The following is a 72,089-nucleotide window of genomic DNA, read 5'->3' on the forward strand; positions in this document are numbered from 1 at the left end:
TCTTTCACGACATTGTTAGCAACCTTGGCATGTTTGCCACAATCTTCTAACAAAGTATCATACACTTCCTAAAGGTTCTTCTCACCTTCATTGAGGTACACATCCTCATCTTCCAAATCTTCAACTTCCTCACCTTTGGAATGCACACCAAGTTGCTTAAATCATCCCTAGAGTCAACCGTGGTAATTGCCATGAAAGTTGAATAGTTTCCCTCACTATCACACTCTCCTTCTGCATCGGAATTTGAGCATTCAGAATCACTAAAGGTAGTGGCAAACACTTTACCCTTTCCTCTCAAATAGTTTGGACATTCTTTCTTGAGATGTCCATGACCGTTGCATTCATAGCACATTCTTTCTTGAGAATCCTTCCCATCTTTCTTCTTTTCACCTTTGGAGGATGAGAACTTTCCTTTGCCAAATGGCTTCCCTCTGTTTTTCATCTTGAGAAATTTTCAGAAGTTCTTTGCAAGAAAAGCCACTTCCTTTTCCACATCGTCTTCTACAAAGGAGTCATCCATTCTCTCATTGATAGTTTTGAGAGCAAGTGATTTGCTGTACTTGTGAGAAGTTAGTCTGAGCTTATAGGTTTGGAAAGGTCCAATGAGTTCTTGAATCTTTATATCATCCAAATCTTTACTCTCCTCAATTGCAGTGACCTTGGCACGGAAGCTCTCCAGTAATGATCGTAAAATCTTCCTCACAACCTTGGAATCCTCCGTCTTTTCACCCAAGTTGAATTTTCCAATCACCACTTCATTCAACTTCCCATAAAAGGAGTCAAACAACTCATTTTCGCTCATCTTTAGTTCTTCAAATCGAGTGGTGAGCATTTGTAACTTGGTGTCTTTCACCTTCTTGGTGCCCTCATATGTGGTCTCCAAAATTTTCTATGCCTCCTTGGCAATTGTAACATGTGAAATCCTGTGGAATTCATCGGATGAGATACCACAAAAAATAGCATTCAAAGCTTTACTATTAGCATTGGCCACTACAAGGGCTACCTTATCCTAAGTAGATTTGGCAGCCTCCGGCCTAGTCCATCCATTCTCAACTGCATCCCATATACTCTCATCAATAAAGCACAAGAATGCACTTATACACACTTTCCAAAAGGCGTAATTGCTCCCATCAAAGTAGGGATGTACATTTAGGGATTGAAACCTATCCATTGTAGGGTCAAGGATCACAATTAGGATGTAAAAATCCAACAAAGTGTACCCGCTCTAATACCAATTGAAAGCTCAAATTTGTATGAAAACACAAGAACTTGTTTAGACCCCCAATAAAAATTACAGCTCGATTGCTTTTACTCCTAACTTAAACTAAGTACGGAATAAGAGTAAGCAAACAACAGATAAAACTACTCTAAGCCATATTCATCCAATATCAACAATAAAAGAAAAGTTTAAAGAGTAGGGAAGAAGGATGCAAATACAAGATAACACCGAGACGTGTTATCAAAGAGGAAACCGAAGAACTCGGCAAAAAACCTCTCTGCCCTTCAAGTGGTAAATCGATCCACTAGAGAATAAGTTGGAGTACACGAATAACAAAAAATTCTCCAAGCCTAGTCTACCCCATGTACTTGAGCCCTCCAAGCTCCTGCTACCAACTGGCTTCTCTGAACCTTATCTTCTCTAGCTTTCCCGAATCCCGCAATCCAACCCAATTGCATCCGCCAACAATTGGCTTCTTTCAATGCTTCCTAGTAGCATCAAAACCTCACTTGACACTCAAATTGTGTGTGGTAAGTATTTGGGCTATCAATCTCTCAAGGATTTAGAGATGGAGAGGTAGGAGTAGAGGAAAACCACAAGGAAATGTGTAGATGATTGTAGGTATAACAATTTCTAACTCTCAAGTTATCATGTTTGTTTTACCAAGTTTTTACCCATACTATATATTCTAATATACCTTCCTTACAATATGAGGGTAGTGAAGGTATATTAGAATATATAGTATGGGTAAAAACTTGGTAAAACAAACATGACAACTTAGCTAAATAGAATGTTTCATGAATATTTTGCGAGAAGGCCTTACCCGCGAGACACTCGCGAAAACTCCAGGTTGTCATGACTTTTTGCATTCCAGTCATGTGATCTACACGTGGCTACTTTGTGGGTTAGCTTCTTGTGAGCTTCTCGCGAAATCCACTTATACTTTGTTTTAAGCTTGAGTCTTCACACTCTTCACACTTAACCCTTACACGTGGCTACTTCGCGGGTTAGCTTCTCGCGAGCTTCTCGCGAAATCCACTTGTACTTCATTTTAAGCTCAAGTTTTCACACTCTCTCACTCAACCCTTACAATTAAAAACCCCACATAAATATAGGGAAAAATGATTGAATAAAATTACAATCAAATTTGGCACGGAATTAAAGCTAATACAAAATAGTTGTAAATAACAACTTTACATCACTAATTCCTTATTTTTCCTCAGTTTACTATATTGTGATCATAATAACAATAAGGATTAATTTCTATTGATATTATCTTTTTATGAGTTTGTGTTTGAGTATTTCTTCACTATGAACCTAAGGCTGCATTTGAATCGACTTCAAAGTGATTCCGGAAATGATTTTCCGGAAAATAGGTGTGTTTGGTTGGTCCGGAAAATTCTATTTTCCGGAAATTGAAATCTGTTGACCGAAAAAAAAATCCTTTGACCACGGAAATCAATTACCACTTCTATTTTCACTTCAAAGGATTTCTGGAAAAAGAGAGAGAGAGAGAGAGAGCGCGCGCGCGAGAGGAGAAGACCAGTCCGAGCTCCAGTCCGCGCCGATCTCCAGTCCGAGCTCCAATTTGCGCGCGTGAGAGGATAAGACCAGTCCGACGACGGCGATCGACGCTTTGCGAGATCGCGCCGTCGATCGCGATCTCGCGAAGCGTCGATCGCGATCTCGCGAAGCGTCGATCGCGATCTCGCGAAGCGTCGATCGCGATCTCGCCTTCGCGAGATTGCGCCGGATCGAGATCGCGATCGATGGCGCGATCTCGTGAAGCGTCGTTCGCGAGATCGCGCCGTTGATCGCGATCACGCCTTCGCGAGATCGCGATCGACGACGCGATCTCGCGAAGCGTCGATCGCGATCATGTTTTCTGGATTTGTGTTTTCTGGGTTGTGGCTTGTGTCTGGATTTGTGTTTTCCTTTCTTCTTTTCCAAACACTAGAAAATATTTTCCGGAAAAATTTTTGAAATGCAACCAAACACACAGAAATATTTTCCTTTTCCAGAAATTAGCATTTCATATTTTCCGGAAAACGTTTTACGGCAACCAAACACAGCCTAAGATACTACGTTTAAGTTTTACCTATTGAAAAATTTTATATATATATATATATATATAAAAATTGAGCATTTCTTTCTCCATTCTTCTAATTAGTTATTAAAATTTGGGTTTATAGGAAAAATTTGTGGTTGAAACTGTTAAAAGGCCAAGAGAAGAAAGAGGGGAAAAAAAAGAAAAAAGAAAAAAAATAAAAAGATAATGGCTGCTTTAAGGTTTTAGCGTCGTACATGATATTAAGTAATTTTTACTATTTTGTGTAAAATATATGATCCACTAATTGAAAATTTGAAATGCTGGGAAAAAGGATAAAATTTGCGATAAATAAGATATGCTTTTAACTAAAAAAATAAATAATAAATAAAATTTAAGTGCAGTTAGGTGGTTCAAGAATTAAGACAAACAAAAAAGTTTTGAAAATTTGTTTGGATACCGCTTATTACTGAAAATTGAAAACATTGTAGCAAAATAATTTTTAAATGTGTAAATAGTGTCGTGAGACTAGGGATGGCAATGGGGTGGGGTGGGGTCGAAGGATGGGGTCTTCATCCCCGCCCCGCCCCGCATGACAGGGAAAACTTTCTCACCCCATCCCCGTCTCTTGGGGCCCCACGAAGCCCCACCCCACCCCATAAAACCTTACTTTTTTGTTAATTTTCCCTACAATTATTACAATTTTTTTTTAATGAAACCTATTTCATTAATAAAAATATACTTAAAATTACAAATAAATTTATCCCATCAAATCAAATCAATTTTTAGAAAAAAAAAATTGAATAAAATATCTAAGTGTTTAACAAGATAATCACCAAAAAAAAAAATCTCATAGTATAACATATAACAAAATAAAGGCAAAAATTCACATTAGGTAGAATAAAATCAGCCAATATTGACATGTTTGTTTAAATAGTAGGGTTTTAGGGTATGAAAAATTTACAATTATAACTCTTAACAATGCGGGGTGGGATGGGGATGGGAAGGGACAGGGCGGGGTGGGTCTAAAAAGTCTAAACCCATCCCTGCCCCACCACCTTTGTGGGGCGGGGAAAACCCACGTGGGGCGAAGCTAGGAGGGGCGGGGCAAAATTTCCATCCCCAAACGGCATGTCTCCATCAAAGTTTAAAATTACACCAATTCATGTGAATGTGGAAATTTAGAAATTTTCTTAGTTACCTCTAATAATGCATTGGTTGCTTTCAGAAAGGAAATGCATACAATAAATAAAGGCCTACTAAATCCATATCATGTCATTGTTGAAATAGAGTCCAAGCTTTAAATTCATGCGCTAAATGCTAATTCAAGTTTTGCATTTTCCTTCAAGTCTTTCATGCGCATTCTTTCTCCTATTTGCAAGTATTCTATTGTGATGTGCAAACTATGTTGGATCAAAATATGAATGTGGATCGGTGTTCTTCAACGATCACCTCAATGTGGAAATATAAGGCATGCAATGACCAACCCATATTATTTACAATGTTTTTTGCAAGTTGAAGGAAAAAAAAAAAAAAAAAAGATGTATATTTCTCCAAGTTTCAATTTGCAAACAGGGTCACTTTCACGTGTCATCTATTGAAGAGAGTCCTTTCATTAAGACAAAATTGTCAATCACTTCAAAATTGCCTATCACTGAATAAAACAATGTTTTTTTCTCCTTTTTTTTTTTAAATTATAAATGTTAATAGAGTGGGATGGGACATTGGGACTACATATGATGCATATGAAGGTTGGGGCCCCATGGCATAGCTAAATGAATTAAGGACGTGATTTGCTAAGATACAAATAAGGAAATAACTAAAAAAGAAATCAATCAATTATGGACGTGATTTGCTATTTCCCAGCTTCTACACCTGGACTTTTGTCGAAAATAGTCATTATCGTTGATTTGGGTCTTCTGTAGACTTCTAGATAATTGCCGGTAATAGAATATATATCTTCTGTAGGACTTATGCATGATTGGCAAATTAACCTTAAATAAGGAAGCTGTGGATTCACAAAGTTAGTTACCTATTCTCTGAATTCTCAAAATCATGATCAAGCTTTACCTAACATTATTTTAAACTAATAAATAAATAAGGGTATAAAAGTCATTTAAAAAAATTCTTTGTAAAATTAAGAATACAGAATTCACCTGATTTTCTTAAAATTTAGCATATCTATTTAAAATTTAAAATACTCAACTTCTACACAAATACAAAGTACAAACGTCCACCACCACATACACATTCTAATCCTTATATTTTCTTTTATTTTTTGAAAAAATAAAACTTTTAAAATTGTTTAGAAATCTCTCTTACTCAATTACTCCTTAACTAAACTTTAAAAGTCTTAAGTTTTAACTTATCTAAAATTTTAAAACTTAATACTTTTAACTGTTCACAAACACAACTGCAAATATTTCCTTAAAATATATATATATATATTGCTTACACCTATACGTCTACCCACATTTTAATCTCACTTAAAGTTACAAGTTAAAATTTATTTATTTTTTGATACACATGCTAGATTGGGTTAGTTCAATTTTAATGCTGAAACCAATGGCTGAAACAAACTTTTTAGAGGGGTTTCTAATTTTAAAACATTTTTGTTGAGATTCAATCATCCTTGTTCATGAATTATTACTTGAGACTTGAAAATGAAATTTGAGTACGCTAAACGGCATGTCTCCGTCAAAGTTTTAAAAAGTACATCAATTCATGTGAATGTGGAAATTTAGATATTTTAGTAGATACCTTCAATAATGCATTGGTTGCTTTCAGCAAGGCAATGCAAACGATATAGCTCCAATCAATCAATATCATGTCAATGTGGAAATAGGGTCCTAACATAAAATTCATGTGTCGAATGCTAAGTCTAGTCTTGCGTTTTCCTTTTAAGTCTTTCACGCGCATTCGTTCTCTAGTATGCAACTATCTTTACTTCATAGAATTAATGTTTCAGCATCTATTGCAAAAAAATAATGGTCTAATCAAAATATGAATGTGCATGAATCAGTGTTCTTCAACAATCACCTTAATGTAGAAAATTAAAGCATTGACTGACTCAGACTCAAATTATTTGGATAGTTGTTAGCAAGTTGAAGGAAATAACAAAGATGTAGGCCTACTCAGTCTTTGTCATTGCAGAAATTAGATTCACTAATTCGAAAGTATATTTCTTTACGATTCAATTTTCAAATAAGATCACTTTCAAGTTCTTGGATTATTGGCTGGTATCTTCTAATAATAGCTCCAAACTCTTATTGGCACTAGGGGAATGATTGAGAATTCATAGTGTGACTTTGTGGTATCATCTATCAATTCGTAGTTGTGGGTCCAAGCTTCTTTGTTTAGTCTTTTCTTACTTTTATATATAAAATTCTATCTTCTTTTTCAAAAGAAATAATAAAATAATAATGTTATTAATTAAATATTGTGAAAGACCAAAACAAATGCAATTTTAATGAGAGTTAACAGACAGTTTAATGGAATACTAACTAAGGTCTTAATTGAATACTTTTAAAACTTAGAGAACTAAATTGAACAAAAGCAGAGTTAGAGTACTGAAATGAATTATGGTGAAACATAGGGGGTGAGTTTTGTATTTTTGCCTAAATTATAATGACTCTTTCTCCTAATCAATGCAGTTATTATTATTATTATTATTATTTTTATAGACAAACATCTAAAATCAGTTAAGGACTGTAGGGATGGCAATGGGGCAGGGCGAGTCCAAGGATGGGGTCTTCGCCCCCGCCCCGCAAGATTTTGTCTTGCCCCATCCCCGCCCCGCCTTGCATGACGGAGAAAATTTTCTTGCCCCATCTCCACCCCTTGGGGCCCTACGAAGCCCCACCCCACCTCGTAAAATTCTATTTTTTGTTAATTTGCCCTACAATTAGTACAATTTTTTTAATGAAACCTATTTCATTAATCAAAATATATTTGAAATTACAACTAAATTTATCCCATCAAATCAAATCAATTTTTAGAAAAAATTGAATAATATATCTATGGGTCATAGAGCCCAATGATATACGTCCACCTTTTGTACTGGGCCAGAGGCCCATACCGAGGCCCATAATCGCATATGAAGAAGACAGTGGTGATCATGTCAACCCAGGAAACCGTGCCGAGGACAACTCTGTCCTCGACTAGCCAAAGCTGAGGTAGAAGAAAAGTGATTTACCGGCAAAGACCATCTTCCAAGGCATTCTAGGGAAAAAGATAAGTACAGCAAGTAAGCACACTAGAGCATGACGGTAGAGCAATCCCAAGAAAAGTTACTACCTCCACATTAAATGCTCCACAACTAACAATCTAGCCGTATTAATGTGGAAATGATACCTGAGCAGTGGCTTTTCAGACTCACAACTACTAGCTAAGAGCTTTGGGAGGAGGTTGATGTGACAAAGGCCAACAATAGCAGATCTAACCTTCACGTGTATGGTGGAGATGAAGGAGGAAAGTAGTATATAAGGAAGAAAGAGCTCTGAGAAAAAGGATAGGAGATTTTACCAGAGAAAACACTGTAGCAATCTGAACTAACATTGTAACCATTGCCACTGTCACTCAAGAGATAATAAGTTCAAGCTCCTCGGACTAGTGCCGAGGATTGAATTTCTTACTTAAGTCCGTGTTTGTTTTACTTATTCATTCTTGAAATCATCTTCAACTGTTGTTACATTCATTAAGGCCCAATTCTTCTACCTACTCTCTACAAATTTGTTGTATTGGGCTTGCTGGGTTTGAATTCACTTGTCCCTTAGAAACAGTGCTCAAACCTAGTCCCTACAGTTGGCGTCGTCTATGGGAATAACTTGTGTGTTAGTGAGTGCAACAGTTAGACATGGTAGGATCAGGTCCACACCAAGAAAACCTACGCCAAGCAGGTCCCCAAAGGACAGAACTTGTAGGATCCCAGGAACAGGGTAATTTCCCTGGCCCTAAACATGAAAAAAATTAGGAGAATGAAAGGAATCGAGAGGGGAGTGTGCATACCGCCCAGACGAGCAAAAGCCACTCCCAAGTGGGCAGTCGCATATCCCAGAGACAAAACAACAACCAAGCCTTACAGCAGGAGATAGATGACTTGAAAAAGAAACTGCGTCATGCATAGTGGAGGCGGTCTCCTTCCAATTCTGATGTGTCCTCTAATGATGAAGAGGACGGTAATTACAGGCAGAGATTAAGAACTCCTCCAAGCGAGACATTTTCTTATGAAGACGAGCACCATCATAGACGAAAACACAAGGGCCCATCTGGTAGGGGCCTGGGTAATGATGCCATGAGTAAAGATCTGGATTAAATCTCTAAGTCACCCTTTACGCACAAGATAGAAAGGGCTAGGCTACCTCGGTGGTTCTATTAGCCCACGTTCACCATTTATAATGGTCGAACGGACCCCATAGAGCATGTGAGCCAGTTTAATCAAAGAATGGCCGTCCACTCCAAGAATGAAGCCTTGATGTGCAAGGTTTTCCCATCTAGCCTAAGACCTGTAGTGATGAGGTAGTTTAACGGCTTGAAGACGAACTCCATAGATTCCTACAAGTAGCTTACTCAGGCCTTTGGCTCTTGCTTCATTACAAACAGTAGGGCTCCTCGGCCTCTAAGCTCGTTGTTGTCATTATCCATGCGCGAGGGAGAAACTCTAAAAGTATACTCGGATAGATATTAGGAGATGTATAATGAGATGGACGGCAATTTTGATGACATCACCATCAGCACTTTTAAAAATGGTTTCCCAACCGAGCACGGCTTGAGGAAATCTTTAACTGGCAAGCTTGTCACCAGTGTACGTCAACTTATGGATCGTATTGACAAATACAAAAGAGTGGAAGAGGACCAGCTGCAAAAGAAAGGAAAGGAGAAAGTTATCCCTCAAAAGATGAGGGATTTCAAGTCAGATCGATACAACAATAACCGTTTGAGGAGAGATTTTGCAGGGCAATCTGGATCAACTAACACGCAGATGGTTAACGTCGTATTCAGAGAACCAGTACATTAGGTTTTGGAGAAAATCAAGAATGAGTCACTCTTCAAGTGGCCGAACAAGATGGCTGGGGACTCCATAAAGTGCAATCAGAGTCTGTATTATTAGTACCACCAAGACCACGGACATACTACAGAAGACTGCAAGAACCTTTGGAACCACCTGGATCAGCTGGTCCGAGAAGGGAAACCGAGGCACCTTCTGCATCCTTCTAGTGGTCATCAAGGCTAGGCAAACCAGGAGCCCCGGAGAGACACTTCCCTAAGACCACCCATAGGAATGATAAACGTAATCTTTGCTGCTCCGGGAAGGAACTGCTCTTCTCCTTCTAGAGTGATGTCTGTGGCTCGGCTTTCCACCAAGGATGACGACCGGGAGTTCAAAAAGGCCAAGAAGGAAGCCTCACCAATGCTGGGTTTCTCGGACAAAGATAAGATCGGAACCATCCAACCCCATGATGATGCCCTGGTAGTCACACTCAGAATAGGGGGATATAATGTGAAGAGGGTGCTGGTAGATCAGGGCAGTGCTGTGGAGGTAATTTACCCTGACCTGTATAAGGGGCTGAACCTAAAACCCGAGGACCTAATGCCGTACGACTCCCCTCTAATAAGTTTCGAAGGAAAGACCGTAACTCCAAGGGGCCAGATCAGACTGCCCATACAAACCGATTCGAACGTGGTTAAGGTGGATTTCATTGTAGTTGATGCTTATTCACCCTACACAGCTATTGTGGCCAGACCTTGGCTTCATGCCTTAGGAGCTATCTCTTCTACCCTACACCAGAAAGTGAAGTATCCGTCGAAGGGCCAGGTTAAAGAGATTGTGGGGAATCAGACTATGGCTAGGCAGTGCATGGTGGCTGTCATCTCACGTCAACCCAATGCTGAATCCTTGGCCTCCGCTGAAAGGGGCTTATAGCAATTAACAACCTCGGCAGTGCCTGGTAATGGATCGACCGAGGAAGCAATTTAGAAAAGGTTGTTGTGGGTATTGATTCGGAGAAGTTCTTTCAAGTCGGCTCTGAATTACCTCCCCAAGAGAGAGAAGTGCTAATTGCATTTCTTAGAGAAAACGTGGACGTGTTCGCGTGGGATGTCTAGGAGGCTTTAGGGATTGATCCGAACTTCATCTGCCACCATCTAAATGTTAATCCGTCCATCACTCCCAAGAAGCAACTGCCTCAGCGCCCATCAAAGGAGCATGCTGACGTTGTTAGGGACGAGGTGAGAAAGCTCAAGCAAGCAGGGGCTATCAAGAAGGTGTTCTATCCCGAGTGGTTGGCTAACACTGTGGTTGTAAAGAAGAAGAGTGGGAAGTGGCAAGTTTGTGTGAACTTCTCAGACTTAAACAAAGTATGTCCAAAAGACTCATTCCCCATGTCTCGAATAGACAAGTTAGTGGATGCAACTGTAAGCCATCCTTAGATGACCTTCCTAGATGCTTTTCAAGGCTATCATCAAATACCACTAGCCTTGAGTGATCAAGAAAAAATAGCATTCGTGACTCCTATTGCAAATTACTACTACAAAGTGATGCCCTTTGGATTGAAGAATGCGGAGTCTACCTACCAAAGGATGATGACTAGAATGTTTGAGCTACAACTGGGCAAGAGTATTGAAGTCTACATAGATGACATGGTGGTAAAGAGTAAAGTGGTGTCCGAGCATGTGGGAGACCTCAGGGTCATTTTTGACATCTTAAGGAAACACAAACTGTGTCTTAACGCCTCTAAGTGCTCATTTGGTGTCGAGTCTGGCAAATTTTTGGGCTATATGTTAACTCATAGGGGAATTGAGGTGAGCCCAGATCAGATCAAAGCAATTCACAATCTGTAAGCTCCTCGAAACTCCAAAGAAGTCCAGAAACTCACTGGAATAATCGCAGCCTTGAATCGGTTTATCTACAAATTTACGGATAGGTGCTGACCTTTCTACCTCCTAATGAACAAATGGAAAGGATTTGAGTGGTCCGAAGACTGCACTTTGGCCATCCAGCAACTTAAGGAATACCTATCCCGGCCACCCATCATGTTTAGTCCTGAGGCCAATGAAGTTTTGTTCGCCTACATTGCGGTGGCCCCTCATGCTGTAAGCTTGGTGTTGATATGAATTGATGGTGGCATACAACAACCAATCTATTATGTGAGTAAATCATTACATGAGGCCGAGGTGTATTATTTACCATTGGAGAAGGCAATTTTGGCAGTAGTGCATGCCATGCGAAAACTCCCTCATTACTTCCAAGCGCACACAGTCGTTGTTCTAACTCAGCTTCCACTTAAGTCTGTACTTCGAAGTGCCGATTACACGGGAAGAATTGCCACGTGGAGCACAATTCTGGGGGCTTTTGATATCAAATACATGTCTCAGACCTTTGTCAAAGGCCAGGTCCTCACTGATTTAATAGCCAAATTTGCCGAACCCCCAGTAGAAATAGTAGCAGAGGAGCCAAACATGGATGGAAAATCAGTTGGCACAATCTCCATGCAAGGACCCTCATGTTGGAAAGTGTACGTTGATAGCGCAGCAAACCAAAGGGGGTCTAGGGTGGGGCTAGTTCTAATATCTCCTGAAAAGATTACCATAGAGAAATCATTGAGACTAGGGTTCTCGGCCACAAACAATGAAGCCGAATATGAGGCATTATTGCAAGGAATGGCCATGGTGCAGAAAATGGGAGGAAAGGCTGTGGAAGTATTCTCGGGCTCGAGATTGGTTGTGGGCCAAGTGAAATGGGAGCTAGAGGCTAGAGATGTGAGGATGCAGGAGTACTTGAGTCAGGTTAGGCGCTTGCAATTGGATTTTGAATTCTTCGACTTGCTACACGTCTCTAAGAGTGGAAACACGCACGCAGATTCATTGGCTGCTTTGGCCACCTCCTCGAACAAACAGGTATTTCACTCCAGCCTACCCCTAAAGAAATGGACAGGCCGAGGCTATTAATAAGGTCATAGTCAATGGGCTGAAAAAGAGGTTGGATGATGCGAAGGGAAGATGGGTGGAAAAGCTGCTACACGTCCTGTGGACATATCAGACTACACCATGTCGATCAACAAGAGAGACTCCCTTTCCCATGACTTATGGGCCCGAGGCTGTCATCCCCTTAGAGACTAGCTTCCCAATGCTTAGAATGAGTACCTTCACTCCAAGCGACAATGATGAACTGCTAGGAAAGAGTTTAGATTTACTTGAAAAGAAAAGAGAAAAGGCAATGATCCAACTAGCCTATTACCACCAGAAACTCAAGCAAGGGTATGATGCCAATGTGAAGTTACGACCACTAGCACCAGGAGACTTGGTGCTGAGAAAAGTTTTGGGTAGTGCCAAGAACTCGACTTGGGGAAAACTGGGGCCCAACTAGGAAGGACCATATCGCATCACTTCAGTAGTAGGAATATGTGCATATTATTTAGAAGACTTAGATGAGAAAGCTGTACTCCGCCCATGGAATGTAAATAACCTAAGAATGTATTATTATTAATGAAAGTGGTTTTGTTTGCTCTGATTTATTGTAATTACGTGTCATGCGGTTCACCACAATCTAAGTGTTAGATAGAACCAAGGTCTTGCATGGCTCCTTGAACCACAAACCTTAGGGAAACTAATAACTTCTGGCAACTATCTAAGTGTTAAACAGAACTAAGGTCTTTCATGGATCCTCGGACCACAAGCCTTGAGGAAATTAACTACTTTAGACATTTATCTAAGTATTAGACAGGACCAAAGTCTTGCATGGCTCTTCGGACCACAAACTTTGGGGAAACTAATAACTTCTGGCAACTATCTAAGTGTTAAACAGAACCAAGATCTTGCATGGATCCTCGGACCACAAGCCTTGAGGAAATTAACTACTTTAGACATTTATCTAAGTATTAGACAGAACCAAGGTCTTGCATGGCTCCTCAGACCACAAACCTTGGGGAAACTAATAACTTCTGGCAACTATCTAAGTGTTAAACAGAACCAAGGTCTTGCATGGATCCTCGGACCACAAGCCTTGAGGAAATTAACTACTTTAGACATTTATCTAAGTATTAGATAGAACCAAGGTTTTGCATGGCTCCTCGGACCACAAACCTTGGGGAAACTAATAACTTCTGGCAACTATCTAAGTATTAAACAGAACCAAGGTCTTGCATGGATCCTCGGACCACAAGCCTTAAGGAAATTAACTACTTTAGACATTTATCTAAGTGTTAGACAGAACCAAAGTCTTGCATGGCTCCTCGGACCACAAACCTTAGGGAAACTAATAACTTCTGGCAACAATCTAAGTGTTAGATAGAACCAAGGTCTTGCATGGCTCCTCAGACCACAAACCTTAGGAAACTAATAACTTTTGGCAACTATCTAAGTGTTAGACAGAACTAAGGTCTTGCATGGCTCCTCAGACCACAAACCTTGGGGAAACTAATAACTTCTGGCAACTATCTAAGTGTTAAACAGAACCAAGGTCTTGCATGGATCCTCGGACCACAAGCCTTAAGGAAATTAACTACTTTAGACATTTATCTAAGTGTTAGACAAAACCAAGATCTTGCATGGCTCCTCAGACCACAAACCTTGGGGAAACTAATAACTTCTGGCAACTATCTAAGTGTTAGATAGAATCAAGGTCTTGCATGGCTCTTCAAACCACAAACCTTGGGGAAACTAATAACTTCTGGCAATTATCTAAGTGTTAAACAGAACCAAGGTCTTGCATGGATCCTCGGACTACAAGTCTTGAGGAAATTAACTACTTTTGGCATTTATCTAAGTGATAAATAGGACCCTAAATTGAGCCTGGCTCCTCGGATCACCTACCCTGTCCTTACTCAACAAAGACATAAACAAATGTTTGTCCATGAGCGTCACTTAAAGCATTTCAAGGTACACTGGGCATATCTTTCCTTTATAGTCAATACTATAGTGTCCCCTAGAGGTCAGTAAGTTTCTAAAAAATGTACCTTTGCATGTCCTGCCATGATGTATGAACCTAGAAGTTGGAGGTTTATTTTTATAAGTAATGTGAACTTAGCATCTTTAGCCCATTGTGGTAACTAATTCAGAAGGTATGTGATCTACATTATAAACTTAAATTCGGCCCACCCAATAGAAAGCAAATTGCATTACTGAGATTACTCAATTGTTAATTAAAGCCTAAGTTGAAATTTGCATTGTGGGCTTAGCATTTTTTGATTGTCCGTTCAATGAAGGATGAGTTACACTACTAGGATTACCCAAATATTAGTAAATTCATGAATCATACTAGCAAAGGGCCTTATCATTGAATAAAGTGCACACATTTCATTACAAAAAGGCAATTTCATTACAAAAAATTCAAGTGCACTTAACAAAAAAAAAAAAAAAAAAGGAGGAGAAAAAACAACAACAATAATACGAATAAACGGAAATAGCCTATTTCTTCAGCTTTATAGTCAACTTGTCCTTAGAAGGCTGTTGAGAAGCTATGTCAGAGGTTTCAAAGTCCTGGCTCAGAGGAATGACTTTGGGGGGCACAGCAAGGGAGGCCAAGGTTAACTCCATTTTCTCAAGGGCCTCCTTCTCGGCAGGAGGAGCTTGGGGGTCAGTTGGAGGCTTCATCACATCCTAGGGTGCTTCCTGGTTAATGATTTTCTCTTTTTCTGACACCCGAGGATGCTCAGTCTCCTCAATAGGCTTGTCAAGAGGAGTAGGAGCATTAGTGGCACTGTCTTGACCTACCTCTGCCGCTTTGGAGGCAGTATCGACTTCAGAACTGGCAGGCGCAGGCTCTTAAAGAGTTGGGGGGTAATACACGTTCTTTGTTCTCCTAAGTTCAGATGAAGTCTCAACCCCAGCTTGGTTGAAGGCTTCGACCCAAACTTGGGAGCAGTATTGCCTGCATACCCCTGAAACTTGGGCTTTAAGATTGGTCTCCATCTTGGCCACCCCTATCTCATAAGCTTCTTGCACTGCCTGCTCTTTAGCCTCCACTGCCTGCTCCCTAGCCTTTTCTGCCTCTGCACGAGCCTTCATTACCTCATCCTTGGCCTTCTCCATAGTGTCCTCTGCTTTCTTGCGCCTTCTAATTTTCTCTTCAAGGACTCAATTTGCCCTTTGGCAGCGATCAGTTGGTCCTCGGCCTTACGAAAGAGTAGCCTTTGGTCTTCGGCTTGCTTCTGAGTGCCCTCTAAAGCCGAATCCGCACTCCTCCTTGCTTTCTCCTCATCCTTCAGCTTGTTTCTTAGGTCCTTGGTAGACTGGTCGGCAATCCGCAACACGCCTATTCCTCTCATCCTCCAGTTGTCTATTGCAGCTGTTGGCCATCTCCTCTGCCCTAAATGTGGCCTGAACAACTTGAAAAGGAGAACAAATGCAAGGTAAACAGAGAACAGAGGCTAAAAAAAAGAGGAACAGAGGTTAACTAAACTAAGTAAGTTGGAAACTTTACCATGCCCAAGTACCTCTTGAGGCTAAGGAAGACCTCTTGCCTCCTAAAGGACCACAACTCGGCCATGTCCAAGGGTAATAACAGGGTCCTCTCTAGAGTATCGGCTACATGGCTGCCTATGCCTCCTTGGAAGTCCCTAATGGAAGCATTGTCCATCAATGGGGCCCCATTGAGCATTAGAGCTAGGAGCTAGGCCTAGGGCTTAGGCAGAGGATCGACCCTCTTCTCAAATCTCCTGTGCCCAACTTTTTGTTGCTTAGGGGCTCGCTGGGCCTCCTCTTCCAAAGTGGGGTGAGACTTCTCAACCTCCATCACCTCCTTGCCCTTTAACTCCCTTTTTCGTTTAGGGTCAGAAGGCTCAGGTCTCGGCGATAAGGTTGGCTTAGAAGGAGGAGGAGGAAGTCGAGATGGAGCAGCAGGGAGCTTGATCTGAGAAAGGGAAGGTGGTTTGTTCTGAGCTGTTCTCCCTTGTGTCTCCTTCCCCGACTGGGACTCTATCAAGTCTAGCAAGTTTGTTTTTTGTCTCCTCTGTATACCCATATCTTCTTCCGAAGGGAAGTCTACTTTAGTATAGTTTGGGTCGCCAAGATTACTAGAAGGGCCCTCAGATGATTGAGCTCAGTTGAACACCTCAAATTCGTCCTCGGACAAACCTAACTCAACAACTTCTTCTTCTCTCTCTACTCTTTCTTCCTCCTCCTTTACCACGGGACGGGAAGAAGAGGAACCAACAAAGGGTATGCCCTCTGGAACTGAAGCACCCTCAAGGAGTAGGAAACCCTCAACTGCAACGTTGATCCTATGGAGACGTGGATCATAGGCCTTGATGACACACTTTGGTACTTGAAAAGCGCGAGAGATTGGCGTATATCCTAGTATCAGGTGAGCCGCCCTAAGCTGATTGTCATCCTCGTTCACAAATACCTCGGCCTTGAGGATGCTGTCCAAACTCTCCCTGTTAACCAAACTAAAGTTTGGTTCAATGGCGTGTCTGTTTGTGGAACCATGAAAAGCAAAGGGTTAGAAGCTAAACAACGCAAATCATGATAAGGCGGTGAACAAGTCCTACTCCTATCTCTAGAGCCCAACCTGGTTGCCCCTCTTTCATTGGGCAAGGGATGCCATCATGCCACTACTCGGACACGATCAAAAAATCTTTGTTTAGCCCCTTGCTAGACTCAGGAAGGCACTGTATGAGCCTGATTTTAGGCTACCTTGTTTTTAGGTAGTACCCCTTTCCCTTCAGGTGGTGAAGGTTGTAGACCCAATTCACATCATGATGGGTCAACCGTCGCCCCATTTTCTTATTTAAGGCATCTACACACCCTAATATTCTGAAGACATTTGGGACGCACTGAGTGGGGGCGAGCTTGACAAAGCTAAGGTAATCCCTCATCACCGGCCCTATAGGGATTCTCATGCCGCCTTCTATGAAGGTGATCATGGGAATCACCACCTCACCCACTCACCTTGGAAAATGCCATTCACCCTCCTCACAATATCTCAGGCCCACGTTGGGTGGAATCCTGTAGTCAGCCATAAATTTTTCCATCCCTTCCTCGGACTCTACCAAACTCTTGAATCTACCCATCCCTAGGAAAAATTCAGAGACGCTAAAGAAAGTTGGGAAGAAGAAGTGAAGGAAGAAAGACACAGAGAAAGGAAAGTAAAGGAAATTTGAAAAGTTTGGGAAAAACTTACAAGGATGAGGAAAGTGTTCTTGGACAGGCTTTTGAAGAGACACATGTGAGTGAGAAAGATTGGCAGATTCAATATATGTGTGCAGGAGCTCTTGAATGCAAAGGTAATTTGGGCAAATTGATTTAAATGGGTATTTATACCTAAATCGAAGTAACAGCGGGAGTTTTCTCGCTCATGAGTTGGAAAAATCTCCACCGTTGGATCACCATCGCGCCATAGAACGTGGGGGCCAGCCAGCCACAGGAATTTAATGAGGGCGCACTCCAGATACTGAAGCATCAGGAACATGCCTTGGGTAGTTAAAAAGACACTGACGTCGGTAAAAGACAAGACGTGATAAGCCTAAGGTACATTCGAGGACATGAAAATCCTCCTTTTTGTCCGAGGTGCCAGACAGCAGAATTTTGAGGGGCTATTGTGGGGTCATAGAGCCCAATGATATACGTCCACCTTTTGTACTGGGTAGAGGCCCATGCCGAAGCCCATAATCACATATAAAGAAGACAGTGGTGATCATGGCAACCTAGGAAACCGTGTTGACGACAACTCTGTCCTCGGCTAGCCAAAGCCAAGATAGAAGAAAAGTGATTTATCGGCAAAGACCATCTTCCAAGGCATTCCAAGGAAAAAGATAAGTACAACAAGTAAGCACACTAGAGCATGACGGTAGAGCAATCCCAGGAAAAGTTGCTACCTCCATATTAAATGCTCCACAACTAACACTCTGACCGCATTAATGTGGAAATGATACCTGAGTAGTGGCTTTTCAGACTCATAGCTACTACCTAAGAGCTTTAGGAGGAGGTTGATGTGACAAAGGCCAACAACAGCAGATTTAACCTGCACGTGTATGGTGGAGATGAAGGAGGAAAGTAGTATATAAGGAAGAAGGAGCTCTGAGAAAAAAGATGAGAGATTTTACTAGAGAAAACACTGTAGCAAACTGAACTAACATTGTAACCATTGCCACTATCACTCAAGAGATAATAAGTTCAAGCTCTTCGGACTAGTGCCGAGGATTGAATTTCTTGCTTAAGTCAATGTTTGTTTTACTTATTCATTCTTGAAATCATCTTCAACTGTTTTTACATTCATTAAGGCCTAGTTCTTTTACCTACTCTCTACAAATTTATTATATTGGACTTGCTGGGCTTGAATTCACTTGTCCCTTAGGAATAGTACTCAAACTCAGTCCCTACAATATCCAAGTGTTTAACAAGACAATCATTTAAAAAAAAAAAAAAAAATCTCATAGTTTAACACATGACAAAATAAAGGCAGAGAACCACATTAGGTAGAATAAAATAAACTAATATTAATATATTTGTTTAAATAGTAGGGTTTTAGGGTATGAAAAATTTATAAGTATAACCCTTAACAATGCGAGATAGGGTGGGGACGAGAAGGAGCGGAGCGGGGTGGGTCTACAAAGTCTAAACCCATCCACAAATTTATAATTATAACCCTTAACAATGCGAGACGGGATGGGGACGGGAAGAGGCGGGGCGGGGTGGGTCTACAAAGTCTAAACCCATCCTCGCCCCGCCCCGTAGAACGGTACTAAAATCTTGCCTCATCCTCGCCCCACCACTTTACGAGACGGGAAAAACCCACGTGGGGCGAAGCGGGGAGGGGGCAGGGTAAGCGGGGCAGGGAAAAATTGCCATCCCTACATGAGACCTAATTTTAAAGAAAAATTTGCTAAAATTCGTTCTTACAATTCCTGTAAACAGTACACGGAACCCATACAAAAAAGGCAGGCGCGCAAGTCCCCTGTTTTCTATTTGGATACCGCCTTTGTGAATTTTTTTTTTTTTTTTTTTTTTTTGGTTGAAGTTAGGACTTTTTTTGAGCCTTTTCTATTCTTTTTTTTTTTTTTTTTTTTTTTTTTTTTTTTTGTGTGTGTGTATTTTGACTTTTTCAATATTGGGGAGCAAATTCTTCTGATAATATATTTTATTTGAAGAAACTTTTCGAGCAGTCAGCGAGAGCATATAGCCCCCCTGGCTCCGCCATTATATAAGCTCCGTGCATTGCAAAGGGCTTGTATCTGTATCATAACACTTTTTCTCTGAACAAAGAAGCCGACTATTAGACAATCGATGTTAGACATCAAACCTCTTTTTGTGTTCTGTTTACTATCCTTCTTAAGGCTCTCTGCTACGATAGACACTATCATTCCAAGCCATTCCATCAGAGACGGTGAGACTTTAGTTTCAGCTGGTGGAACCTTTGAACTGGGATTCTTCAGTCCAGGCAATTCAAAAGGCCGATACTTGGGAATATGGTATAGGATATCAGATATCTACTGACGCAGTTGTATGGGTAGCCAACAGAGAGACTCCAATCGCTAATCGCTCAGGAGTTTTGAAGGTTACAAATGAAGGAGATATTGTTCTTTTTAACAACACAAATAGTACTGTTTGGTCATCCAATACGTCGGGAGCTGCAGCAAGTCCAGTAGTAAAGCTGTTGGATTCAGGAAATCTAGTTGTGAAAGATGGAAATGACAATGGCTTGGAGAACTTATTGTGGCAGAGCTTTGATTATCCTGGCGACACATTGATGCCAGGAATGAAGTTGGGAAAGAACTTTGTTACAGGTCGAGACTGGTTTTTAACGTCTTGGAAAAGCACAGACGATCCTGCTAAAGGTGAGTTTTCTTTACGGATAGATACTCATGGGCTTCCACAGCAAGTTTCTATGAAGGGAGATAAAATAAAGGCTAGAGGAGGGCCACGGAATGGCCTTAGTTTTTCAGGATATCCTCGGTTAAGACCAAATCCAGTATTCGAGTATGAATTTGTGATGAACAAAACTGAGGTATATTATGTGTATACACTTGTGAATAGTTCAGTCTTTTCAAGACTTGTATTTTACCCATCAGGCGTTTGGGGACGGCTCATATGGAGGGATCAGACACACAGCTGGGAGATCTACTCTACATCCCAGGTAGATCAGTGTGAAAATTATGCCTACTGTGGTGCATATGCTACCTGCAATACCAATCGCTCTCCAGTATGTGCATGCTTACAAGGATTTGTATCCAAATCTCCAAAAAATTGGAATTCAGTAGATTGGTCTGATGGTTGTGTTCGAAGGACTCCATTGGAATGCAATAGAGATGGCTTCCTGAAATACACAAATGTAAAATTGCCCGACACATCTTCTTCATGGTTTAATATAACCATGAGACTCGAGGAATGTGAGGGATTGTGTTTGAAAAACTGTTCTTGCACAGCATATTCAAATTTAGATATCAGGGGAAAAGGAAGTGGCTGCTTGCTTTGGTTCGGTAACCTGAATGATATCAGAGTATACCAGGACGGCCAAGACATATACATAAGGCTGGCCAATTCAGAACTAGGTACTCTTTTACTCCTGTTATTTCATATTTGCTCTCTTTGGATTTGCTCTTTTATTATAAATTGTGGACATATTGATCGCCTAAATTGCTTGGTTTTCAACTGTTTCTTTTCTTTTCATTTTTTTGATGAATCAGTGAATTGATTCAAAGAAAGAAGAGCAACACAAGCTAGAACAAGCCACTACTGGGCTGAAGGCACAGCACCTTTATAGAACAAACTCAGTATCTAGCAGCTATAGAAAATCTAAACAGCCATTTTGTCCTAATTCATAACCAACCATCAGGCCTAATCCCTTACAATCCACTAACTAATATTCTTGCAAGCTACAGACAAGGGATTCCCCAGCTTGCATAAGACTCTTCTAAAATTGAGTTATGAAAGCTCCCTTTTGTTGGGTCAAAAAAGTAAATAATCGGAGACTTAAAAGAAAATTTCTTATTTTTGCTATGAAAGGAGCACTGTTTATTACATATGCATTTTCCTTACACTCTGGTACTACATGGAAGGCTTATATCATTCCTCTTCTCTCCATTCCCCCCATCTCCCTCCAGTCCTCCACCCAAAAATAGGGTAAGAGACCAGCCAGATTTTTCTTAGTCAGAGGTAGGCCTTAATTGAAAGGACTTTAAATGCAACTTGACTTCTTGAAGTGCTGGAATTCAACAGCTGCCAGAAGGGGTTAAATTGTGATTTCTTCTTCAATTGTGTTTTAAGGAATTTTGAACAAAAGTCACATATATGCTTATTCATTGACTACTCATTTTCAGATAATAGTGAGAAAAACAGGCATTCCAGCAAAATAAAACAAGTACGAATCATAGTCAGCTCTGCACTACTAGTCATGGGAATTCTTATACTTGGAGTAATATCATATGTGTGGAAGAAGAAAATTAGTTTCAAAGGTAAAGCTATAAACATGAACTTATAATTTCTGATGCATGACAATGGATTTTACCACAGAAATTTCAAATTGAAAGTCTTAAACTTAGAAATGCATCAGATTAGGTGGTTAGCTGATTCAGTAATACCATTCAAATTATTCATGCCAATCCATCTCCTATAATTTCAGGAATCACAAGGAAAAATTACAACTATGTAGGTGGGAATGAAAACATGGAGTTACCTGTATTTGATTTTATGACCATTGCTAATGCCACCTGTAACTTTTCGGGCAACAACAAGTTAGGAGAGGGTGGGTTTGGACCTGTATATAAGGTAAACAAAAATATCCTAACTAGCTAAGCTATCTTCTTTGGAAAAATTTCCTAATCTTTTGATTTTTAGGGTACCCTGCAAGAGGGGCATGTGGTAGCTGTAAAGAGGCTTTCCACCAATTCGGAACAAGGAATGAACGAGTTCAAAAATGAAGTTTTACTAATTGCCAAACTTCAACACCGCAGTCTTGTGAAGCTTCTTGGTTATAGCATTCAAGAAAATGAGAAAATGTTAATCTATGAATACATGCCTAACAAAAGCTTGGACTCTTTTATTTTTGGTTTGAGATTTGACCTTTCAAACTCCATCACTTTCATGTTTAGAACTTTTATCTTCTGTTAATAAAATTGCTTGTTGAGAATTCAGCTAGGACAATGCTAACATGAAAATAAATTTGGTCAGATCATACAAGAAGCAAATTACTGAATTGGCATAACCGCATTCACATTATTGGTGGCATTGCGAGGGGGCTTCTTTATCTTCATCAAGACTCTAGACTCAGAATTATCCATAGAGATCTCAAAGCTAGCAATATTCTGCTAGATGATACCATGAACCCAAAAATCTCGGACTTTGGCTTGGCTAGAACATTTGGGGGAGATCAAATTGAGGCCAAGACCAAAAGAATTGCTGGAACGCAGTAAGTATACTTAACTTCTTATAGATTTTATACTAGATTTTTTTAAATTTCTTTCACTGAGCAGTGACATTTTGCAGTGGATATATGTCTCCTGAGTATGCGGGGTATGGACAATTTTCTACCAAATCTGATGTCTTTAGCTTTGGAGTTTTAGTGTTAGAGATCATGAGTGGGAAAAGGAACAGGGAATTTTGCCACTTTGATGACCACCTTCATCTTCTTGGACTTGTAAGCATGAAGATTTTTATTGTACTAATATACTGTGTCAAATGAAGTTGCAGTTTTAAATAGTATAGTTTCATATGCAAATCTTTGAATAACCTTCTTTATCAATTATACAATGCCGCTGCTATTCTTATAGTCCAGAAATAATCAGGGCCAAATACAAGTCCATATTAACAACTGATACATTTGGTTTCAACCTATTTCAGGCCTGGAGATTATGGATTGAAGATCAGGCAATGGAACTGATTGATAAATCTATAGGTGACATGTTCACACTGTCTGATCAAGTGCTACGCTGCATTCATGTGGGCTTGTTATGTGTGCAACAAAGACCAGAAGATAGGCCAGACATGTCATCTGTGGTTCTGATGTTAAGCAGTGAGAGTTTATTGCCTAAGCCCAGGCAGCCTGGTTTTTATACGGAAAAGGCTCGACCTATAGCAGATTCTTCATCAACAAAGCATGAGCCAGTTTCAACCAATGAAATTTCCATGACATTATTAGAGGGACGGTAAAATGACATGACATTGCTCAGGATTTAACAACTCTTTTGGTTTAGACTTTAGAGCAAGGGTCCAAGGGAACTCTTACTCTAGTGTTCAGACTTTATATGATTATATCTTGTCTATCATACTGAACATTCTATTCTGTGTTGCCACTTTATTCGCTGATTTGTACTTTAGTGCATACCACAAATTTACATCTGAATTAGTAGAAATGCCATTAAATAATGGAATTCGAGAGTTTGATGAACCATGTGTCCCTCAAAGCCATACAATTATGATTACTATTTATTTTGGTTTGAGAGTTGATAGTATAGTAGGTTGAGTAACCTAATGGTATGTTACTATGGTTGGGTAAAAAGGGAAAAGCAAATGGGATATGAGGTCGGTTTATTAAATTTTTTTTATTATTTTATTATATTACATATATAAATATAGCACAACGAAAAAAAAAAAAATTAACACTAGCCTTATTACACGCGCTCCGCACATGCAATGAGGCACTTTTTTTTATTTTGAGTTTAATATAATTTTTCAATTTGAGTTTTTCTATTGTTAGTGAGATTACATGGGAATGGAATTTTAAGAAATTAAAATTTAGGATTTGAAAATGGGTAAAGTGCTGGGTTTAGTATGTGCTAGTTTTTTTTTTTTTTAATATATATATATATATATATATATATCAAAAGTACATGAGATATGTTTAGATAAAAAGTGTGCTAATTTTTAGGAAAAAAAAGTTTCTTTGGTAGTTCTTTTTTTTTTGAATTTTGTTGAATTACAATTTTAACCCTATTTTTATTTTTTTAAGAATAAGGATTATCTAATTAAATTATGGATATCTTAAACATTTTTTGAAGCCATAATTAACTTTTTGAATCCTTTTAATATATAGAGAAAATGAAAAAGTACAATCACTTTTGTTTCTACATATATTTTACAAAATTGAAGAATTTGAAAAAATTTGGAGGCTTCCAATAGATCAGATAAAATTGGAAATGCCCTTCATTTCATACTATGCTTTTAATATATAATCTAGTGATTGATTTTAAAATTATTAAAAAAAAAAATTCTCATATTGAATTTAAAATGCCAAGCTATTCTTACTTAATAGTCATATTTCATATAGTGAAGACGTGACTTCACTTCAAGACTCTTATAATTTAGATATGATTTTATTTCTTGTACACTACCCCTCTAAAAATTATTTATTGGTACATAACCTGGATAAGGTAAATCCACAAACTCACTTCAATTATATTTTTTTTCTAGTCTAACTAACCAACCACTGAAACCTAGAATTGCCTTAGCTTCCATTTTTTCTGAATCCATCTTCGTCTCCAAGTACTGCTTCTTCAATTTTTGCTACTGATGGCATTGGTAGTGTATGGAATTCTGATGGCGGTGACATGGATTCCCATAATTTCGATAATTTTTTATGGCGTTGCCCACTGTTAGGATAAAGTTTGTGACAATAGATTATTGCTACAAAAATTTGTTGCAATAGATTTTTGTTGCAATAATATTGTACACACAATTTTCGTAAAAGAAAAATCACACAATCATGAAATAGTGTAACAAATTATCAATTGTATTGATTTGTATATGTGTGAGTACAATCCTCTGTGTGACTTTTTACAATGAAAGAATACAATAAAACTCTTCTGATTTGATCTCCAAGTAACTTTACGATCTGAAGGGCTATGAAGCTTGATCTTGAATCGTACTTTGATGTCTCCAAGTTGAATGAATAGTTGAACGTGCTTGATTTGATGGGAGGGCCATTGGCTTGATCTCGAACTGGATTAAAGGAGAATCCCCACTTTGATTTGAAGAAGTAGGAATGGACCTTGATGAACAATGGAATTCTTATAACCTTTAGAGATGACTCTCTATTTTGGCAAAGTGTTCATAGTATTTTCTCTCTAAGTGTTCTCATTTTTCTCATATGAAAAGTCTCTATTTATAAGCAACTTAATAATATTTAATTTGGAATCTTCTCTCAGCATTTATTGAGAGTTGAATTATGAACTAAATTTGGTATTTCATTTAATAAGAACTTTCCATATAAGTCTTTTCTTCTGACGCTGTCATATGGCTTTCTTCATTTGATGTTGCCACGTGGCTTGATTTCATTTGTTGATCATTCACGTCATCAATTGGAGATTAATTTGATCACAAATATTTTATCATGGACAATCGGATGATTGTGAATACATCATAAAATTTTGATGTCTACAAATGGTCCCACTTTAAGATTCAGCTTTGCGTCTTTCTGATGCAAGGAAGACGAGGCTTGAAGTATTCTTTCATTTTTTTTTTTTTTTTTTTAATGGACTTGGTTTTACGGGTACACAAGGCTTTCATCCAAGTGAAATATGGGCTTCTTTCATCCCAATGTTGTATATTACAGCTTTGCCATCTTGGTTGCAACTTTTTTATTTTTATATACACTAGGGTTTCACTTTCATGGGCCTGGTCACACACATCCTCTTTGGAGTGCAAGCCCACCTTAGTTTGGGCAAGTTGGTGCCACAATTGTCTTGCTCAGCAAGCATGTCTTTTCTTTAGCCACACTCTTGCGAATCACTAGGGCATCTTGCGAGTGCCACCTCTATAAAAGGAGGTGATGTTTTATGGGTCAGAGGCAATTGAGCGCCGTTTTTTTTTTTCTTCAGCTGTAGCAGGCATTCTTTCTCTTTTTCCATTCTTTTTTGTGCTTGTCTTTGTATTTTCTTTATTATTATTTTGTGCTAAACGACATGATTTACTCTGTGCAGGTCATAGAAGTTGGCACTGCGTGAGCCAAGAATCAATTTCAAGCGAGTTAGCCTCCTGTCCTTCTTGTCTCGGTGTCCCCGACGGATTCGAGCAACAGCGGTCCTCTTGTCACCTCTGGACTCCGGGTTTGTAAGCTTCATCAGCACATCCATTCCACTGCCCCTTGTCTCGCGACCATTGGTGCGAGTGCTTCATCTGCGCAACCTTCTCACTGCCTTCGTCTTGCGACCATTAGTGCGAGAGCTTCGTCGGCGCATCCTTCCATTAGCGTGAGAGCTTCGTCGGTGCATCCTTCTGACTACCTTTTCCATTGCCTTCGTCCCGTGATCATCAGTGCAAGAGCTTCGTCAGCCCATCCTTCTATCAGTGCGAGAGCATCGTTGGAGCACCCTTCTGACTGCCTTCACGATTTCCCTAGTAGGGTGAGAGCTTTGTTAGCGCATCCTTCCATCATTGCGAAAGCTCCGTTGGTGCACCCTTCCGACTGCCTTCACCACTACCTTTGTCTTGTAACCATCGGAGCGAGAGTTCCGTCAGCACATCCTCCTCACTGCCTTTGTCTTGCAACCATCAGTGCGAGAGTTCCATCAGCACATCCTCCTCATTGCCTTTGCCCCTGCCTATGTTTTGTGGTCATCAGTACGAGAGCTTCGTCCACACATCATTCCCGCAGCCGTCGTCTTGCAACTATCAGCTGTCCTCTCTAAGCCGTGACAGTGAGCCTTTTGACTTTAGGTACTCCAACTCCATGTATTTGTTGAGCTTAAACTGTCGCAATGTCTTTGACACTCCCGAAAGCAATGCACATGCACTAGTTCTGTGTGTCCCACTTGGTACCAAGAGATATTTGCTTGTTCATTGACCCCACTTCTATAAGGGAGAAGGCCCCACTTTCGTGATTTATATAGTTTTGCATATAATAGCTTATGCCATATTATTGACACGTCCCACGCTTTAATTTCATGAGGAGCATGGTGGCATCTTTGTACACACATGATCTTTGCATTTAATAGGCAATATGCAAGCTTCCACTTGTCCTTGCCTTTACATGCATATATAGTTATTGCAACACGTACTTGAGATGTTCAAGCACTTGAATGTTGATATTGAATGAATAGCTTGTTTGTAGTTTTTAATCTCAATGCCATATGCTCTTCTTTGTAATAAGCCATTACTACACGTGCCCCCTTTTTTTTTGTTTTTTGTTTTTATTATTATTATTTTTTTAAAAATTTATTAGTACAGAGCATTTGAACTAACAAGTTATTCCTCCTTTTCTTTGGTTTGCTGGCAGGTGTGTTAGGTGACTCAGGCCTATCAACCCTTCGCTCGACTTGTGACCTTCCTGTATTTGCTCAAGTTGTGACCTTTACAAGCTTTGTCTCCTCCAAGTAGTTGCAATCAAGTGTGCTCCATCATGGTCATCTTTACAACTCATCGAGGACTCTCAACGATCAATCCATCACTCTCTTGCGCTCTTCGAACGAACCTGTGGAGGAAGGCGTTGTCTTGAAAGTCCATCCACCTAGTAGTAGTGTCCCTTCATCCTCGTCTACTGTCATTCCCCGTCCTTCGAGTCTATCTCGATGGTGGGTTGAATCATCTCACGAACTACACGACTCAACTAGAAGGGATTCGCAAGTCGTTTCGAGGACGTTTACTTTGGCCTCCAACCTTCACTCAACCACGGACCACATCAATCCATTTCCTCTCCTTGGTTGTCGGATAAGTGCGGGAGAAGTGCAATGGGCCCTACCTTCTTCCAAGACTCCTCCACTCCAATATAAGGGTGAGTTTTCCTACCTCCCTAAATATTGGGAATGGCTAGAAGACATATTGAGCCGCAATACTAAAGTCTTAAGTGATGCCAATCTTTACAAGCCGCTACTTGCATCGTTATTCACATATGATTGGAACACCCATGTCTTGCAAGCCTTCCTAGAGTGTTGGTGTACGGCTACAAACACATTGCACACATTTGTAGGAGAGGTCTCCATTAGCTTATGGGACTTACATTTGATTGGTGGGCTTCCTGTGTATGGCTCATTTTATGAAGAGGTCGTTTCAAACTCGAAAGACATATCATCTCTCCCCTCATGCTGTTGTCATCTATTTGCTGCCTTCCATCATCTAAGTCTTGAGCTTGGTGGTTCGCACTTGGTCACTACGGCCACATGGGTGAAGTTTTGGTTCCGTGGCCAGTCTAAATATCAGAAACCGCCGACTAGAAGGTTAATAAAAAGGAATGCAAGAGGCAAGCAATCTCATAAGCCCTCTAGTAAAATTGATGCCCCCAAAATTATGATTAAAGAAGACAAGGCTCCCTTCAATGTGCTCAAAGTGGAGAGAAGGCTTATAGAAGAGACTTGGTTAGCTGCTTTGATCTTGTGTTGGCTATGTGAGTTCGCTCTTCCCGACGGAGGACCAAACTTAATTAGGCCTGGTGTTTTCAAGAGCGCAAGTGCGATGGCTCATGGTAAGAGATATTGCCTTGCAGTCCCAATCCTAGCCAACATTTATGGGGGCTTGAATGAAATTGTGTCTTCTAAGACTCCTAGTAAATCTGATGCCACTTTTCCTGCACACTATTTGAATGCTTGGTTGGCCAAATACTTCAACATTCACTTTGAACTTAAAGGGTCTCACTCCAAGGCTGTTCTGTGCATGTTTAGATACTCCGGATAAGGTGCAGCCAAGCATTACGACGAGGTTACGGCTTGTAAGCTATTTCGTGCCATTAGTAGCTTCAAGTTTCATCGCTTGGGCCTTTTTAAAGGCCATTGAGAGATTCTGGTGGATGATGACAAGCTACCTAGCTCTTATGCAGATTACTTCATTAGCCAATGCTCTAGCTACTTGGCCTCTCGTTGCGGAAGTAAATGTATAGTTGAACCATATAGCCCTTACCGCTTTGGTCAACAGTTCAGTTTCAATCAACACATCCCTAAGGAGCTTAATGAAGACTTTTGCACCGCCACCTTAGAGCAAGTGGTATGCTTCTAGTGTTGATGTCTTCGTCTTGTTACCAATTCAGAGTTCTTGATCCCTGCCTACCATCTAAGCATGGGGCTCCGTGCACGAAGGACTATATGAATTAGTGGACTAGAAGACCTAATGGTTTCTTTTCAAGTAGGGTTGAGCAACTGATTGGGAATGTTAGCCTAAGCAAGATAAGACTCAAAATAAAACAGCCTAATGAAGTAGTTGAGCTCGTGAAGTGCCGAAGCGATGGGAAGCCCTTTTTTGGAATTTCAAAGGCTACCAATGAGTCTTTAGGAGGAGTGTGCATGGACAAGGCACATTCTCCTAAGCGTGGGCCTTCTTGCATAGTCTTACCACCTCAAGACGTGGAGGTAACCAAGGGTAAGGATGCGTCAGATTCCGAGCGAAATAATGGCAACTCAGATTCTTACTAGAGACGCAAAAGGCAGAGGGACAATCCAAGTAAGAATTTGGATCATGAGGGGTCACCCAAGTGACTGACCTTGGTGTCGATATGGAGTCACTTCCTGACCCTTCTAGTGGCAGTGCACAAGTGAGTCTTAATTCTCTTTTTGATGATTTTGATCTTGAACCCATTAAAGACATTTGTTACCTTCACGATGACCTTGAAGCTATTTCTAGTATCCAAGAACTTTTTAGGAATGACAATCTTGGTATTCTTCCAATGCAGGATGACAATTATCCTTCGAAAAGAGCAAGAGAGAAGTGTACACCAGTTGCCACTAGCCCTTCTACAAGTGAGTTTTCCATTCAAGGTCCAACGGCTTTTGATTTGGCTACTAAGGAAATAAACCCATCACATTCGGGGAAGACTAACGCTACTCTTTTTTCCAACCCTATTTACAAGCCTTCAAGGGATGTGACTCGAAATAAATCCATTATGTGTAGTTCGAGCATCCTGGCCACTTTAACTATCACAAAGTTTAAACCCAATGATTTGATTTCAAAGGCCAATCGACAACGTGCAAAAATGTTAGGAGGGGACCTAATTGAGAAGGTTGTCAAAATCCCTTTTACTTTTGTGACTTCACTTAGGATGGAGTTGAGAAGATCCTTCAATTTATCGCATAAATAAAAGTTGTGGATGCAATGCCTTTAAGAGAGCGTATTTTAAAATATATGGATGATGCAGACTGATATTCTTCCCTCCATCATGCTCTTTCACAAGGCATCGTGCCTGAAGACAAGGAACGGAAGCTTACCGACGCTCGACATCGTCTCACTCTTGCCCTCGACTCGCATGCCATTAAGATCAGTCAGAAAGTTGCAATTAAGGTGAACTTAGACAAGGCCTTAGCTAGAGAGATTGAATTGAAGAAGGAACTTGAGTTGCTTTCAATGTAAAAGGCATAGTTTACAATGTTGAGCACCCTCTGTGATGTAGAGCTAGCCCAGCAACAAGTGATCATTTCTCAAATCAAGGGGGAGGTTTCCAAGATTGAGGCTACTCCAACCTTAGAAGCTTCTGATGATGCAGAACTTAGAGAGCTACAAGGGTTACTAGAGACTAGCAAAAAGGAGTTGAGGCATTTAGATTGGATAGGTTAATCTTTTTTTTTTTAATTGATGTAGTCATTACAATGTAATGACACCTATCTCATTATTAATAAAGAAATTCATTTATTTCCAGATCAATGTCCGCTCCCTTTTTCTTTTCTTTTTTTTTTTTTTTTTTTTTTTTTTTGGGGTTGTGAGCTAATATGATCAATTTTTGAGAACATCCATCTTTTTTTTTTTTTTTTTGGTGATTGTGATTAGCAAAGGATGCTAGGTTGCCTACGTACCCAAAAGGGATCAAGTCATAATGTAGTTCAAAAGACTTATTATTATTAATTTTTTTTTTAAGTACATATGGGACTGAACTTAGTAACGAATACCAAGCTACCTACATACCCAAAAGGGATCAAGTCATAACGTAGTTCAAGGGACTTTTTATTTTTATTTTTTTAAGTACATATGCAATTGAACTTAGTAATGAATACTAAGTTGCCTACTTTCCCAAAAGGGATCAAGTCATAACGTAGTTCAAGGGACTTATTATTATTTTTTAGTCCTTAACTTTTGCCTAGGTTGCCTTTTTCAAGGTTTTCAACCTAGTGGGATTTTTTTTTTTTTTTTTTTTTTTTGTCCCTAACTTTTGCCTAGGTCACCTCTTTCAAAGTTTTCAACCTAGTGGGATTTTATTTATTTATTTATTATTATTTTTTTGTCCCTAACTTTTGCCTAGGTCACCTCTTTCAAGGTTTTCAACCTAGCGGGATTTTTTTTTTTTTCCTTTTTTTCTTTTTGGTCCCTAACTTTTGCTTAGGTCGCCTCTTTCAAGGTTTTCAACCTAGCAGGAATTAAATTTTTTTTTTCCTTTTTAGTGGGAAATTTAAGCTCTTACTGAGGAGCAACTTCAATACTTCATGCATAGTATCACTTCAAGAACTTTGCATTTATGGGACCTACCCTCAGGCCATCTCCATCGACTATCTTATAAGCACCATTAGTGTAGACCTCCTGCACGACATAGGGACCATCCCATTTTGATGTGAACTTGTTCCTAGTCTTGTGAGAGATGTTGATGGGTCTTCGCATTGCAAGCACTAGGTCCCCTACTTGGAAAGATCGAGGTCAGACTCTCTTTTTGAAAGCTCATGAAAGTCATGCTTGGTAGCATTCAAGACGTTGTTGAGCTTCAAATCTCCTTTCATCAAGTGCTTCTAACTCTTCAAGTCTTACATGCGCATTTTCTTCATTTGTAAGCCCTTCTTGGATAGCAATTCGAAGTGATGGAATTTGTCACTCTAAAGGTAGGACTGCTTCGACACCATATACTAATGAATACGGAATGGCTTGTGTGGGTGTCCTGTATGTTGTTTGGTATGCCCATAAAGCTTCTTAAATCTTTTCATGCCAATCCCTCTTCGAGCACTCTACTACCTTTTTCAACAAATTGCAAAGCGTCTATTTGAAAGCCTCAAGAAGACCGTTGGCTGGCGCGTTATACATGCATGACTTGTATTGCTTGAACTCAAACTTCTTGCATAATTGGGTCACCAAACTATTGTAGAATGTCTTACTGTTATCCATGATGATATAGCAAGGGACACCATACCGATAGATCAAGTGAGTCCGGATGAAGTTCACCATATTTTGCTTTTTCACTTCCCTAAGAGGTTTGGCTTCTGCCCATTTACAAAAATAGTCGGTTGCAGCTAATATGTATAGGTGACCCCCTGATGACTTAGGCAATGTTCCTACAACATCAAGTCCCCATGCATTAAAAGGCTAGGACGCGACTGTAGGGTGCAGGGGCTCTAGCGGCTGATGGATGTAGTTCGCATGAAGCTGGCATGCTTCACATGTCTTTGCATAGTCCATTCAATCTTTGACCATGGTGGGCCAATAATAACCCATTCGTTTTATCCGGTGATACAATTTGGGGCTAGACTGATGGGTGCCACACACTCCTGAATGAGCTTCTTTCATGGCTTGATCACCTTCTTCCTTGCCAAGACATCATAAGAATAGACCGTCAAAAGACCTCCTGTATAATGTGCCCTTGTAGTGTATAAAACGAGGCACCCTTCGCCGTACCTCAATCTTGTGGCGAGGATCTACGGGTAGCTTATCGTGTTCCAAGTAATCAATCAAGGGTTAACGCCAATCCTCATCCTCCACTATAGATATTAATATGGCATTCATCTCACTCGCGTATTCATTCGTGTAAGAGAGCAACCAATGGTTGCAAACAGGGACATTTGCCTTTCACCCTCCGAAAAAGCCAATGTGGTGGCTAGGTTGGCTAGAGCATCTGCCATCCTATTCTCGTTTCTAGGGATATGCTCCAAGGAAACTCCGTTGAACTTCTCAATTAGTCGCGTAGCTATTTAAAAGTAAGGAATCAAACACTCATGTTTAACTTCATAATGTGTCAAAAGTCGATTGATTACCAACTTGGAATCGTCATAGATTTCTAAGTATGAGATCTTCATATTGAGGGCCATTTGGAGGCCGGCAATAAGGGCTTGATACTCAGTAACATTGTTTGAACATGGTTCACTAAGCACAAAGGCGAATGGTAACACTTGTTTCTATGGCGACACGAAAACAACCCCAGCACCGGATTCTTCTTGCCACGCGGCCCCATCGAAGAACATCATCCAAGGTAGGAGGGCTTCAGTGTTCAATACATCTGCATCTAGAAAATCATCTGAGAGCTCCCAATTGGCAGGAATAGGATGATCAGCAAGGAAATTTGATAGTGCTTGCCCTTTGATGGCCTTTTGGGGCACATACGCGATTTCAAACTCCTAAAAGGCCACCGCCCATTTTGCCAATTGTCCAGACATGATTGCCCTAGACAAAATGTATTTTACTGGATCTATCTTTGCAACCAAGTGTATTACGTGTGCTTACATGTAGTGCCTTAATTTTTGAATGGAGAAGAAAAGCGCAAGACAGATCTTCTCTATTAGAGAATACCTCAATTCTACCCAGTTAGCTTTCGACTAAGGTAATACAATGCTTTCTCTTTTTCTTCTTCATTTTTTTGAGCTAAGAGGGCCCAAAGTAATTGTTCTTGTGCAGCAATGTAGAGCACAAGAGGTTTTCCTGGCATAGGCACTCCTAAGATGGGTGGGTTGAGTAGATACATTTTAATGCTCTCAAATGCATTCCTGTAAGCCTCATCCCATTCAAAGGTGGCATCTTTCCTCATCAATCAACTGAATGGTTGACATCGTCCTGCTAGATTCGATATGAAACGTCGAATGTATGCAAGATGGCCTTGTAAGCTTCGAAGCTTTTGTAAGTTCTTTGGTTTAGGCATCCTTTGGATAGCATCTATTTTAGATTGATCCACTTCAATACCTCGATGTTGAACAATAAAGCCTAGAAACTTCCTAGACGTGACGCCAAATGCGCATTTGAGGGGATTCATTTTGAGTTTGTATTTCCTTAGTCGATTAAATACAATGCGCAAGTCCTGTAAATGATCCCCTCTTTTCTTTGTCTTTACAACTAGATCGTCAACATAACATTGAACAATTTTGTGGAGTATGTCATCGAAAATTCATTGCATTGCCTGTTGATATGTTGTGCCGGCGCCGGCATTCTTGAGCCCAAAAGGCATCAACTTATAACAGTAGATCCCCTTTGGAATTCGAAAAGCGATGAGCTCTTCATCCTCGGGTGCCATTCAAATTTGGTTGTATCTTGATGAGCCATCCATGAATGATAATTCTTCATGACCAATAGTTGCATCAACCATGAGCTCTTTATTTGGAAGTGGGAAGTCATCCTTTGGGCACGCTCTATTCAAGTCTCGAAAATCAACACAAACTCAAATTTGTCCATTTTTCTTTTTGATAGTGACAATGTTTGCAATCCACTTCGGGAATTGTACCTCCCAGATGAATCCTGCCTACTTGAGTTTTTTTAACTTATGCCTCAATTTATGGGAGGAGTTCGGGTCAAAAGCGTCATTGGGCCTGCTTGATTGGGCGCACTCCTTACTTTATTGCTAATCGGTGAATTGCAATTGTTGGGTCTAAACCTAGCATCTCCTTGTACGTCCAATCGAACACATCTTTATACTCCATTAAAAGCTCAAAGTATTTACTTTCTTCCTTCAGTGTCAAAAGCAAACTCACGTAGATTGGGAAAGGTTCCTGGTCAGTCCCCCGTCTTCTATTGCCTGAGAGGCTTCATTTGGTTCATCGACTGATGCATATAATTCGGAATTGGTTTCCACTGTCACGTGGCAAGAAGGAAGGACTAGTGTCTCATGATCCTCCTCCCCATCGTCAACTTGCTTCTCGAGCTCTCGTGTGTGCACAATAGTCCGCCGCTTTACTTTAAGGGAGTTTCCTATACTAACTTCTACAATCAAATCACGTTTCATGCACGAAGGGATAAGGCTGTAGGCTTCGGTGCCACTTCTCGTTTGTAGGCCACTTCTCCCCTCCCTGGGTCGCGAGGTGTTTGTTGAGCTACTTGTAGACCCAAGCCTATCAAATGCCGACCTACGTGCACGTGAGGTTCCTTCCTTTGTAGGGAGAGAAATGCTTAATCTATTAAATACTGACTCTCGAGGAGTAGATGTTCCTAGACGGTCAAATACAGAAGATCTTGACATAAGCTCCAGCTTCTCCTCCTCAACTTCAAAGGTGATGTGTTGTGATGTCGCCTTTTTTCCTTTCCCTTTGGCTGAGATTCGAGGAATCTTGATCGCATAGCCTTGTTGCTTCAATTTGCTTTAAGTCAAGTTAAGCCTATGTGACTTCTCTTCCACGTAATCTGAATAAAGTTGCCCCAATTGCAAAGGGTTTTTGAAATCATAGCTTGATTTTACCAAAAGTTTATACGCTTTAGGGTCAAAACCCTCTTCTGTTCTTTTGACTGGTAATGAATCTTCTTCAACAAGGTTACGCATGGCTCTAGTGAAACCCTTGAGTGGGGGTTTTGTTGAAGTCACTTGGTCTAACTTTGGTAATGGCAAGGTGAAATCACTTTTAAGGATAGCGATATCTTCCTCTTGAAGAGGCTTTTTGCACTTATCCTTAGTCTTTATTGTCAACTCGAATGACGATTGCCCTTTCTTTCGTTTAGACTCAGGCACATATCGTAAGACCATGGGTGCCTCTTTCTCCTCTTCACAAAACTTTTGTATCACTTTAGAGTTAGGTTAGGGACCTTCTATGAGGGGCTTGCCTCCTTCCTTATGTTTTGCATTCTTCTTTTCCGTAGACTCTTCTTGTGGTACATCAGAAGTTATGTCGCAATCCAAGTAAAACTTGGCGTCTACAAAGTGAGATTCTGCCACTATAAATGGTTACAAATCTGCTATCACCACTTTTATTTGCTTGCCGTCACAATACTTGAAGCATTGATGTAATGTGGAAGGTACAACACCATTCCCATGAATCCACAGTCGTCCTAACAACAAGTTATAAGAAGTCTTCGAGTCGATCACATGGAAGAGAGGTCTTGCTTTCAACTCATCAATAGTCACATCTAATCGAATCATGCTGATTGCCCTTTGACCTTCTTGGTTGAAGCCCTGGATGATGAGTCGACTTTTGGATAACTCTTCCACGGATATGCCTAGGCATCTCATTGTTCCTTTGGGCATTATGTTGACGGTAGACCTGTCGTCTATGAGGATGCGGCTTACTCTTTCCCTTCATGTGTAACCTGAGACAAAAAGTGGTCGATTGTGTGGTTTGGAGCCTAATAAGAGATCCTAATTCGTGAACGTCATCTTGTCGTGATAGTGAGCACATAAAGCAACCACTTCTTCCAAGGCATGGGTTTCACTTCCCTCTTCCTTGGTTACTTTGGTTTCTTCAAGGTTCACTTTTTCCTCCTTTTCGGCAAGGTCTTCTTGATCATCAACATCATGGCAAGAGACCATATAAGTGGTTGCCATTAGGTCCTCTGTAAGAAAGCCTTTAGGGAAAAACTCATGCAGCGTGACCATCAGGGGGCCTTCTTTTTGCAATAACTCATTTGAACGAGCTCCCTTCCTTTGTTCCTTCAAACCATTTATCCCCTTCCCTTTGGGAACAACTTTTGAATTGCTTGCTTGGAGTTCCCTTTTTCTTGTAAGGAACATAGGCTTTGGGTCACGTTGCTTTCAAAATCTCTTATAAGTCACAAATGTCCAGCCCTCTTCGTCACCTACCAATTCATCGCTAGCTCTATCATCATCTTGAAATGTATGCATAGGCTCAAGCATTCCAAATTGGATGTGTTTGCGATATGCCCTTAATGTTGATGGCAAGGTGGACCATACTTCCATTGGAATTGATGACTTCACAGAAATTGGAGATCCAACAACGAACGTAGCATGATTCGTCTTAGTAGTTTCGTCTAGGTCTAAAATAATTTTACCCTCCTTTGCAAGCCTTAGGATAAGGTCCTTCAGAACAAAACATTTTTCCACAGGGCGACTTACAACTCGATGGTATATGCAGTATTTTGGGTCGTTGGTACGTCCCATTTCCTCCGGACGCTTTCATTCTGGAAGCTTGATAACATTCTTCTCTAATAAGTCCTAGAGCATGCCTTGAACGTCGGCATCTAGAAATGGATACGTCATTTCTTCCATCTCCTTCAAAATCAATCGGCGTTTCTCCTGCTCTTGCATTGGACCGGCCCTTTGCTCCATTCTTGTATTCTCTTTACTGGAGATCTTCATAGGCTCCACAACAATGGCCATAGATTCCTTAACCATGGATCTGGAAGACTTATGCACCCTCCTCATATCTTTCTTCTCTTTACGCTACTCGTCAACAGGTAAGCCCTTTTCTCCATGGCTAGACAGGCTAAGCTCTATGTCATGGGCTTGGGTAGCAAGTTCCTCAAAGGTGTGAGGTTTGATTCCTTGGAGGATGTAAAGCAACCCCCAGTGCATACCTTGGATGCACATCTCCACTCTTGAAGACTCGGAAAGATGATCTTTGCAATCGAGGCTTAATGAGCACCAACAATTGATGTAGTCTACCACTGGTTCATCTTTCCATTGCTTCGTGTTGGTTAATTCTAGCATGTTTATGGTACGTCAGGTACTGTAGAAACGATTCAAGAATTCCCTTTCCATCTACTCCCAACTATCAATGGACTTAGGCTCAAGATCTGTGTACCAATCAAAGGAGTTTCCTCGAAGAGTATGCACGAATTGCTTAGTGAGCAAGTCCTCATCTGTACCGGCGTTATTGCAAGTCTCGATGAAATGAGTGATATTTTGCTTCGGATTCCCTTTCCCGTCAAACTGTTGAAACTTAGGAGGTTGGTAACCCACAGGCATCTATAAAATGTCAATCCTCTTGGTGTATGGTTTTGAATACATTAGAGAGCTTTGTGGTGCCCCACCATATTGAGCTCAAATTGTGTTCGTTATCATGTCCTGCAACTTCTAAACCGATAGAGATGAAATTGAGGTAGAGCTCCCTTGTGGACCATTAGCCTTCTTTGAAAAGATTTATGAGCTCCTTGGGATGTATGTTGATGCGTGTGAGAATGGCCTTTGTTGGACTCCCTTCGATTCTGAACTTCAAGCTTGTTCATAAGCGTGGTGATTTGAAGGTCTTTCTCCTCCACGGTCTTGGTAAGCTTAGCTATAGCATGTCCCATTTCAGCAATCTTTTTGTCAATGGTGGCAGTCTCCATCACCATGGCTGGCATAACTATTGTATGAGAAGAATTCTCTGAGAAGATAGATGAAGTGACTTATCGGGGGGATCCTTGGAAAGAACCTGACTGTGAAGCAGTACTCGACCCAGCATCTGATGCAGAATAGAGATATTCGCTCCCTATCGTTGAGTCCTTTGGAGCGAATGCTAAATCTCCCCTCCTAGAGGAATTGTGCTTGCTTGTCCTCAAAATGCTCAAAGAGATCACAATCTTTGGCTGGGCTAGGGCACTTATGAGTTTGGTTATAGGAACCTCACCCTCAACTTCTTGTGATGTGAGGAGCCTTATTGCCTTAGTTTTGTTTCGAGTCATGGGACCTGTAGAAGTACTATTGCTTGTTGACCCCCCAACGCTATTGGTAGCATTATTGGGAATCTGAGACTTCTTCGAGGCCATTGAACTTGGTGAATTGGAGACTTGAAGATTTTTAGGATGGAGAAAGAGATGAGAGGCAGAGTGGTCCCACCAGGCATGCCAGAAATTTGTACACATAATTTTCATAAAAGAAGGATCACACGATCATGAAATTGTGTAACAAATTATCAATTGTATTGATTTGTATATATGTGAGTACAATTCTCTGTATGACTCTTTACAATGAAAGAATACAATAAAACTCCTCTGATTCAATCTCCAAGTAACTTTACGATCTAAGAGCTATGAAGCTTGATCTTGAATCATACTTTGATGTCTCCAAGTTGAATGAATAGTTGAACGTGCTTGATTTGATGTGAGGGCCGTTGGCTTGATCTCAAACTAGATTAAAGGAGAATCCCCACTTTGATTTGAAGAAATAGGAATGGACCTTAATGAACAATGGAATTCTTATGACCTTTAGAGATGACTCTCTATTTTGGCAGAGTGTCTGTAGTGTTTTCTCTCAAAGTGTTCTCCTTTTTCTCAATGAGAAGTCTCTATTTATAGGCAACTCAATAGTATTAAATTTGGAATTTTCTCTCAACATTTATTGAGAGTTGAATTATGAATTTAATTTGGTATTTCATTTAATAAGAACTTTCCATATAGATTTTTTCTTCTACGCTGCCATATGGCTTTCTTCATTTGATGTTGCCACGTGGCTTGATTTCATTCGCTGATCTTCCACGACATCAATTGGAGATTAATTTGATCACAAATATTTTATCATGAACTATTGGACGGTTGTGAATACATCATAAAATTTTGATGTCTACAAATATATTTTTATTATTATTAAAAATACTTTACTGCAACAAAAAAAGAATTTTTGCTATAATTTGTTGCAACAAATTTTTTGTTGCAATAGGTTACCGCAATAGTACGGTTGATAATTATAAACAAAATTATTGTCATTGTTATAATTTATAATTTATAATATATATTAAAGAAACATTAAACAAAATTTGACACAAATTAGTGAAATTACTAATAAAGTACCAAATTACAAATCACTACAAGAGAAAAGCCTTATTGCAATGAAATTTTTTGTTGCAAACAACTTCAAATTGTTGTAATAAATCTCTATTGCAACGAAAAGTTTTTTATTGCCCACTATTACGGTAAAGTCTATAGCAATAGACATTGCAAAAGAAATTTCATTACAATAAAGTTTCGTTACAATAAAATATTTTTATCATTATTAAAAATACTTTATTGCAACAAAAAATATTGTTGCTATAATTTGTTGCAACAAAATTTTTGTTGTGATAGGTTACTACAACAGTACGGTTGCTCATTATAAACAACATTTTCATCATTATTAGTAGCCACATGACCCGCATCATCCATTAGATATTCATCAAAATCTCTTAATATTGCATTTGGAGGTTCATGCACTTCATTTTTATTGTTTGATTGCATTCTCTTTATGTTAGTACACAAATAATTTTGTTTCATTTAGATAATGAGTAAGGTGTTTGAGATTGGGGTCTTAGGATTTGGTGGTGAGAATGGAGTGGTTATGGAAGTATTTGGTTTCAAAAATGAAGTCTAATTTTTATCTAGATGTTATTTTATTATTTTAGATGTTAAATTTATAATATGTTATAGTCTCCAAAAAATATCTAAAAACTATACAGTTCCAATCTTACATATCTAAATTAGCAAACAAAACCAACTCATGATTCTGCTAAAAAAATTAATTAAAAAAAAAAGAAAAGAAAAAGAAGAAGACCAATTCAAGAGTCGGAAACTACTTCTAGGAAAAGAAAAAAATTTATAAAAAAAATCAAATTTTTTTTTTCAAAACATCTGCATATCACGCAAGACATTATCTAGTTAATTAAAATACAAATAAAGGTTTTAAATTTGTAAATATTATCAAAATTGACTAAAATATCTATAAAAAAAAAATTTGAAACAGCCAATCAAATAAATTTTCATGTTATTACAAGGTTAATAGAAAATAGTATAGCATAAATAAGCATGGAAAAAAATTGTATAATAATCCTCAAGTAGAAATAATTTTGATTAAATAAAAAAAAAAACCACTTTAAATTATTTTAGTCCCATGCAAAGGCATTATTCTTAAATCACAAGTAAATTCATAAGAAGAAAAAACAAATTTGTAATATTTATTACATTGAGAGAGCGGTAATATAATAAGTTGAAAAACATAAACTACGTAAATCTAAAATAAATATGATAATACTTTATAGTACAACACAAGGAGTCCAAGTGGTGCCTTGATTATATAATATCATAGCTTCAAAAACACTAAGAGTATTTTATTTAGTTTCACATTTCTATAACCTTCCATAAGGTATACACGAACTTGATAGGAAATGATATCCAAACTAAAGTCCTTTTCTTTCCTCACTCTTTGAGTACTCATTTGTTCACTTGGTGCGCCACCCAATTCTCATAATAACACTTAAAGAGACATTAGAATTGGAGTCATTTACTTGTGCTTTGAATAGATACTGAGGCATCCACAAATCATGACTGAATTTATCTTCAATAAACTCAACATCCATTTGATTCCATAATTACATTAGAACTTATAATTTATATGTCTTCGAATTTTGACCATAATCTATATACACACTCATAATATTGCTTGATCCTACTCTAGCCATGTTAAGATCAAAAACCCTATGAAAGGATATACACACTCATAACCTAGGTATGGTTGTCTTCCATTTCATAATTCATATGTAAAGACCTTAAATATTTTAGATGTGATAAGGGTGTTCTCATTGAGAAATTCAAGGTATGACGCACAAGGAAGCTGACGGCTCCTCTAAACTCGTCAGCTTCCCATAAGCAGACAGGACCCAAAGCAATGACACCATAAAAGCTGACGACCCCACGATACTCGACGAGCGTCTTTATAAAGCTAACGGGACTTTTGGATGAAGCAAGAGACTGACGAGGTGAAGAGGCCAACGGGTCCAACATGGCTTGGCTTGATCTCCATGAAAATCTATGTAAGGAATATCTTGCATCCTACGATTAACCTTAATCAAAGGAATTTCTACAAGGAAAGGATCCCGCAAAATACGTATATTAATGAGGATTTTCCCTACAAGGAAAGACCTTCTCCACTAAGAAACAAAAGTCAGTTTTACACTATTATAAAAACCTCAAAGCGCTCACAAATCAAAGTACGCATAATTTACCCTAGTTCTATCATTCTAGAGTTGTAGAAATTCTCTAATTTAACCTTCGATGGGTGCTTGGTTGATACTACATTGATACTCTCTGTAAGGTCTTTTTCGTTTTTGTTTCGCAAATTCTGTCTAGGGCATGTGAGCACCGCATGACTCACTGACGATTTTTGGCATTATCAAGATGGAATCATATTGTGTACATGACAGATGGAATCATAATCTAGGTATGGTTGTCCTTTAATGTATTATTCCATGTTCCTCACAGATTGAAGAAAAGTTTTTAATGATTACACTAAATTATAAAAGGTATTTAGAAGAAACTTAAATTTCAAAGAAAATCCAATTAATAGAGCCCACTGTTAGTGATTTACCAAGTCATCCTAACTGTTATTCGTCTCATTCGTTCCTAAAGTTAGTTTTTGTTTTTGTTTTTATTATTTTGTTTTTATTTTTATTTTTAATATTTTAAATTAAGGCAACATAGCGTCTTTGGTAAATATTCCACGTGACATCAAAATAATTATTTTAATATCATGAGTTGCCACCTGCCACGTCGAGTACTAACTACTAAGGTTTGAAAATCATCATATATATATATATATATATATATATATATATATATATATCATCTTATCAAATTTACCAAATTAAACTCTTGAAATTTGAGGATGTTTAGATTTTTCACCCTAAAATTTCAGAATTAAAATTTTTCCCCCTGAAGTTTAGGGTGATTGGATTGTACAATCTAAAATTTCAAAATTTAGATTTTATCCACTAAAATTTAGGGGTATTTGAATTTTACACCCTCAGATTATGAAACTTTGAGATGAGAAATTCAAATACACTCAAACATCCATAAAATATAATAGGTAAAATCCAAAATTTGAAATATTAGGGTGTAAAATCCAAACACTCTCAAACGTTAGAGGATAAAATTCAAATTCTGAAACTTTAAGGTGTAAAATCCAATCATCCCAAAATTTTTGAAGTGTAATTTGTAATTTACCCCAAAATTTAAAGTTTATGGATTATTTTAAAATATTGGACAAATGTTAGGGATTAAAATGGTAAATATATTAATTAAAAAAATCATATTTTGCTGAATAAAAAAAAAAATTCATTTCATATGTGAAATGTGAAAGGAAACCAATCTATTCTCTCTCCACCAGTCCACCCAAAGTAAATACATAAATAAAATTTTATTTTTGGAGTGTAATTTGTAATTTACCCTAAAATTTAAAGTTTATAAACTATTTTAAAATATTGGACAAATGTTAGGAATCAAAATGGTAAATATATTAATTAAAAAAAATCATGTTTTTGCTGAATAAAAAAATATTCATTTCAGATATGAAATGCGAAAGGAAACCAGTCTATTCTCTCTCCACCCAAAGTAAATACATAAATAAAATTACATTAATATGATTAAGATAAAAGGGGCACGATATTTCTTTATTTGATAGGATAGAAAGTAAGAGCGACTGTTTTCAAGTCAAAAGTTGGAATAATAATAATAATATTCCCTCCGTTCCACTTTGTTTGTCCTGTTTGAAAAGTCAAATTTTTTAAGGGAACATCATTTATTGTCTTGTCTACCTTTTAAAAATGTATAAGTTTCCAAAACTACCCTTAAATAAATTTATCAAAAATTTGAATTATTAATAAAATAGGGGTATAATAGGAACATTAGTAAATTAATAACTTTTATTTTTAGAAACAAGATAATATTTTGGGACATCTCAAAATGGAATAGAGGACAAACAAAGTGGGACGGAGGGAGTAATAAAAATAAAAAACCACCCATTTTTTATAATCGAGTTTTTTTTTTTTTTTTTTAAACAACTATAATCGAGTAGTTCTACTTCTATACTATTTTCTTTTTCTTTTTTTCTTTTTTAAGTTGCAGAAGGAACCGGTATTTGGACCAATTAGAAAGCCGAGGCGTACTGGTTTTTGGTTTATAAATTTGAATCATGAAGTTTTTCTGAGTTTTTCATCTCACTGGTAAAGAGTGCAAATTGGAGTTACTCATTTGTTCTTAGCAGAAAAGGAAAAAGAAGAAGTTGATTACTGAGAAAAGAAATGGATTTCTTTCACTTTAGCTGCTGCATTGCGTTCTGATCGGAAGCAACCAGAAATTTTTTTATAGAAAAACTGCATATTGATTCAAAGTTTAAACAAAAAAAATTTTCTCTTGAATTGTTGATTCCGTAGACTTTCGTATAATTTATTCTTTCTTTTGTGTGTTGTTATTGTGCCTTATATTTTGGATTTTGATGTCTGTTTTCTTATTAAACGTCTATGCATTGTACGTGTTTGTGAAAATGCGTGTAAGAATTATGTGATTTGTTTTTGCATGCTTAGAGTTCATTGGAGTTTCTTTGCATTCCATTTGCTAGAAAATGCCCAATGCACGCCCCGGAGGGACATTAACTATTCAGACAATTGCTGTTGTTGTGAGCTTGGGTAAGGATTCAATTCCATCCTTTTTACTTATCTCCCTTTCAGTTTCGTTTTCTTAATACTCATTCATTATTACTACAAATAATGACAAACTGGATGCCAGATTTCTGAGACTAACCAAATGGATAAATTTATCAATGATATGAAATGAGAGAATCCAATTAGATTTACCTCTCGGTTAACTTTTCATGGCTACTAATGTTGTTTCTTAGTTTTGGGATTGTTGTAGGCAAATACATGCCTTTTGTTTCCCTTTATTAGAATTTTGTTTTGATTATATGTAACTATTGGGAAATTAATGCTCGGGCTGTGTGCTCCGTCTATTTGATGTTTTTAGATACGAGTTTTTGCGTACATATAGAGGGTGGATTGATCAAGCAAAAGATGGAAGGGAGATATGGCTACATTTAATGGTAATTTTCTATAGTATTAGCAATCACATTGCTATCTTCATATTGACATGCTTGTTTACCTTCACAGCTTTCTATGTTTATCAATTTCTTTTGAATTTTGTTCTCTTTTATATTCTTTGAGGTACCTTTCGATTTCTTCACCCGTTTTTCTTTTAGTTGGCTTTGTCTTGGGCATCCTGTTCTCTGGCTTTAGCCATTAGGTAGAGACCTAAAGGAACCGACTTTATTTATTTCAGCAAGAGAAACAAAATTAAAACACAGGATAGAATCTTCAATTTGAGTGATTAAGAGTTAATTTATAGCATATATTAAAGAAGGAATTAATGAATGTAGTACCAGCATACGATAGAACGTTCAGTTTGAGACATGGTATATAGTTCCATTTAAAATCTAATTAGATAGCTGAGAAACATTAGATAAAGAGCTCCCTTAATATAAACTAAAGTGGTTTTAATCTTGAACAATGTGATGACATTTTACCGTCCCATTAACATTGTGATGCTAATTTCATTGGTTGAACATGGTTCAAGCTTTGTTGATGAAGAATCTGCTTCAGGTAGGGCCTTTTCCATATAGAAACCTGGTTGTCTGGGTTTTGGCAATAAACTCTCACTGCTTAACATCAGAACCACAGATGACATATCTGGCCTATCTTCTGGTCTTTGTTGCACACACAACAAGCCCACATGAATGCATCGAAGCAGTTGATCAGATAAGGTGCACTTGTTGCCTAAAGATTTATCGATCAATTCTGTTGCCTTATCTTCAATCCATAATCTCCAGGCCTTAAACAGGTCAAAAACGTATATATCAGTGGTTGATTTGGACTTCTATTTCATTCCTAATTTGGACTTCTTTTTATCCCATGACTATTTTGCTGGGTTATAATATTAACCAGGGCATTGTATATGATTGATAACACAGGTCATTGGAAGATTTGATTAGAGGGACTACATGATTTAAAACTGAAACTCCGATCAACACAGTAAATTAGTAGAATAAACCTCTTCATGCTTACATGTCCAAGAAGATTGAGGTGGTCGTCTGAGTGACAAAAGCCCTGGTTCCTTTTCCCACTTACTATCTCTAACACTAAAACTCCAAAGCTAAAGACGTCAGACTTGATTGAGAACTTTCCATGCCCCGCATACTCAGGAGACATGTAGCCACTACAAAAGCCATCACAAATTAATAGAAGCTTAAAAAATAAAGTAGTGTTGGTAATATAAGAAGTTAAAGTGTACTTACTACGTTCCAACAATTCTTTTGGTTTTGTCCTCAGTTTGATCTCCCCCAAATGTTCTAGCCAAGCCAAAGTCTGAAATTTTTGGATTCATGCTATCATCTAGCAGGATGTTGCTTGCTTTGAGATCTCGATGGATAATTCTGAGTCTAGAGTCTTGATGAAGATAGAGAAGTCCCCTAGCAATGCCACAAATAATGCGGATGCGGTTATGCCAATCTAGTAATGTGCTTCTTGTATGATCTGACCAATTTTAGGTTCATGTTAGTGCAATTTCAATGAAAGAAGATGATAATACTTAACATGAATTTAGTGGAGTACGAAAGATCAAATCATCTAACCAAAAATAAAGGTGTCCAGGCTTTTGTTAGGCATGTATTCATAGATTAACATTTTCTCATTTTCTTGAATGCAACAACCAAGAAGCTTCACAAGATTGCGGTGTTGCAGTTTAGCAATTGAAAAAACTTCATTTTTGAACTCGTCCAATCCTTGTCCCGAATTCTTAGATAGCCTCTTTACAGCTACCACTTGTCCTCCCTTCAGTGTACCCTAAGGATGAAAAGATTAGGAAATTTTGTGAAAGAAGATAGCTTAACTAGTTAGGATGTTTTTGTTTACCCTATATACAGGTCCAAAACCACCTTCTCCCAACTTGTTGTTGCTTGAAAAGTTACAGGTGGCATTAGCTATGTCTGTCATATCAAATATGGGTAACTCCATATCTTCATTCCCACCTTCATTGTTGTAATCTTTCCTTGTGATTCCTGAAATATTAGGAGATGGATTGGCATGAATAACTTGATTGGTATTATTGAATTGACTGACCACATAATCTGTTGTATTTCTGAGACCTTCAATTTAATATTTCTTTGCTGTAAATCTATTATCATGCATCAGAAATTACCAGTCCATATCGTATAGCTTTACCTTTGAAACTCAGTTTCTTCTTCCACACATATGAGATCGCTCCAAGTATAAGAATTCCCATTACTAGTGTTGAAGAGGCGAATATGATTGCTTCTTTTCGTATCCTGCTGGAGTGCCTTTTTTTTGTAATATTATCTGAAAATGAGAAGTAAAGTATAAATGAACATATATGTGCTGTTGTAGCTTCATAGATACCTACAGCTTGCCCAGGCGAATTCATAAATAAGAATTTGTCTTGACCTTAAATAGGAATTATAAATGGTACAAATAAGGTGGATAAAGCAGTAGGGTGCAACACCATGACATCGTAGTTCCCATGGCACAGAAATCGCCATCATTTCCACTTTTCACACTTTATTTCAGTTCTCTAACTTGTAGTTGTGTCGGACTTCTCCAACTAAACATTTTACAGAGTTTGTTTATGTTTTACAATGTTCTTTCTTATCTCCCACTTGCTCCCTCTTCACCCCGGAAACATACGGAAAAAAAAGTCTGAGTAAACGTATGCTAACGTTTTTGAAAATCACTAATAGTTTGTCGACTAAAATCAGAGGACATTACAATCCAAGCTATTAATTGGGAAGTTAGAGCTGGTTGGTGTTTGAAGGTAACCATAGTAACTCAAGTTTAAAAAGATTCTTATGCTTTAAATGGAAATCCCTTTCTCTGTATTTAGGAAGAAAGTAAATTTGTGATTGCATGGGTTAGGCCTGATAGTTGGTTTTGAATTGTGACAAAATGGAGGTTTAGTTTGTGATTGGTTTGTGCTTCTATCTTTGAGTCAATTCACTGATTCATCCAAAAAAGAAAAACACAAATTGAAAACCAAGCAATATAGGTGTTTTATTTGTCCTCAATTTATTATAAAAGAGCAAAATCCAAGGAGAACAGATAACAGAAGTAAAAAGTACCTAGTTCGGAGTTGGTCAGCCTTATATATAGGTCTTGCCCATCCTGGGAGAATACTTTCATATCATTCAAGATACCAAACCAAAGCAAGCAGCCACTTCCTTCTCCGCTGATATCTAAATTTGAATATGCCGTGCAAGAACAGTTTTTCAAACACAATCCCTCACATTCCTTGAGGCTCATGGTCCTATTAAACCAGGAAGAAGATGTGTCAGGCAATTTCAAATTCGTGTATTTCAGGAAGCCATCTCCATTGCATTCCAATTGAGTCCTTCGTACACAACCATCAGACCAATCTACTGAATTCCAATCTTTTGGAGATCTGGACACAAATCCTTCCAAGCATTCACATACTGGGGAGCCATTGGCATTGCAGATAGCATATGCACCACAGTAGGCATAATTTTCACACTGATCTACCTGGGATGTAGAGTAGGTCTCCCAGCTGTGAGTCTGATCCCTCCACACAAGGCGTCCCATGACACCTGATGGGTAAATTACAAATCTTGAAAAGACTGAACTTTCTATGAGTGTGTACTCATAATATACCTCATTCTCATTCAACACAAATTCATACTTAAATATTGGATTCGGTTTTAACCGAGGATTTCCAGTAAAAGTAAGGCCATTCCATGGCCCTGCTCTATCCTTTATTTTATCTTCCTTCATAGCAACTAGCTGTGGAAGCCCATGAGTATCTATCCGTAAGGAAAACTCACCTTTAGCAGGATCTTCTGTGCTCTTCCAAGATGTTAAAAACCTGTCCTGACCTGTTACAAAGTTCTTTCCCATCTTCATTCCTGGCATCAGTGTGTCGCAAGGATAATCAAAGCTCTGCCACAAAAAGTTCTCCAAGTTATTGCCACTTCCATCTTTCACAACAAGATTTCCTGAATCCAAAAGCTGTACGACTGGACTGTCTGCAGCTCTTGATGTATTTGATGACCAAACAATACTATTGTTGTTGAGAAGAACAATATCTCCTTTGTCAGTAATCTTCAAAATTCCTGAGTTATTGGAAAGTGGAGTCTCTCTGTTAGCTACCCAAACAACTGCATCAGTAGATATCCTATACCATATTCCCAAGTATCGGCCTTTCAAATCACCTAGACTGAAGAATCCCAGTTCAAAGCTTCCACCAGAGGAAACTAAAGTCTCACCATCTCTGATGGAATGGCTTGGAGTGAGAGTGTCTAATGTAGCAGAGAATCTTAAGAAGCAGGATAAGAAACAGTACACAAAAAGAGGTTTAAAGACAATCATTGTCTCATAGTATGCCTTGTTCTCCAGAGAAAATAACATATAATACACAAATTTTCTGGCAAGTTGCAAGGCATGGAATATGCACCACTGATTGTTGGCGTATTTCATGCATTATATCACAAAGACAGAAATAGATGATTCAAGGTGGTGTGCTTATTTAAGAGCAAGCTGTTATTTGTTGTAATTCAGGGCCTTCGTACCTTCTCATATGTTTACACAATCAGCAGAAGGATAGAAAGAATTTGGCATTTCGGAAACTTTTTTTTTTCTCGCTGAAATGATATCTAATCTTTCATTAAAATAAACGACAAAATGCGAACATTTACAAAAGGGACTCTTCAAAAATGGACTTTCAAACAGCTGCAAACTTTAGTAGACCTTGAACATTTTGTGATGAAATGGTGACGACTTTAAAGAATAATATGTAAATGTGGAATATGAACGTAGACCAGAGGTTCCTGGATTATCAAGCGAGAAAGGAATACAAAATTTTAAAATACAATGGAAAGGGATGTGTCATGAATCAGCTCATTTGAGTATACATTTTCCAACTACAAGTCTACAACAGTCCAACTTGCTATAATGAGGTTTCCTGCAAGACCCACCCACCACGTTGAATTGAATTTTTTTTTTTTTTATCCCAATCCAATTTGTCAGGCCGTTCAAGTAACCTGATTGGCTGATTATTATGACATGTTTTTTAAGATATTGAGAAAAGTCTTCTAGCTGACTGGTAAGACTGTGATTGGTATCTCTTTGACCATATCTTTCACACTTCCATTGAATTTTGCAAAGAAAATAAAAATAAGTGGAGTGTTCTGTTGGCATTTTTTGATACATTTTAAAATATGGGAACAAATGTTAGGAATCAAAATGGTAATTATACCATTAAAATATTTAATAATTCATCTCACCTATAAAATGAAACAAATCTATTCCCCACACCTTAATCTGATTAAGAGAAAAGCGGCATTTTTTTTTTTTTTCATGATTTGATTGAATAGTATTAAAATTAAAAATTAAATTATAGAACTACTCGATCGGAGTTCCTCCTATAATTTTTAATTTTTATTTCTTAAATCAAGTTGGAGAAAGAAGCTATATTTAGGCCAATGGGAAAGTTGAGGCCCGAGGCCTATTGGTTTTTGGTTTTGGAATTTGAGTCATGAAGTTTTTGCGAGTTTTTATTCTCACTTGTAAAGAGTGCAAATTGGAGTTACTGATCTGGTTAGTCATTTGTTCTCAGCAGAAAAGGAAAGCAAAAAAGAAAAAAAAAGAAAAAAGTTAATTACTGAAAAATGAACTGGAATTCTTTCACTTTAGCTGCTTCATTGTCTTCTGATTGGTAGCAACCAGAAAATTTTTATAGAAAAACTTCATATTGATTCAAAGTTTAAACAAAGCAGGTTTGTTTTGAATTTCTGATTCCGAAGGGTATAAATGTGTTTATATATAGAGTGAAAAGAAAAAATTGTGTTTTAACAGACTTTGGTGTTTCTTTCTTACTTAAAATAATAATAATAATAATAATAAGAGACTTTGGTGTAATTTACTCTTTCTTCCTCAAGTGCATGTTGTTATTGTCTTATATTTTGGATTTTCATGTTTGCTTCTTATTAAAAACTGTATGATATATCTCCCATTAGATTTACCTCTCAAATAGCTTATCATGGTTATTAGGAAAAGACTTTCAAGTGAGTAATATGCATTGCATATGACAAGGACGAATGTCATCTTCCTATTGGTGATTGGAGCTCAAAGCTCCAAACATGCTAGACTTTATACTTAATTTTATTTCATAATTTTGGATATAATGTAAGAAAACATATCCTTTGTGTTTTCCTTTATTAGAATTTGTTTTGATTATTTATAAATATCGGGAAATTAATTCTTGGGTTATGTGCTCCTTCTATTTGATGTTTCTAGATATGGGTTTTTGCATATGTATAGAGGGCAAATTGATTGAGCAAAAGTTTGAAGGGAGATATGGCTTCATTTTATGATAATCAATATCAATATAAAAGTAGAGACCTCATGCATAAATGCATGAGGTTCTGTTATGTGGCCTCTAATTTTGCATTTAATATTTTTTTACCTCTTTTTGTTAACTTTTTTTTTTTTTTACTATTACCCAAAATATCACATTAACTTATTTTTACTATTATACATTTCTCTCTTCTTCATGACTTTTAGCATACCCACTGTTTTAGTATTAAAAACAAAAGCAACAAATAATAATTCTAATACAAAATATGCTTATGGAGGAATATTGGAGAAATTATTAATATTTTTTGTTACATTGTTGCTTTTTCTTTCATACGTGGTTTGTCTCTCTATTTTTAATCTTTAACTCATTGTTATGATAAAGAACGCTTTGCCATTGACTCATTATATAGTTCGAGTAGGTTGATCTTTATGATACGTTGCTACTAATTTAATTTTTAACATCTCAAAATGTATATGTATATTTGTTTTAATTATTAAATTAGTTTACTTTTTCTTTATAATATATGTACGACATTCTCCAAAACTCTCTTATATAAAACATCACAACATTATTCATGCTTTGCACGAGCAACTTACTAATTTTCTATAATAATGGCAAGCACTTTGCTATCTTGATAATCATGTGCTTATAACCTTAACAGTTTTCTTTGTTTCTCAATTTCTTTTCGTATTTTGCTATCTTTTATTTTCTTAGAGGTGCTTCCCATCTCTTCACCAGTTTTGGTTTTAGTTGGCTTTGTCTTGAGCATCCTTGTAGTTGTGGCTTTAGCCATTAGGTTAGGTAGAGACCTAAAAAAACGAACTTAAATTGTTTCAACTTGAGACAAATAAAATTAAGTTATACATTTATGTAAAGCTTTTCCATGCATCGTACTAGTTTGTGACAATTTACCGTCTCATTTTTTTTTCTTCATAAAGAAGCTTTTAAGGGTATTGCTTTCAACTCTCAAAATCCAAGATCCCAAAAAATAATAAAAATCGTAATAGCATGGCTTTTATGGTCATATACGGTTCATCAAACTATCAAATTCCATTATTTGATAATTCTCTAATCTATCGCCATCGATAATTCAGGCTTTGGATCAAGATGGCCCAGGCACAAACTGGATTGTAGCTCTTTGGTTTGCAGTAAATAAAGTATTTATTCAGCAAAAAAAATAAAGAATTCCATTATTTAATGTCATTTCCACTAGTTTAGATGTAATATTATAGCATGCATATAGAAGGAATTAATAAAAAAAAAGTACCCACACATAATAGAAGGTTCAGTTTGAAAGACATGATCCAGTTGCGCATGTAAAGTCTAATTAGATTGATGAGAAACATCAGAGTAAGAGTTCCCTTGCTATAAACTATAGCTGTTTAGTCTTGAACAAATGAGATGACATTTTACCGTCCCTTTTCTAATGTGATAGTAATTTCATTGACTGAATATGGTTCATGCTTTGTTGGTAGAGTCTTTTCCATATAGAAACCTGGCTGACTAGGCTTAGGCAATGAAATCTCACTGCTTAACATTTGAATCACAGATGACACATCTGGTCTATCTTCTGGTCTTTGTTGCACACATAACAATCCCACATGAATGCATCGTAGAACTTGATCAGATAAAGTGCACATGTCGCATAATGATTTATCGATCAATTCCATTGCCTTATCTTCCATCCATAATCTCCAGGCCTTAAACAGGTCAAACCATATATATATCAGTGGTTGATTTGGACTTCTATTTCATTTTTAATTAGGAATACTTTTTATCCATTACTATTTTTCTGGATTATAAGAATAACCAGGGCATTGTATATGATTGATTGGATAATTTCTTTAGAGGGACTACATGACATCAAACTGAAACATCAGTCAACAAAGTAAATTAGTAGAATAAAACTCTTCACACTTACATAACCAAGAAGATTGAGGTGGTCGTCTGAGTGACAAAATCCCTGGTTCCTTTTTCAGCTCACTATCTCTAACACTAAGACTCCAATGCTAAAGACATCGGACTTGATTGAGAACTTTCCGTGCCCCGCATACTCAGGAGACATATAACCACTACAAAAACCATTGCAAAGTAATAGAAGCTTAAAAAATAAAGTAGTATTGACCATATAAGAAGTTTAAATGTACTTACTACGTTCCAACAATTCTTTTGGTTTTGGCCTCAGTTTGATCTCCCCCAAATGTTCTAGCCAAACCAAAGTCTGAAATTTTTGGATTCATATTATCATCTAGCAGGATATTGCTTGCTTTGAGATCTCTATGGATAATTCTGAGTCTAGAGTCTTGATGAAGATAGAGAAGTCCCCTGGCAATGCCACAAATAATGTGGATGCGGTTATGCCAATCTAGTAATGTGCTTCTTGTATGATCTGACCAAATTTATGTTACATGTTAGTGCAATTTCATTGAAGAAAGATGACAATACTTAACATGTATGTCATGGAGTGCAAAAGGTAAAATAATCTAACCAAAAATAAAGGTGTCCAAGCTTTTGTTAGGCATATATTCATAGATTAACATTTTCTCATTTCCTTGAATGCAACAACCGAGAAGCTTTACAAGATTGCGGTGTTGTAGTTTAGCAATTGATAGAACTTCATTTTGGAATTCATTCAATCCTTGTCTCGAATTATTAGATAGCCTCTTTATAGCTACCGTTTGCCCCCCATTCAGTGTCCCCTAAAAATCCAAATATTAGGAATTTTTGCCAAAAAAAGATAGCTTAACTAGTTAGGATGTTTTTTTTTTTTTTTTACCTTATATACAGGTCCAAAACCACCTTCTCCCAACTTGTTGTTGCTTGAAAAGTTGCAGGTGGCATTTGCTATGGCCATCATATCAAATATGGGTAACTCCATATCTTCATTCCCACCTTCATTGTTGTAATCTTTCCTTGTGATTCCTGAAATATTAGGAGATGGATTGGCATGAATAACTCGAACAGTATTATTGAATCAACTAACCACCTAATCTGATGCATTTCTAAGACCTTCAATGTAATGTTTCTTTGTTTTAAATGTATTATCATGCATCAAAAATTACCAGTCCATGTTTTATAGATTTACCTTTGAAACTAAGTTTCTTCTTCCACACATATGACATCAATCCAATGACTAGCATTGAAGAGGCAACTATGATTCCTGCTTGTCTTATCTTGCTGGAGACCCTGTTTTTTGTAGTATTATCTGAAAATGGGAAGATGAGTAAATGGACATGTATGTGGCTGTTATTACTAGCTTCATAGATACATGCAGCTTGCCAAGTCTAATTGGTAAAAAAAAAATTATCTTGACCTTAAATAGGAAAGATAAATGGTACCAATAAGGCAGATAAAGCAGTAGGTTGCAACAACATGAAATCCTAGTTCCTATGGCACAACAACCACCACTGCACTTTTCAGACTTTATTTCAGTTCTCTGACTTGCAGTTGTGCAGACTTCAACCAAACATCCAACAGATTTTCTTTATGCTTTACAATGTTGGTTCGTATCTCCCACTCGCTCCCCCTTCACCCCGAAGACACACAAATAATAGTCTGTCAAGCCTAATCAGAGAACATTTTAATCTAAGCTATTAATTAGGAAGTTAGAGCTGGTTGATGTTTAAGGGGAACTATAGTAACTCACTTTTAAAAAGATTCTTAGGCTGTATAGGGGAATCCCTTTCACTGTATTTAGCAAGAAAATTAATTAGTGATTGCAAGGGTTAGGCCTGATGGTTAGTTCTGAATCAGGACAAGATGGAAGTTTAGTTTGTCCAAAGAAGCTAGATACTGAGATTGTTATGGTTCTTCTGTGCAAGTACTGTGCCTGCCGCCCAGTGACCACTAGTTTGTGCTTGTATTGAGCTCTTATCTTTGAGTCAATTCACTGATTCTTCTAAAAATGAAAACCATCAATTGAAAACCAAGCGATGTAGGTGTCCAATTTTTCCTCAATTTATAATAAAAGAGCATCCAACGAGGAGAAATAACAGAAATAAAAAGTACCTTGTTTGTAGTTGGCCAGTCTTATATATAGGTCTTGCCCACCCTGGGAGGATACTTTCATATCATTCAAGATACCAAACCAAAGCACACAGCCACCTCCTTCTCTGCTGATATCTAAATTTGAATATGCCGTGCAAGAACAGTTTTCCAAACACAATCCCTCACATTCCTTGAGGCTCATGGTCCTATTAAACCAGGAAGAAGATGTGTCAGGCAATTTCACATTCGTGTATTTTTGAAAGCCATCTCCATTGCATTTTAATTTAGTCCTTCGAACACAACCATCAGACCAATCTACTGAATACCATTTTTTTGGAGATTTGGACACAAATCCTTCCAAGCATGCACATACTGGAGAGACATTGGCATTGCAGATAGCGTCTGCACCACAGTAGGCATAACTTTCACACTGATCTACCTGGGATGTAGCAAAGAGCTCCCAACTGTGTGTCCGATCCATCCACGTGAAGCGTCCTGCAGTCCCTGATGGGTTAAATACAAGTCTTGAAAAGATTGAACTGTTCACGAGTCTGAACTGGTAATATACTTCGATCTCATTCAACACAAATTTAGACTCATATACTGGATTCGGTATTAACGCAGGACGTCCTGTATAACCAACGCCATTCCATGACCCTGCTCTAGTCTTTATTTTATCTCCCCTCATAGAAACTAGCTGTGGAAGCCCATGAGTATCTATCCTTAAGGAAAACTCACCTTTAGCAGGATCTTCAGTGCTCTTCCAAGATGTTAAAAACCAGTCCTGGCCTGTTACAAAGTTCTTTCCCATCTTCATTCCTGGAATCAATGTGTTGCAAGGATAATCAAAACTCTGCCACAAAAAGTTCTCCAAGTTATTATCATTTCCATCTTTCACAACAAGATTTCCTGAATCCAAGAGCTGTACAACTGGACTGGATGCAGTTCTTGACATATTCGATGACCAAACAATACTACTTGTGTTGCTGAGAAGAACAATATCTCCTTCATGGGTAATCTTCAAAACTCCTGAGTTATTGTCAAGTGGAGTCTCCCTATTAGCTACCCAAACAATTGCATCAGTAGACATTCCATACCATATTCCCAAGTATCGGCCTTTTGAATTACCTAGACTGAAGAATCCCAGTTCAAAGGTTCTACCAGGGGAAACTAAAGTCTCACCATCTCTAATGGAATGGCTTGGAGTGAGAGTGTCTAATGTAGCAGAGAATCTTAAGAAGCAGGAAATGAAACAATACATAAAAAGAGGTTTAAAGACAATCATTGTCTAAATCTGTGCCTTTATGTTCAGAGAAAGTAACATATAATACAATCCCGTTGCAACGAATGGAATACGCATCATTGGCGTATTTCATGCATTCTATCACACTGTAAACTTTCTGTAGGAGAATATGAGACTTTTCTCTTTACAGGTATCCAAGTACAGGCTAAATGGACTCTAGATAGGCAAAGGCAGAAACAGATGATTCAAGGTGTGCTTATTTAAGAGCAAGCTGTTATTTGTTGTAACTCAGGGCCTTCATCGTATATGTTTACACTAAGCAAACGGATAGAAAGTATTTGGCACTTCGGAACCCCCTTTTTTTTTTTTTCGCTGAAATTAGATCTAATCTTTCAGTAAAAATGCAACAAACGGCGAACTGTTACAAATGGGACCCTTCGAAAATGGACTTTCACTTTCAGACACCTTGGTCCACTCCGGCGAACTTTAGAGTGGGCCTTGAAAATTTTGCTATGAAGTGCAGAAATGTCAAGGTGGAATTTGAACGTAGACCAGAGGTTCCTGCATTATTTTAGTGAGAGAAGTATACAAAATTACTAGTACAATGGATGCGGATGTAAGACCCATCCATCACGTGGAATTGAAAATTGGGTAGCGTTTGTTACTTGTTACACATTTTTAAAACTAAAGTCGTGTCTTCCATTGAAAATTATTCTGTAAGTTGTCATGCCATTCAAGAAAACTTAATTAGCTAACTATGACATGTTTTTGAAGGTAATGAGAAAAGTCTTCCAGGTGACGAGTAAGATTGTAATTGGTATCTCCTCTGACCATATCTTTCACATTTTCTAGAAGCTTATTACATTTTGCAAGGGGGAAAAAAGTGGAGTGCCCTGCAATATCGACATGTGTGCCTTTATGGGTGCACTTTAATGAATATATCAACTATAATGCACATTTGAAAAGAAAATAAGAGATATTTGTTATAGATTAGTTGTACAAAAAAATAGTTGCTTTGTGATATTGTATTTTATGTAGTTAACAAGATTAACTAATAAGCAAAAGTTGATAAGGCAAAATAAGAAGCCCATATGATGATCACAGTATATAATAATTCAAATCTTAGAGTTCATATGTTTTGCATTCAAATATGTTCACAAGCAATTGATGTAGCTTTTGTATTATAACTTTAATGATTTGAATGGAAAAGATAGTTGGATTAAACTTACAAACATTTTATTAATCTCTATGGGAATTTTAAAGAGAACCAATGAAAAGAACAGGAAATTAAATTGGAGTAGATTTAAAGGTGTGAATCAATCATTTTTTCCTCAATACAAAATTTGCCCCAACTCAATTGAGTATACTAATAGGTCCAAAGCAATCGCCTCTAGGATATAACTAAACCTAGATTCAACAAGTAGCAATTTTGCAGAATCTTGTGACTTTATCTCTGTTGGTGTGCAAAATTTGTAAAAGCTTCAAATACCATAATTGATTTTGCAAATAACTTTATATGGATGACTAATTATAATTCACTAGTCATAGACCCACGCAATGCATGGGGAATAGATAACTATTTTGTAATTGTGATATAATGTATAATTTGTTATCCTAAATTTGTTGAAGATAATTTGCTCTCCCTAAAAATTAAAAAATTTCTAAAATTATTTTCCATCTCTCTATCTCTACAGACACATAATTCTATTATTTTTTGGTTTATTTGATTGATATTTATCCATTTTGTGGGTGGCTCATATTCTTCTAAATTATGTTATAGTGCATTATGTTTTCCCAATTTTTTTTTTCTTTAGAAACTAAATTTTTTAAGTTTTAAATATATTTTTCAAATTTCTCATCTCTTAAAGGATAATATCATGATAATCAAAACTCATCACAAAAATACACTTGATATTACTCAAATAACCAATAGACATACTCAAATACATAGCCAAGATTATGTTTTGATATAAATTCAAATTTTTACTTTCAAAATGACTAAGTATTAACTCAAACAAAAATTAAATCAAAACTACAAGAGGGAGAGAGAGGACTTGTGATAGGGAACTCAATTCAATTCAATTGGTCTTCTTCATATTTTAACCAAATTCAATTTCTTTAGATAGCCAAGCATACATTGTCTTGACATTTCTCACATCCAATTGGTCTTCGTGGATTTTGAGGCTTTGTCCAAACTTGGATAATCTTTCACCATGGCCTTTTTTTGGTTGTCTATTGCCACCATATCTAGTTTTATACATGTCCTTTGATTTGATTTTCTTTCCATTGACATCAAATTCTGCAGTTTACAAAATCTTCCAGCAATGGCGTCACATAATAATATCTAAATTTGTTACAATACAAAACCAAAAAAAGAGTAGCATATCTTGTACTAAGTTATGCATCTACATTCATGTCACGACTAATATGTACATACAACAAAACTGGTTTATGCTACACATATACAAAGAGAATACTTTATCCATAATGGTAAATACACCACACAAATGCACATATGAGGTATCCATTAGTGGAAAAAAAGATCACCCATCTACAATTTACTGGAAAACTGAATATACATTTCTATCTAATACACCACTTTCTAACCATTGATTAACAATCACATAAACAATAATAGTCAAACCTCACTACAGTTCTTTTATAGTATTCTTCACCATGGCTTTGAGATTTTTTTTAGATGGTTTATGGGAACCAATTTTGTTGACACTTGAGAGGGACAAAAAGAAAAAACTCACTTTTGATGGACTTCCTAAATTCCTAGAAGTAGGGTAGAGCAATTGCACACACACACACACACACACACACACACACATACACACACATATATTGGAATTCTAATAGGGTGACAATTGAACAGTTTTCATAGCTACTTGATTAGGGAGAAGGAGAGCCATAGAGTTGAAGAGAGTTTGAATTATTATAAGATTGAGTTTGATGGAATAATAAATGGCAAGTTAAAAAGTTAGGAAATGTTAATTGAGAGAGAGAGAGAGAGAGAGAGAGAGAGAGAGAGAGAGAGAGAGACGGTTGTTGAATAGAAAATGACAATAGATTTGACTTGATGGAGTAATAAATTGGAAGTTAAAAAATGGTAACATTAATTGAGAGAGAGAGAGAGGGAGAGAGAGATAAAGTATTGATGTTCACAAATTATGTTTGATAGAGTTTTTTTTTTTTTTTTTGATGAAATAATAATTGGGAAATATTTATTTATAAAATGAAGGAAAAGAAAAAGAAAAGAAAAAGCATTGTCGGTCAATAAGTTTACTTAATATCTATATCATACAACTTAGTTTACATAGATCGTACATTCCAACACAAAGAGCTACATTTCAAATGTCATGTTTTACTTCCCATATATCAATATATTTCTATCATGATCATGATAGAAATATATTGTAACAAAGCCAACCATAGTTCCAATAATTAAAAACCTCCCATCAAAATTTAAGCTCTCAAGGTTTTGTTTTAAGTAGGATGCTCCAATATGGTCCAGAATAACATCAACTCTTGCCATTTAACATTTAGTTAGTTGTTGTTGTTGTTATTTATTTATTTATTTATCACCTAATAAATCGTTGCAAAAAGAATAACGAAAAACATCAATCTCTATAAACATTTCAAGTAGGACACTCCAATATGATCTAGAATACTATCAATTGCTAACATTAAACATTTAATTGTTCTTTTGTTTATCACCTAATAATCATTGCAAAAGGAATAATGAAAAACATCAATCTCTATAAACATTGAGGAAAACTAAGGTTTCAATATTAAAGAAAATACCTTTTCCACTTGTTTATTCCCTCACCCTTTTGACAAAGTCCTCTATCTTGTAATTGATTCACACATCAGCCCCAAGATCCTTGAAAACATCTAATTTTTAATCACTCCAAGCCAATCCAATCTAAAACTATATGAATACTTGGAAACTAAACTTATGCTTTAGAAGAAAAGTGATATTGGACCTACATTAACAAACACTTGCTCCATAGTATATAGCTATCCAAATTGCAAATGTACCAATACCGCTTGAGCCCCCATGAACTTGAAATTTTAATATTCATCAGTTTTGCATTGGAGACACCATGTTGCAACAAACAAAAATGATAGAAATTATCATTTTAAGCTTGTATCATGCATAAATTATCAAACCATTTGTAAATTGGACCAAAAATTACTCTAAATAATCATAAAGGCTCAAAAATTACCCCAAAAAAAAAATCTACCAAAAAATTGAGTGAGAGAGAGACAAAATTTTTTGTGAGGAGAAACTATGCATGGAATGGAAGAGAAAATGACAAATTTATAGTAAGAGAGTAAGAATAAGAAGAGACAAAATAAAGGAAGATAAAGTAGGAAGACTGCAATTAAGAGAAAGGGTAATGGGGAGACAAAAAGGTAAGAAGGGGAGAAAGGTTTGAGAAAGAGTAAATATTAAAAAAGAAGAAGAGTGAATCAGTAATTTAAAAATAATTATAGGAAAATTGAAAATAAAAAGGATAATGAGGTGGACGCTAATGTAGCTCAACAGGAGTGTAGCAATAGTAAATGCTATGTTTCGACTTTTAGATATATATATATATATATATAGATTCTTATAAGACATTATACATAATAATAATCAGGCATTGATGGAGAAATGTACTCACTCTTGTTTTGAACTAACTAAACCCATTTTTAATTCTAGAAACACAACAAAGCTGATTTTTGTTCTCATTCTCAAAAACATAGCCCTAAACTTTTATCCCAACTAGTTTTTGTTGTATGTACAAGGCATATATTAGTTTTTGTGGTTAGATAAAATTTTGAAATTAAAAAACTAAAATTATTATTTAAAGAAGAAACATATTTCCTAATAATTACCATTAATATAAAACTCATTATGAATGTCATTTAATAATATCTGCCTAAGATAATCACAAAGTAAAGGATAATTCAAAGATATGTTATCAAATGCAATGTAATTGACCTTCTTCTTTCATTTTAGGGTCCAATTAATGTATGCCCTTAAGGCATATGTTAACTATCCACTTTGACAAAGTTTTTATGAGGAATTGACAAGGCTATCAAAACAGTTAATCACTTTTTCATTTTTCCATAAAAAATTTCTTAAAATGATTTACTAATGTATGCTCTAAGGGCACACGTTAATAAAATCCTTCATTTTAACATCAAATCATCTTTTTCTAGTACTTACTTTCTTCTTCCTCACTTAGAGCATTAGCAATAGGGGTGTAAAATCCCTCAAATTGCTATTATAGATCTACACACACCCAAAACCACAAACATCCGGTTGGTACATCTAAATATATATATATATATATATATATTTTTTTTTTTTACACACAACTACAATAACTTGCTACCTGTAGCAATTATTGTAGCCAATTGTTAAAAATTAAATCTAATTTTATTTTTTTATTTTTTTTTATTTTTTATTTTATACAAGATAGAAATCTACTCTAGTCTAATCTAAGTATATATGTGTGTGAAACTCCCTCCTGAAGACTTGAATCTCGATCCTTGCCCCCCACACTCCACTAGCACTTATACTTGTGAAGTGACCATCGCATCAAGGGTGTGTAGTGGTAAATCTAATTTTTTTACTCACCCAACATCTCTCTCTTTCTTTCGTAATTATCTCTCTCTTCCTTTAATAATAAAAAATAAAATAAAATAAATACTCTCCCCTCTTTCTCTCACCCTCTGTCTCTCTCCCATCTTGGCTTAGTCTCTCCCAATGGCGATGATGACGGCTTGAAGATTGAAGGTGACGATAGCGATGATGCTGGATGGATGTTAGTTGTAGGGTTGCTTGCCATTTTTGGATGGGTCTTTCCGATGGTTCCATGGTGGCAGTGGGTCGTGTGTTATGGATTTCAATTTGTGTTTGAGGCTTGGGTTTGAATGGGTTGTCAGTCGTGATTGGTTTTAGTGCTTTGGTGATTCTGTTTTGGTGGTCGGTGGTGCTAGTCTTTGGTTTCGATGGTTGCATTGGGTTTGAATTGTTGCGATTTGTGATTCAGGAGGCTAGTTCGATGGTTCAGTGGTGGAGTTGGTTTGGTTATTGGTTTAGTTTTTGGTGTGATTGGTTTAGTAGTGACTAGCTGGTTGATTTATTTCAAGAGAGAGAGAGATAGAAAAGAAGACAGGGAAGAAAGAGAAAAGTGATTTATATTATTTTCTTGTGTAGTTTATTTTATTTTATTGGGTTGCATGTAAAAATAAGAAATGAAATATTGATTGTATTGTTAAATGAGTTGTTCAAATAAATAAAGTATCTTTTTGTGTGTGTGTGTGTGTGGTTAATTTCTTCTCTTCTTGACATCCTTTTTCCTTCAATTACCTTTACATTAATTTGTTTCATATTCACTTCATTTCTTTTGAATTGAGATCCAATCAGGGACGAACCCAAGATTTCGAGTTAAGAGGGACCGGAGTATAAGTAAGAAAAAAAAAAAGTTTTGAACTTTCAAATAAGTATCTATTTAGTATTAACTATCAATAGATTTCATTTGGTACTACATCTTTTGGTAACCCAAAATGGTAATCGATATTAACTAGGTACCAAAAGATTTCATTTCCCTAATCAAACCAAAACAACCTCACGCACGGTAATGCCTACTTTGACTAGAACCAATTGACCATTATTCTATAAATAAGTAAATAAAGAGAATCTTAAGTTGATGTGATTTTGTTAACGTTTTATTTTATACAATGATATTAATTCTTCATTACCATATAGCACCAGATTCTTAGATTAGAGATATATTTTGTAGATTACATTTTAGGGTTAAATAGAGATTAAAATGAACTTGTAAGTGTAGAAAAGGTAGGAAGGATAGCAATTTTCAACCAAAACTACACAAAGAATTTCTCAAATTTTGTTCATATTGAATAGGACTAGTCAAGTAGTCAAGCCTCTTCGTAATACTTATACAACCCAGTTTGATCTAGTAAATTCCTCACATTGGATTCTATATATGGCAACACAAAACACAATTATCCAATTCAAGTAACATAATCTGGTATATCGCAAAAATGGCTTGAGAGAACATTTTTGTTGAGCATGAGGTTTTTAATTCATTCTTACATAAGTTTCATAAGAAACCCCTCCCATTTCCTCTTAAGAAATTATATTCTACCTTCCCTCAAACAATGTAAAGGTGATTCCATTTGTTGAACAAGGTGTGATACATGAAGAATTTGCTTCAGGTGAATCTATATAGAAGCCTGGCTGCCTTGGCTTAGGCAATAGACTCTCACTGCTTAACATTAAAACCACAGATGACATGTTTGGCCTATCTTCTGATCTTTGTTGCACACATAACAGACCCACATGAATGCATCGTAACATTTCGGATAGAGAGAAGTCACCAACTGAGTTATCGATCAATTCAATTGGCCTACCTTCAATCCATAGTCTCCATGCCTGAAACAAATTAAAATAATAGTTACATGGGTCGATCTACAATCCAGCTTGCACAACACTATTAAAAGAGCATTAGTAAATAAAAAGTTTAGTTTAGCAACATAATTTAGTAGGATGCTATTTTTCTTGCTTACATGTCCAAGAAGATTATGGTGGTGCTCTGGGTGACTAAATCCCCTGTTCTTCTTCCCACTCACCATCTCTAATATTAAAACTCCAAAGCTAAACACGTCAGATTTGATTGAGTATTGCCCATGTACTGCATACTCAGGAGACATATAACCACTAGGAAATATTATTGCATGGAAAAAGAGGTTTAAAAACAGCTCAACATAAAATACAAAAAGAGATAAAATGTACATACTATGTTCCAATAATCCTATTGGTCTCGGCATCACCTTGATCTCCCCCAAATGATTTGGCCAGGCCGAAGTCTGAAATTTTTGGATTCATGTCATTATCAAGTAAGATATTGCTAGCTTTGAGATCTCTATGGATAATTCTCAATCTAGAGTCTTGATGAAGATAGAGAAGCCCTCTAGCAACCCCAGCAATTATGTTGATGCGCATATGCCAATCCAGCAATTTACTCTTCGTTTGATCTGTCCAATTTCACATTTATGTCACTAAAAATATGTTGAAATCTCAACAAGCAATTTTATTATTGAAAGATGATAAAACTAATCATAAATGTCATGGATTTAGTTAGGGTTAAAGCTCAAACCAAAAATTAAGGAATCCAAGCTTTTGTTAGGCATGTATTCATAGATTAGCATTTTTTCATTTTCTTCAATGCAATAGCCAAGAAGCCTCACAAGATTGCGGTGCTGAAGTTTTGCAATTAAAATAACTTCATTTTTGAACTCAAACATTCCTTGCCCAGAATTCTTTGATAGCCTTTTTACTGCTATCTCTTCCCCCTCTAGCAATGTACCCTGAAAATTTTTAAAGATAGTCAAAATATTTTGGAAAAAGAAAAGAGCTCAGTTAGTTAGGTTATTCTTACCTTGTAGACAGATCCAAAGCCACCTTCTCCCAACTTGTTGTTATTTGAGAAGTTATCAGTCGCATTGGCAATGGCTGTCAGATCAAATATTGGTAACTCAATGTCTTCCTTCCTGCCCACATTGTCACATTCCTTCCCAATATTTCCTTTTTTCATCGCTGAAATAACAGCAGATGGTTGGACTTGAAAAAATTAAACAGATATTTTATGAAAAGCATTATTATATTCTCAATTAATAACTTACAAAATAAAAAATAAAAAATCTTAGCTATAAGTCTACTATCATGCATCAGTAATTCTCAGAGTCCATGTCTTATTTCGAACCTTGGTTTCTGCGTTTCTTCTTCCATATGTATGTTACCAATCCAATTATTATCATTCCCAAGACATACAATGCAGAGCCGATTACGATTCCTGCAAGTTTCTTCTTGCTGGAGCGCCTCTTTTTCTCAACATGATCTGAAAGATCAAAACTTCGGGTGACTTAAAGTAAACAGCCTCAAATTACACATAACTAAAGAAATGAAAGGAATTCTAATTTGGCCTTAGTCCACAACAGATATTCCTAAAGAACTATATCTTTACAATTCAGAATTCTTAAAATAGGGAAATGGGTACATATAAGTTGGATAAAGTAGTAGAGCTCAGGGCCGGCCTTACCAGTTACCACTAGGGAAATTAGGCTACCGCTTAAGACCCCTAGTGAAACAATATCTCTAAATTTTAACCAATAAGAATATTTCAAAAAGAAAAATGTTTTGTGAAAAATTAATCAAGTCTCGAAAGGATTCTCTAGATAATTTGTTACTCAATTAACACAATATAATAATAAAAAAAGTGAAATTTCAAAAAATGAATAATTATTCAATTAAATATAAATATATAAAGACCTTAATTTTAACATCAACTTAGGCTCCAAATTTTCCTAGGCCACCCCCCTATATCTCAACACCACCAAAGCCACCACTTCCTCATTTCATGGAGGTTACTTGGTTGACAATTATATGCCCTATATGTTCACTTTCACATTTATAATTTTTAATAATTTGAAAGTTGGAAAGGAGGATTTGAGCTTTGAACAACTTTCTTGAAAACTCTTACCTCAAATTGTTAAGCTTATAGATATGTTGCAGTTTAACAAGAAAACTTTAAAAGATATTCTGTAGTGTCTACCAATTTTGTTTATAAGTATAAATCCCCAACTTCCTTCCCTTCATCCCAGAAAACATGGAGAAAAAAGATCAGAATAAACAAATACTCTGGGTCTGGCTAAATATTGATAAAAATAGAGTTTATGTGTGAAATGTGTATTGTTCAAAGTTATTTGGCAGTTTGAGGAGATAGATGGATTTTGGCAATAGTGTTGCTAAAATTGTAAGAAAAAAAAAAATAAATAAGAGAGAAAAGAGAGAAATGATGTGACAAGGAAAGGAAAGAAAAAATTAATCTCGGTATTGCCAAAACTGCTGGAGAGGAAAAATTTGTAGTGTAGCAATGCTATTACCGAAACAGAAGAGAAGTGAGTAAAAAATTTTAATTGCGAGGCAATAGAATTACCGAAATAGGGGTGAGGAGAATGCAAAAATACTATTTATATCAGTGGAAAGATCAAAAAAGTCATCGCGTGTTTTATTCATCGAGGTAAAGAGTTAATTGATTTCATGTTCCAACTGAATTTTTTCTCCCAAAAAAAAAAAAAAAAGTTCCAATTGAATATGAGTTCACACCATTTAATATTGATACTTTATATCCACATTGAATGTTACCGAAGAAAGATTCCAATTTTTATGGTCTATATATATCATGGCAGTAGGTATAGAGACTTTTTTTTTTTTTTTTTTGAGAAAGAGGTATAGACTCTATGTTAAGCTGAACTATATAATAAATAATTAAATGTGTATATAATATGCGTATATATGAACTATCTTCTCTCTTTTATTTCCGCATTGCCAAAATAATTAAAAAAAAAAAAAAATCCTCTCTCATCTCTCCTATTTTGGCCCTTGCATTGTCATCATTAAAAAAAAATTCTCTCATTTCCTATTTCGGCAATGATATTGCACTATTGCCACAATGCAAATTTATTGGACAATAATTTCGGCAATATTATTGCCAAAATTGCTATTCTTTCTTCTCTAGTTACATTATTTCTCTCTCATTTCTCTTACTTTTTCTCACAATATTTGCAATACTATTGCCAAAATTGATCTCTTTCCTCAAATAAATCTCTCATTTCTCTTACTTTTTCTCACAATATTTGCAATACTATTACCGAAATTGAACTCTTTTCTCAAATAACTAAATAATTTTGGACAGTATACCTATCACAAATAAAACACTATTTTTTATCAATATTTAGCAAAAAGATTTAAATACTTTGTTAGTCAAAGGACATAGTTGTCGTCTCATTTAACATTAAAAAACAATAAATAAGTAATAATAAATTGAAAAGAGATAAAAGTGTAAAGTAAATAGTACCTAGTTCTGAAGCAGCCAATCTTACATAGAACTGGTCTTCTGCATTCTTTGCGATGTCTCTAATATCAACTAGTTTACCAAACCAAAGCAAGCAGCCACTTCCTCCCATCCTGATATCTAAACTTCCATATGCTGTGCAAGAACAGTTTTTCAAACACAATTCTTCACATTCCTTGAGGCTCATAGTCTTATCAAACCAGGAAGAAGATGTATCAGGCAATCTCAACCCCGTATACTTACGGAAGCCATCTCCATCAGGACCATCACTGCAATTCAATGGAGTCTTTCGAACACACCCATCAGACCAATCCACTGAATCCCAAGCTTTTGGAGACTTGGGTAAGAATCCTTCCAAGCATGCACATACGGGAGTGTTACCAATAGTGCAGCTAGCATATGCCCCACAGAAGGCATAATTTGCACACTGATCTGCTGGCGTTGTTGAGAATAGCTCCCAACGGTTTATCCGATCCAGCCATGTGAACCGTTGTGCAATTCCGGATGGGTTTATGATGTATCTTGTGAACACCGAACTATTTCTGATTTTGTAATCATAAAAGACCTCACTCTCATTGAAATGGAATTCAACCTCAACTAGTGGATTCGGTGTTAAACCACTATAGCCATTAAGACGAAGGCCATTCCATGATCCTTGTCGAGCCTTTACTGTGTCTCCTTGCATAACAACCACTTGTGGAAGCCCACGAAGATCTAACCGTATTGAAAACTCACCTTGAGCGGGATCATCAGTACTCTTCCAAGATGTGAAGAACCTATCTAAGCCAGTCACTAAGTTCTTTCCAAGTTTCATTTCCGGTAGGAAAGTGTCGCAAGGATAATCAAAACTCTGCCACAAATAGTTCGCAGGGCCATCAACCTTTTCATCTTTCACAACAAGATTTCCGTTGTCCAAGAGCTCTAAAACTGGATTTTCTGCAGTTCTTGATGTATTAGATGACCAAGCAACGCTATTTGTGCTGTTGAGAAGGATAACAACTCCATTAGTGACCTTCAACACTCCTGAGTGATCGTTCAGTGGAGTGTCTCTGTTGGCTACCCAAACAACTGTCCCAGAAGATTTCGTGTACCATATCCCCACGTATCTGCCTTTTGAATTACCTGGGCTGAAGAATCCCAATTGAAATCTTCGACTAGCAGAAACTAAGGTGTCACCGTCTCTGATTGATTGGATTGGAGTAATAGTATCTAGTGTATTGGAAGGATTTAAGAAGGACCATACGATTGCGAAGACAAAAAGATAGGTAAAGGCTTTCATCGATTTTCTAATGATTTTCTACATGTTATAATTGTGTTGAAGAAAGTTGTGAATCAGATCAGAAAGGAAGAAAAGGAACGAAGAAAAAGAAGAAAGAGGACAAGAAATGGGAAGTTTAGGATAAGTTTTTTTTTTTTTTTTCTTTTGAGAAAAAGTTCGTAGAATTGTAGAATTGTAGAATAAGTAGTGTAGTGTATTTGTTGTAGAATTGTAGTGTCAGTAATGTATGTGTTCACACCTGACTAGAATGTGTTCACACCTGAGTAAATTAGCTGGCATATGTACTGTAACTAATCCCGTGTAGTTTGGGATATTTTGGGCCTTACTTTGTTTTTGTATTTAGTCTCTATTTGACTTGTACAGTTTCATTCATTCAGTTTTATAAGATCAGTTCAGTTAAAAGAAAGTTCCAGATTCTTTCAACTCTCTGTCATTTTGCATGGTATCAGAGCATATTTTCCCTCATTTTCTTTCTTGCCAAACAGAAATTTTCTTCTGATTTTCTTTGGTTTTCTTCATTTTCTTGGTTGCTCATGGCCTCAGATTCGTCAAGTGCACCATCTCCTTCATCTGCACGAACTGCAAATGCAGCTATGGCAGATGAATCTGCCAATAATCCCTTTTTCCTACCAGCAAATGAAAATCCTGGTTTAATTCTCACATCTTAGCCTCTCACTGGTCCTGAGAATTACATGACTTGGGCGAGATTGCTTTGAGTTCGAGAAAAAAATTTGGATTTGTCAATGGTTCAATTTCAGAACTGGCTCCAACTTCACCTTTGTTCAATTCTTGGAACAGGTGTAACACTACGATCCTTTCATGCCTAACAAATTCACTCAGTCCTGATCTTAAGGCTAGTGTGATTTACATCAATTCTGCAAAAGATTTGTGGATTGATCTCAAGAACAAGTTATCTCAGGACAACACTCCAAGACTGTTTAAGCTTCAAAAGGAAATTTCACATTTGGTTCAAGGATCAATGTCAGTGAGTTCCTATTTTACGAAATTCAAGACTTTATGGGATGAATTTGTGAATAATCAGCCTTTCACAGTCTGTAATTGTCCTTGTGTTTGTGGTTCTAAGTCTTCTCAGCTAAATGCATAGCATAAAGAGCATGTTTTTAGGTTTTTAATGGGGTTGAACGACAGTTATGGCACTCTGATTGGGCAAATCTTGCTAATTGAGCCTTTTCCTTCTCTTAGCATGGTATGTTCATTGATTTTGCACGAAGAGAAAAGGAGAAGCATAGGCAACATTGTCAATGTGGTTCAACAAGTTCAGCAATTGGATCCTGTTGCTATGTATGTGAATGGCACTAGACCTTTTCAAGGCAATCAAGGTCATGTTCGAAACAATGGAGGAAAAGGAGGTAACTCTAAGAAGGAAAGACCAGTCTGTATTTACTGTGGTTTCACTGGTCATATTGCTGACAAATGCTACAAGCTTCATGAATATCCCCCAGGGTATAAGCCAAAAGGTGGGACAAAGGCTATGGCTAATCAAATCACAGGAGGTTTTGGTTTTGATGGTCATTCTAATGCTCAGTATGGTGATGTTACTCAGCCCAACATTGGCTTGCAGACTCCTTTTGGTGTTTCACAGTCAGGTTTTGGAGGTTTTCCTAGTGGTTTTTGTTTTCAGACTTGCCAACAAACCACTCAACCTCAATGTCCAATCTCACAAGTTCAATGTGAACAGCTTCTCAATTTTTTGAAAGCTCACAATGCATCAGGTTCAGGTTTTGGTACTCCAAATGGACTTAGTGCTCAGACTGCATCACAGGTTGCATCAGTGATGGCACCTGCTGTTCCATCTTCCACAGCTACTTCTACTTCATCATCTTCTTCCAATTTCTCAGGTAATCCCTTTTGGATACCTCCCAATTTCACTCATTCTATTTTTTTTTGCTCAAGTCATTGATAGGCAATGTTTTAAGTCTAATTCTTGGATCATTGACACTAGGGCCACTGATCACATGGTGCACTCAGTTTCTCAATTGACCACAATCACTTCTATAGTTCATTCTTGTGTCTATTTGCCAAATGGGGAAAAGGCTGTTGTAACACACATAGGCACTGTGCAAATTTCTTCTACACTTTCACTCACAAATGTTTTGTGTATCCCTTCCTTTAGTTTCAATCTTATTTCTGTTAACAAACTTACTCAGACCAAACATTGTTACCTTATTTTTCTTGGTGATTGGTGTTTCATCCAGGACCTTGCTCAATGGAGCATGATTGGTCTGGGTAAGGAAAGCAATGATTTATACCTGCTTCAAGCTGCTGTTCCTCCTTCAAATTCAGCTGCTCTTGCCACCACTGTCAGTCATATTTCTTCAGATTTATGGCATTCTAAATTAGGTCACCCTTCTTTAGCCAAACTTCAATTGTTGAAGTCATTTGTAAATATTGATGTTTCTAATAAGGCTTCTTGTTGTGATGTTTGCCATTTTGCAAAACAGAAAAGGCTCTCTTTTCCCTCTAGCATTCATGTAACCACTAAACCTTTTGAATTGATACATTGTGACCTATGGGGTCCTTTTTCTACTCCTACTATTGATGGTTACAAATTTTTCCTGACTATTGTGGGTGATTTTACCAGATGCACATGGGTCTATTTGCTTAAACATAAATCTGAAACTCAAACTCTATTTCCTAAATTTGCAATTATGATTTCTACTCAATTTGATTGCAAGATTAAAACCATTAGAAGTGACAACGGCACAAAATTTTTCTTAAAAGATTTTTTCCATTCTATTGGTATTTTGCTTTGAGATCTCTATGGATAATTCTCAATATGGAGTCTTGATGAAGATAGAGAAGCCCTCTAGCAACTCCAGCAATTATGTTGATGCGCTTATGCCAATCCAGTAATTTACTCTTCGTTTGATCTGTCCAATTTCACATTTATGTCACTAAAAATATGTTGAAATCTCAACAAAAAATTTTATTATTGAAAGATGATAAGACTAATCATGAATGTCATGGATTTAGTTAGGGTTAAAGCTCAAACCAAAAATTAAGGAATCCAAGCTTTTGTTAGGCATGTATTCATAGATTAGCATTTTTTCATTTTCTTCAATGCAATAGCCAATAAGCTTCACGAGATTGTGGTGCTGAAGTTTTGCAATTAAAATAACTTCATTTTTGAACTCAAACATTCCTTGCCCAGAATTCTTTGATAGCCTTTTTACTGCTATCTCTTTCCCCTCTAGCAATGTACCCTGAAAAATTTTAAAGATAGTCAACATATTTTGGAAAAAGAGAAGAGCTCAGTTAGTTAGGTTATTCTTACCTTGTAGACAGATCCAAAGCCACCTTCTCCCAAATTCAGTTAGTTAGGTTTAATGCAGTTATATTCAAATATGTTAATGGTGGTTAATTAGTTATAACAACCTCCATGATTTACGCTTTCTCTCACTCTCTCTCTCTGATTATGTATATAAGCTTAGCATAGCTCAGTGATGTATGTTGGGGATTACATTTTCAGAAATAATAGAATTCTAGAACTCTCTTTTCTTCTTTTTTCTCTCAATTACTCT

General features: G+C 37.1%; 2 protein-coding genes, 2 long non-coding RNA genes and 2 pseudogenes across 11 annotated transcripts; 3 read left to right on the forward strand and 3 right to left on the reverse strand.

Annotated features, from left to right (window-relative positions):
• Positions 1-19,374: 19,374 nt before the first annotated feature.
• Positions 19,375-22,645, forward strand: LOC115958316 (annotated as a pseudogene).
• A 21,083-nt stretch (positions 22,646-43,728) lies between these two features.
• LOC115954990 lies at positions 43,729-57,165 on the forward strand. Of its 2 annotated transcripts, XR_004083998.1 has the most exons (4): positions 43,729-44,359; positions 44,694-44,769; positions 56,522-56,581; positions 56,728-57,165. It is a non-coding gene; the product is annotated as an uncharacterized LOC115954990 (long non-coding RNA). The 2 variants fall into 2 exon arrangements; XR_004083997.1 differs by lacking the exon at positions 56,728-57,165 and having other exon boundaries at positions 56,522-56,681.
• On the reverse strand, positions 45,119-56,527 carry LOC115954989 (annotated as a pseudogene). Its single transcript, XR_004083996.1, has 15 exons — positions 55,110-56,527; positions 54,187-54,306; positions 53,878-54,023; positions 53,590-53,800; positions 53,253-53,490; positions 53,023-53,173; positions 52,508-52,801; positions 48,693-49,129; positions 47,854-48,611; positions 46,943-47,077; positions 46,634-46,779; positions 46,354-46,564; positions 46,018-46,255; positions 45,788-45,938; positions 45,119-45,554 (listed from the first exon to the last, which is right to left on the reverse strand). The product of XR_004083996.1 is annotated as an uncharacterized LOC115954989 (transcript).
• A 6,080-nt stretch (positions 57,166-63,245) lies between the features above and the next one.
• Positions 63,246-68,679, reverse strand: LOC115954991 (G-type lectin S-receptor-like serine/threonine-protein kinase SD1-1). Of its 6 annotated transcripts, none has more exons than XM_031073003.1 (7): positions 67,272-68,678; positions 65,118-65,252; positions 64,794-64,951; positions 64,512-64,722; positions 64,186-64,389; positions 63,922-64,046; positions 63,246-63,787 (listed from the first exon to the last, which is right to left on the reverse strand). In XM_031073003.1, the coding sequence occupies exons 1-7, from the start codon at positions 68,545-68,547 to the stop codon at positions 63,497-63,499; spliced, it is 2,400 nt and encodes a 799-aa protein (XP_030928863.1). In that variant the 5' UTR covers positions 68,548-68,678; the 3' UTR covers positions 63,246-63,496. The 6 variants fall into 6 exon arrangements, with proteins under 6 accessions (XP_030928863.1, XP_030928862.1, XP_030928865.1 ...); XM_031073002.1 differs by having other exon boundaries at positions 63,922-64,072; positions 64,152-64,389; XM_031073004.1 differs by lacking the exon at positions 63,246-63,787 and having other exon boundaries at positions 63,928-64,046; positions 64,152-64,389; positions 67,272-68,679.
• A 206-nt stretch (positions 68,680-68,885) lies between these two features.
• On the forward strand, positions 68,886-71,231 carry LOC115954994. Its single transcript, XM_031073014.1, has 2 exons — positions 68,886-70,406; positions 70,764-71,231. The coding sequence occupies exons 1-2, from the start codon at positions 69,680-69,682 to the stop codon at positions 70,796-70,798; spliced, it is 762 nt and encodes a 253-aa protein (XP_030928874.1). The 5' UTR covers positions 68,886-69,679; the 3' UTR covers positions 70,799-71,231.
• Positions 71,232-71,734: 503 nt separating this feature from the next.
• LOC115954995 lies at positions 71,735-71,898 on the reverse strand. Its single transcript, XR_004083999.1, has 2 exons — positions 71,843-71,898; positions 71,735-71,771 (listed from the first exon to the last, which is right to left on the reverse strand). It is a non-coding gene; the product is annotated as an uncharacterized LOC115954995 (long non-coding RNA).
• Between the last annotated feature and the right edge of the window lie 191 nt (positions 71,899-72,089).

Source organism: Quercus lobata, chromosome 8, assembly GCF_001633185.2.
Source record: "Quercus lobata isolate SW786 chromosome 8, ValleyOak3.0 Primary Assembly, whole genome shotgun sequence".
NCBI lineage: Eukaryota > Viridiplantae > Streptophyta > Magnoliopsida > Fagales > Fagaceae > Quercus > Quercus lobata.

Excerpts from the sequence above, each read along its gene's own strand:
- LOC115954991 (XM_031073002.1), bottom strand. The coding sequence starts at position 68,547 with ATGAAAGCCTTTACCTATCTTTTTGTCTTCGCAATCGTATGGTCCTTC. Across the intron at positions 64,390-64,511 it reads CTTGGATTCCTTAATTTTTG|ATCAAACGAAGAGTAAATTG; the intron begins GTTTGAGCTTTA and ends GAAATTGGACAG. Across the intron at positions 63,788-63,921 it reads ACCATAATCTTCTTGGACAT|GCATGGAGACTATGGATTGA; the intron begins GTAAGCAAGAAA and ends AATTTGTTTCAG.
- LOC115954994 (XM_031073014.1), top strand. The coding sequence starts at position 69,680 with ATGGGGTTGAACGACAGTTATGGCACTCTGATTGGGCAAATCTTGCTA. Across the intron at positions 70,407-70,763 it reads ATCTTCTTCCAATTTCTCAG|GACCTTGCTCAATGGAGCAT; the intron begins GTAATCCCTTTT and ends TGTTTCATCCAG.